The sequence below is a fragment of the Juglans regia genome, chromosome 7 (assembly GCF_001411555.2).
Source record: "Juglans regia cultivar Chandler chromosome 7, Walnut 2.0, whole genome shotgun sequence".
Lineage (NCBI taxonomy): Eukaryota > Viridiplantae > Streptophyta > Magnoliopsida > Fagales > Juglandaceae > Juglans > Juglans regia.
Genome location: NC_049907.1, coordinates 15,726,452 through 15,798,540, shown reverse-complemented (window position 1 = coordinate 15,798,540; position 72,089 = coordinate 15,726,452). Strand labels below are relative to the sequence as shown.

The window sequence follows — 72,089 nt, the reverse complement described above, 5'->3', positions numbered from 1 at the left end:
TTCTTATGCTTGAAGAGGTATATGAGAAGTTAAAAAGTGCATAGCAACGGGCGGGGGGGGGGATGGTCTGATTATTGGCTTCTAGGATTTAGAAATCTATTGCAATATAGGAGAGGTGAGGGTTGTCAAATTCAAGGAGATATAGTTGAGAGTCTTATTGATGAAGATGCTCGAAGATGGGATGTATATCAACTTAGCAGACTACTACCACTAGGTGCAGTTACAGAAGTCTTGAAGATCATTCTTACACCTGGAGTTAGAGAGGAGAAAATGATCTGAGAACCCATGAAGGAGGGGAACTTTTATGTTAGAAGTGCCTATAGATTAATCAGAGATGCTGATAAGGGCAATATGAGTGGAGAAAGCTCAACGTCAGGCCAGTAGAAATAGCTTTGGAAAGAATTGTGAAAATTACATATGCCTAATAAGGTGAAAGTCTTCTCTTGGAGAGCTTGTAAAAATGGTTTACTCACAAAACACAATTTATTAAGGGAAAATTTCATTTGGCCCCCTCGAACTTTCACGTGATTGCAATTTGCCCCCCAACTAATAATTTCGTCATAGTGGACCCTCTAACTTTCAAAACTTATCAATCCTCCATTTTGTCTACCATCAGCATCAAATGCAACGGAAAGTCAAGCAAATGCTGCTCACGTGCAACTTCTTCACCTGCAAAGAGAAAAGCACTCCTCACTTATCTAAATGTGTTGCTCATTAGTATCAAAATCCCTCAACTATCACAGCACTTCGCATTTGGGAAATTGAGATTCTAGGGCTTTTGTCTCGTGGAGAAGTGGAGTAGCTGGTGTCCCTATGCGTGGAGCTGCAACCCAGGGTTTCGCATCCATTACTACTATATATATATATATATAAACATGATCACAGTTGTTGGGTCTAACATATATGGGCTTCTATGATCGATATCTTTACTCTACTATAGTTGCTGATAAATAAAGGTGAAAATATTTTTTTTTACATTCAAATTGACTTGGTTTTTTATATCCAAATTATCAATCTTAATTAACGTACTACTTGTATACTCAATTAATTATTATTATCATTTTTGGTTCATGATCATAGTTTGGTGGAAAGAATGATTGAATGTCCATGTATTTAATCAGCGAAGAAACAAGAAGAAAATAATATAATTTAAACTAACAATTAGCCTTTCGGTCAGAATTTTCTCTATGCATGATTGTTGAAATATTAGTTCCTGAATAAGTCATGCATAAGAATTTAAGCAACATTGGGCTGCTCCATTTATGCAGCTTTGTACCGATATTAGGCGTAGGTTGTTTATGTATAGATATTAGGTTGGCTTGTATGTTAATTTAAGTTTGGTGTTTGCAACATAGTAATGTCCAATTGTGAATCTATAAGTTCCAATAGCTATTGTAAACTTTTTATCATTATAAATGAATTTTGTCTTAATCTTAATGTTATCATGCTTATATAATGTTTCAGTTTATTTGCCATGATATATTGCCTGGATCCAATTTTGCCATGACTTGGACTTATATACCCAACTAACATGTATATTTCACCAGATTGTGAAAGATGTCAACTGCTTCATCTAGCACAAGCTAGGGTGGTAAAGCACCACCGGATGACCCATTTTGCCGTTGTAATATGCGGGAACGTTTAAAAATGTCAATACAGACGATTACTACAAAAGGAAGTTCTGGAGATGCCCATATTGGACTCCTGGTTATCAATATGGGGTGGAGACAGGTGTTGTACATTTTTTGATTAGGTAGATGATATTTTTGCTCCACGTGCGGAGATCTAGATACGAGATAGACTCCGGATATGGAGTCGTGAGTTAAAGACTGAGAAGTCAGAATTGAAGACTAACTTGGTGATGGAGAGGGAGCGCAGAGAGCATATCCAAGAGTTATTGGATAAGGAAAAAGAAAAATCTAAGGACTTGCACAAGAAATACAATAACTGCATATAGTGTGGTGTCACTGTAATTGTTTTGGTTGTTGTTGTTATCTGCATGGTTATGTCCTAGGATGGTGATGAAGATCGCAAGAACTTGATGCTAGTGTAAGATTGGTTAATGTAATTTTCTAGATGTGTATTGACTTTGATTGTTATTTTGAATTTGATTGTTGTATTGTCTTCGATTGTTGTATTGATTTTGATTGTTGTATGTAATATGGTTATGTATTGAATTTGGTGGCAAGAACTTACTATGTGTTGTTAGTGACTCTTAGGTCAGACTAATGCAAAGTAATTATTTCATAGCTTTGTCACGATTGGCTTACATAAGTCTCTTGCCCATCACACATAGCAAGTGTAGGTTGTTCCCTATCCAAAACACATCAGTATATACCAGTAAAATGTCACCATACATATATGTTTATACCAAAATTAAAGTGCTGGCAGTAAATAAAGGCATCATATGTTGTTTCCTAATGGACATGCTGAACAACCAAAAGTAGTCTACTACCAAAAGTTTTCTAATACCAATAATGCCATAAAATCATAACTACACCATTACAACAAAAGTAGTATGTTTCCCTTTCCTAATACCTACTAACAGTAGTCTATTTCCATTTCATAGAGCAACAATAGTCAATATTACCAGTTTGGTCTCTTCCTTTTCCCCTTTTGATTTTGGTTCGTCCTCCTCATTCTCACTCACATCCTCCTCGTTGTAATGATCATCCAAATTAGGTTGGTTCTCTGTAGTTCGAGAATGACACACAAGATAAAAGTTAACTACTTGTTGACCCTCATACACAGCCACCATAGACAGCACATCATGGTCAGATGTAAGCAACTTAAAACCATTTTGCATCCCCAAGCCTGGTTGTCTATAATAGACTAAGTCACCTGGAATGTAATCATACTTGGTCACAATTGTCTGTATCTCAATCCATGATAGCTCATCCTCATCATATGGTTCATGGTATACATCAGTCTTACCCCCAACATATTCCTCACAGTGGTGCCTATCAATTACCCCACCATGATGGACTTCAAAAAGCAACTTCCTTGTAGCCATCCTACAAAATATTGTCAATTAAATTAGTCATGATTCATGAACCACAGAGTCAATTAAAATAGTTGGGGACCAAATACCAATAAACTAAAGGTGAACTATTGGATAATATTGGACCAAACAGAAAGTCATCCAGTATTGGACCAAACAAAAAGTAGTCAATTATTAGACCAAATAGAAAGTAAACTATTGGGCACTTATAAGCAAGTAGTTAATATTTTTTGTTTAATGGATAGTGACATCTCTAAATGAATGCAGAATACAAAGGTACTTTACAAAAAAGTTTGTCCATTTTCCTATGCAAGGGACCACTATTGTCACAACCTAAGCCGACAATAGAAAACAAATCCACACTATAGTTGTTCTCAATTTGGGACCAAGAAAGCCACTTAACAATACACTAGAGTCATATTAGGAAGCAAACAACAGTGGACCCACCCACGTATAACATTAAACACAGACATCCTTAAAACCTAAGCATTTGCCATGCAAAATTCACATATAACGAATTGAACATATGTTCATACACAAATATTGAAGATACGCACAAATGGAACAACAAATAAGCCTGCAAAATAAAAACTCCCAATTTTTTATGTTGTAAACCCTAGCTTTTCCTATGCTTACAGGTAACAATGCCCAACCCTCTAACAGTATATACACATGCCAAATTACCCATTTTCACACGAAGAACATTCAAATTCTATCATTTGAACAAAATATGCAATCAACTAACAAACTTCGACATGGACTCACCTCTACGACACCCATTGAGTAAAGAAGACAGAGAGCAATTTGATGAAGACGAACCAAACAGAAGCCACTCAGACCTTCGATGAACACGAAACACTAGTTCTCTTTTTGATCGTCACCAGTAGAACAACAATAGATGGTCTGGAGAGAAGAAAAAGGCTCATCTAGGGTTTCTCGATTTTTCTCTCTTCAGTGTTGGGGGCACAGAACTAAGGGGTGCTTTTGTCTTTACATGCACGTGAGCAGCACATTCTTGACTTTCCATTGCATTTGACGCTGATGGTAGACGGAATGGGGGAATTGATAAGTTTTTAAAGTTAGAGGGTCCACTATGATAAAATTATTAGTTGGGGGAAAATTTCGAATCGCGTGAAAGTTCGAGGGGGCAAAATGAAATTTTCCCATTTATTAAAGAAAAACATTATCAATGGGGATTGCTGTGTTTTCTGTGGTAAGGTTAATGAGGACGTTGTTCATGCACTGATTCTCTGTTCCTCTGTGAAGGAGATTTGGACTAAGACTCTTCCTTCTGTGAATCTTTCTAATGTCCACAATCATTTTGCTGATGTAGCTAGACAGGTTAAGGCAGAAGGCAGTAGAGAGGAATTGGAAATTTTTTTCCTTATTTCCTGGGGCTTGCGGTATAGACAAATCAGAAGATTTATGAGAACAATATCCTGACAGTGAAGCAGGTTGTGGATTATACACTATCTTTTTAGAAAAGTCATAAGCCAGCCAAGGTTTTAAAGAAGCAGAGTTATAAAACAGAGTGTTGTTGGGTTCATCCAACTGAAGGCTCTCTCATAATGTGGATGAAGCTATCCTTCCAGATTAACATAGAGCACGAGTGAGAGTAATTTTAAGAGATCACAAAGGAGAGGTCCTTATAGCTGCAAGCATAAAGGAATATGAAGTGTGTGACCCTTCTGAGATTGAATTATTGGCTATATTTAGAGGCTTGCAACTTCTTGTTACCCATGGCATTCAAGACCTCATTCTGGAAGGTGATTCCCTACTTATGGCGAATAAAGTCAGAGTTGTTGGGGATTCAATGTCCCTACAAGGAAATGTCATTACTGTGATAAAGGAGTTAAAGAAGAAATTCAGGAGCTGCACTATTCAACATACTGCACGAGTAGGGAATGAAGCTGCCCATAAGCTTGCTACATATGATTGGTATGTAGATGATATTTGTGTATGATATGATTCTTTTCCAGATTGTGTATCACAAGTCATCTGGGCGGAGAAAATTTTGTAATTCTTCACAGTAATGAATTTGTTGTCATAAAAAAAAAAAAAATGTTGCTTAACAAAGAACAAGACGTAAACAAATTATAATTTCAAAAATTTAGGAAAAAGAAATTAAGGCCCCACTTGCATACCATTTTCATTTCAATCTATCTCATCTTATCTCTTTTCCAAACAAAACTTATTTACAAATACTTTTTAATTTTAAATTTTCACATTTTTTTTCTAATTATTACTTAATCATTATAAATTTTCCAAACTTTTAAACAAAATACAAAAAATAACTCAACTTTTTTAAATTTTGAAATAAAAATTATATTAAAAAAATTATATTCTAACAATATTCTAACTTTATAATATTTTTGTTCAACTTTTCTCTCTCCTTTATCAAAATCCAATAAAATATTTTAACTCAAATCATTTCACTACTATTCACAAATTATTTTATTATTGTATGCTAAGTATTTCACTATTATTCATAAATTTCTCATCTCATCTTATCAACTTAAATCCTGACAATAAAATCAAAACAAAACACTAATTACAAGATAGAACGCACTTAAAATTAAAACTTCCAACTTTCTCATTTTTTTCTCACCTATCTATATGGACTCGATATGTTTTCTATATCCAAATATGCAAAATAAAAGTATAATAACAGAACATAATTTATATAAATTTAAAGTCCAAATACTTTTTAGGACTAACCGTAAATTCGGTACTCCGGTTTTTGCTGATTTATAAACAACCAACTCTTTCAAGTTTCAACTGGCAGCATTTAGGAAAGAGTTCGTCTATACTTAAGCCTACACAGTAACAAACACCACACACCGCCTACGTGGCTTTTTTTTTTTTTTTTTAAATTGCTACAGTAAAACGAAGACGTTTTACTCAAAATCGAAAGGGGCTTCGAATCGAAACAGTGCATTCGAAAATTTCTCTCCCGCTCGGTTCACGCAGTCCCGTCTCTCCTTCTCGGTTCCTGCCGTCGTCCGTGTGCCGTCTGCCGTCGTCCGCGTGCCGTCTGCCGTCGTCTGGGTGCCGTCTGCTTCAGCCGTGCCGTCTGCGCAAAACCCAGCCTTCGAATCGCTCTCTCTCCAGCTCGGTTCCCCCTCGGTAAGTAACCTGGACTTTAGAGTAGATTTGTTAAGAACTCAGTAATGGCTCTGTTGCTGGGATGATTGTATGTATAGTGAGTAATACTGCCGAGGTCGGTATGGGTAAAATGGATAATATAGACTTTATCTTGACTTCCGTAACTCACTTCTGTCTCCTTCTCACCATCTGCCATAAACGGGACCTTAACAAGATTGTTCCCGGAAAATATCTTAGTTTCTAGAGAGATGAAAAAGAAAATCTACTGTTTTATGGAAGATTGAATCCGCGGAATTCACCATGTATTAAAAGTAACTCATTTTTTATTTTATTTTTTTCCTTTATCCCATTTTGAATTTGTAGTCCGTGGAACCTCCCGTGTCTTTGTTAGGGCCAGGCCAAGGGCGTTATGTCCGAACCAGATCAATCAGTCCCAATTAAGAAAGTAGTAAAATTCAGTATTTGATTTGGTCTTCGTGTAGGGTTTTCTCACTGAATTTTTGTAACAATCAGTCCCGATTGTTAGGACCCACTGAATTTACAATATAGACTTTATTTTTTGTGATTATGTAAATTTAATAAAAAGCTATGAACTAATGGTTTTATTTTTGTAATGTCGATCTAAAAACTCAGTTGAAATATATTGATGGACAAAGAGGAAGATAGAAGGCCACCCAGGCCTTCTACACCAGTTCCACCGACTCAGGTATGATACATTGGTCATTCATAAAAGGAAGGTGTCTCGATTCTAATAATTAATGTATTTTCATTCATGTATTGTAGGTTTCTCTCTGTCCAGAAAATGCTTACTACTCGCCATTTATGATTCATCCAAATGCATATCCGAATTCATATACATACGCATGGGGTAGCCAGGTACATTCCCTTTTAAACGTTTAATTTTTTTTCCATAAGTTCATTGTTACCCGTTCTAACAATGTGCTTGATTGCAGCCCCCACCAATGCCACCTTTTCCATCAACGTTCATCTGCCCGCCGTCGACACATGCAAATGAGCCAGGTCGTGTGCAACAAACGAACCAGGTAAATTACTTTCTAATCTTTTTTTCTTTTATTTTTTTATGCATGCATTTTTTTTATCCGTTCTAATATCGTGCCTGATTGCAGCCCCCATCAACACCACATTTTCCAACAAGATTCATATACCCGTCGTCGAGTAATGCGGAAGAGTCAGGTCGTGCGCAACCCACAAACCAGGTAGATTCGTTTCTAATGTTTTATTTTTTTTATGCGTGCATTTTTATTCGTGCTAACACTGTGCCTGTTTCAGCCCCCACCAATGCCACATTTTTCATCAATGTTCATCTAGCCACCGTCGAGTAATGCGGAAGAATCAGGTCGTGTTAAACAAACGAACTAGGTAGATAGATTCCTGAATAATCTTTAATTTTTTTTTATGTGTGCATTTTTATCCGTTCTAACACCGTGCTTGTTTTAGCCCCCACCAATGCCACCTTTTCCAACAATGTTCATCTACCCGCCGTCGAGTAATGCGGAGGAGTCGGGTCGTGTTCAACAAACGAATCAGGTAGATAGATTCCTGAATAATCTTTAATTTTTTTTACGTGTGCATTTTTATCCGTTCTAACACCGTGCCTGTTTCAGCCCCCACCAATGCCACCTTTTCCAACAATGTTCATCTACCCGCCGTCGACTAATGCGGAGGAGTCGGGTCGTGTTCAACAAACGAATCAGGTAGATAGATTCCTGAATAATATTTTTTCTTTTTTTTGGAATGTTTGCATTTTTATCCTTTTTAACACCGTGATTCGTTGTAGCCCCACCAATGCCACCTTTTCCAAGAGGGGATATATACCCGCCGTCGACTAATGCGGAGGAGTCAGGTCGGGTTCAACAAATGAACCAGGTAGATAGATTCCTGAATAATTTTTCTTTTATTTATTTTTGTATGCGTGCGTTGTTACCCATTCTAACACTGTGGCTGATTACAGCCCCCACAAACGCCACCTTTTCCATCAACGTTCATGTCGAGTAATGTTGATTGTTCGGACCATGTTCAACAAATGCCATGCACTCCGTCGAGTACCAGAGAGGAATCGACAAGCTTTGAAAAGACCGCAAGTAATCTGGAGACTGCGGAGACATTGGCATTTATATCTGGAAGTGAAAATAATGTTGGAGGTACTTCATTAGACGTAGAGACAGAAGTTGATGAGATTAATGAAGAAGATTCTAATCATGACCAAGTTGAGGAGGAGCCCAAACCTGGTATGAAGTTTGCCACTGAGCATGAGCTTATGGCGTATTACATGCGATATGCTAAGCAACAAGGTTTTGGTTTTATAACACAAAGGACAAAGAGAGATGCTAATGGGAGGGTGAAGTATTTAACGATTGGGTGTGCGCGTGGGGGGAAGTACCATCCTAGTCATAATAATATCTCGAAGCCACGTCCAACTATTAAAACGGATTGTAAGGCAAGGATAAATGCTCACTTGGTGGATGGTACTTGGGTGGTGACCACTGTTGAGATTGCCCATAATCATAGTACTGTCAGCCCACAAAAGTCTAGATTCTTTAGATCGCACAAGTATTTAGACGAATATAGTCAGAGGATGCTTGATTTGAACGACAGAGCAGGTATTCGAATGAACAAGAATTTCGGGGCACTTGTTGTTGAGGCAGGGGGGTTTGAGAATCTGCAGTTTCAAGAAAAAGACTGTCGAAATTTTATTGACAAAGCCCGACAATTAAGACTGGGTAAAGGTGGTGGTGAAGCACTGACTGAGTACTTCAAGAGGATGAGAATGCAGAATGATGGTTTTGTTTATGTGATTGACGTGGATGAGGAGTTGAGACTTAGAAATGTGTTCTGGGCTGACGCACGTAGTAGAGCTGCGTATGAGTATTTTGGAGATGTTATCACATTCGATACGACATACCTAACAAATAGATATGGTATGCCGTTTGCTCCATTTATTGGTGTAAATCATCATGGGCAGTCTATATTGTTAGGGGCTGGCTTGATTTCAAGCGAGGACACAAGTACTTTTGTGTGGTTGTTTCAAGCATGGTTGGAGTGCATGGATAGTCAGGCTCCAAAAGCGATCATAACAGACCAAGACCGAGCCATGAAGGCTGCTATTGCGTTGGTATTCCCAGGCACTCGCCATAGATATTGTTTATGGCATATAATGCGGAAATTGCCTGAGAAATTGGGATCTCACGCTGCCTTCAATTCTGGGTTGAAAATTGCAATCCAGAATGCCTTGTATGATTCACAGACATGTGGTGAATTTGAGGAGAAGTGGGGGCAATTTATTCACAAGTATGACCTAGGTGAAAATGCATGGTTGCAAGGGTTGTACAATGAGAGGTCGTTTTGGGTACCGGTTTATCTTAAGGGAGTTTTTTGGGCTGGCATGAGCACGACACAGCGTTCTAAAAGCATGAATGCCTTTTTCGATGGATTTGTACATTCTGGGACAACGTTGAAAGAATTCGTCGATCAATTTGACAATTCATTAAGGAAGAAGGTAGAGCTCGAGACGACAGCTGATTTCAATTCCTCCAACCAAACCATCCCATGTTCGTCCGCATTCCGCATTGAAAAGCAGTTTCAATCCGTATATACGAATGCAAAATTTAAAGAAGTTCAAAAAGAGGTGTGGGGAATGATTTTATGTAACTGCATACTTATCAGCAAGGAAGGTTGCATTTCCACCTACGATGTGTTAGATGAAATCACCACTGATGATGACCATGTCAAGAGCATCAAGTACACAGTGTACTTTAACGATGAGGAGGTTGATGTGAAATGCACATGTGCGTTGTTTGAAATGAGAGGAATTGTCTGTAGACATGCATTGAACGTTTGTCAGATGAATAAGATTCATGCGCTACCAGAAAAGTACTTGTTGGATCGATGGAGAAAGGACTTAAAGAGGAGATACACAGTGGTAAAAAGTAGCTATGATGACTTGCGGCAAAATGCGGATTCACGGAGGTATGAGTTTGTGGTGAAGCGATGTGTGAAATTAGCCAGCCGTGTATCGTCGAATGATGCCCATGTTACTGCATTCATGCGCCACTTGGATGAGTTTGAGAATCAATTTAAAGGATTAACACTTAAGTCCAGTTCAACAAAGGTTTCAGAGACTGTGGTCACAGACAAGGGTAAGAAAATATTAAGCCCACACGTTGTCAGAGGGAAAGGGAGGCCGCCAACAAAAAGGAAGGTTCCGCCTGTTGAGAAGGCTGCGTCCAAGCGAAAGAAGAAACAGGTAATTCCTTTTCTCCAAGTCTTTCTTACATGCATTGCGTTCACCACATGCATATTTCTTTCTAACGGATGTATATTTTGTGTACTTGAAACTTATTTAGACACGTCGACTAATATTTGATGATACGAACCAAGATTTTGAGGTGTCGGAAGCTCCTACAAATGTTGAGGTAAACTTGACTTTTGTTGTCTATTAATTCTATATTGCTTCCCACTGCAGTCATGACTACTTCTGCTAAGCGATTCTATGTTTTTTTTTTAAACTTTAATGTAGGAGCAAATACCCAGTGTAGCGAAGGATGATTTTGTGGTTCTAACTCAGTGCAGTACTGTCACACAACCAACGCCATCGGGCAATGAGTAGCTGAAGTTATGTATTAGCGATTGCGTTGGAGCTTTTTTTTGTATTTTTATGGATTTTCAGAAGACTTTGATGTATTTATATGCATTTTCGAAGTGTGTTATGTATTTATATGGATCTTCAAAGACTTATGTACGGAGGTATAGATTTTTGGAAGACTGTTACGTATTGTTATGGATCTTGGAAGACAGTTATGTATGTTTCTGAATTTTTGGAAGACAGTTATGTATTTTTTTGGATTTTTGGAAAACAGTTATGTATGTTTCTAGATTTTTGGAAGACAGTTATGTATTTTTCTGGATTTTTGGAAGACAATTATGTATTTTTCTGAATTTTTGGAAGACTGTTAGGTATTTTCGATGATTTTTGAAAGACAGTTATGTATTTTTCTGGATTTTTGGAAGACTGTTAGGTATTTTCGATGATTTTTGGAAGACTGTTACGTATTTTTCTGGATTTTTGGAAGACTGTTAAGTATTTTCGATGATTTTTGGAAGACAATTATGTAATTTTTTTTTTTTTTAAGACTGTTAGGTATTTCTATGGATTTTTAGAAGAATGTGATGTAGTTTAAGAATGTTGTATTTTAGTGAATTTTGGAAAGAAATGTGATATATCGCCACCTATATTCGGTGTTTATTGACGTGAGTTTAGCCCTGATTAACAAACAATATATGTGTCATCTCAAAGCAATATAGTAAAACAGTAGGTTGAACACGTTTCCAACACAGGCATTAACATTAATACAATTAGTACAATTAATATACATTAATCCGTACCATCTATCTACAATTTACTTCTTCAAAAGTACATTTATAGTCCAAGGCAACCAAATATTATTACAATTGATAACACCCAATAAATACATAAACATATTCGTGCACATCTATTCTCTACGAGCTGCTTTTCAATTTTCTTCTCTTGCTTGGAAAGAACATTCTCTCTCTCAACAAGTTTATCTTTCGTTTTCTGAACTTCATACTCGCGCAATAGTAAATCATCCTCCCTTTTTCGAGCTGCATTCTCTCTTGTGCGTATTTTTTCCTCTACCAATTGAAGTATATCTGCCCATATAAAGAATTGACACATTTCTTCTCCCTGCATACAAATTGTTATTTCCAATACTGTTAAATATGCCAAATTAAAAAGTACTACAAAATTATGATAAAAAAATATGTTTTACCGTGTTATACTTCGGGCAGGCGTAAAATTTCCTTCCAGGATTTTTCTTAGTATGGGAGGTCTTCAATGGGGCTTTCAACCCACACCAACAAGTTGGTGCTTCGATTTGCAACTCATCAACAACACATGATGATTGACTGGAGGCCATAGGTGACCTAAATGAAACATTGAGCAAGAATTATTGAAATATTTATTAAACACACATGATGGATTTGAGCAACTACTAAAACATCGTTTAAATGCAAGTGGTGCATGAATGCAGTCCAATATGATTATATACTAATCTAGTCAAACCGTGGCATAATATAGTCTATGGGTCCAGTCATAATATCATAGTTGCATTCTAATCTAGTCATAATATACTCTATGGGTCCAGTCATAATATCATAGTTGCATTCTAATCTAGTCATAATATACTCTATGGGTCCAGCCCTCAAAAAGTAGAGACCTAATCTAAGACTGGAAATTTGATAATAATCCTATATCTAAAGTCAAACCGTGGCATTCTAGATTAGAACTTGAAGCTGAAGCTTTTTTCCATAAAAACTTGAAATTTTTATGGATATAGGATATAGGATATAGGATATAGAAATCTTGAAGCTGTGGCATTCTCAAATTTGAAATTTTTTCCATAAACCGTGGCATTCACAAATTTAATACCATTCTACTACAATTTACTTCTGCAATCCTATATCCTATATAAGATTTTTTCCATAAAAGCTTGAAGCTGAAGCTGAAGAAAGAACAAAATAAAAACTAGTCTACTTTTTGAAGATTTCTTTGACCATTCTAATCCCATAAACCACCAACAAGAACCATCTATCTGAGTCTGTTTAGTTCCTAACAAAAAGTACTTCCCATCAAGCTTTCCGAAAAATTGCTGCTAATTCAGGGAATTAGCAGACCAACAAACATTAAATCCAGTTTTTTTTTAAATAAAATATTAAATTTATGCTCTACTATATGATTACCAAATAGTTTTGGGTGCAAATCTCATATCCTTACATGGATTAAAAGATGGTTTTGATGAGTCATAAATGTATTGATCTTTCCATTGACATCAGTAATACTTGAAATGAATTTTTCAGATGTTGGTCTTTTGATATTGAGAAGATTCTTGTATCCCTTCTAATAATTTTGGACCCTTTTATTTCGGGTAAAGACTGGAAAGAGTAGCTTAATCAATCCAATGATTTTTCTGCATTTCTTTGTATGTATTATTTAAGATGATCTATAAAGGTAACATGGAAATGGAAGAGAAATGAAAAAATTTTGATCGGGGTTGCTGTTATAGTCAGCTGTTATTTATTCACTTTTCAGGCAGTAGTTGTAACTATTGATCCTCGTAGGGTGTACCTCAAGAATCCCAATGATGTGGAGTTCAAGGCTGTAAGGTTGACAAAGTCAGGTAAAAGGAAATGAATTAAGATTTTTTTTTGAAGTTTTTTTGTTCTCAGTTTGCTATATAAATTCAAACTTTCACTGCATGCTCAGAAAATCTGATATGGGTTTGTACATCCTAGTGCTAGGTTCTTATTGGATCCCCTTGTCTGGCTTGGTGTTGGTACAAAATGTTGCAAGTCTTCCTAGGAAACTGCTAGTCAACATTATTATTTTTTTTTATAAGTAACTGCTAGTCAACATTATTGGTGTAACTAGTAGATTCTTTATCAAATTGAGTGGTTAAAATGACTAGTTTTCACTGGGGAAAAAGGAAACTCGGTATTCTTAATGCTTTCTTTGCATCTAACACTGTGGTGGGATTGTTAGTTTCCATTTCTGGTGGAAGCTATGTCCATGCTTGAGAGTGAGCTGGTCCAAACGGAGAAGAAATCCTTATTTTTTTCATAATTTGCCAAGGTTGTTTATAACCATCTTTCTTATGTTGGTTTAGGTCCAAATGGAGAAGAGTATGCCTGCTATCAGTGTACGGTAAGCCTACTTTTGGAAGATGCATGAGTGCACTCTTTGGTAAGACATTTCAACCCTGAATGTGTTAACGAACTAGCTATCAGGCATGATTTTTCCTTCATTCCAATTGGCCTCAATTTATCAGGCTATCACTATGCCACAACACCAGCACTACTAAGTAGTCTATTATGGAACATCTTTAATCTCTGTTGTCTTTCTTAATTTTCATGCCAAACTTTTGCTAGAGCATGTCTTAACTAAACAGTAGTTGTTATGTATAAAGACCCAGCGGCTCTGTACATGTTTGTGAATTGACTCTGTGCTAGTAGTGATTGTATTTTCTTGGGATCCTTTGTGATTATTTTCGTTATGTATTCGTATTATTGTTGGGTCTTGACAAACAAAACTGTTATTTACATGGAAAAAAACAAAATCATACCAAGCTACATGAAAAGTAATGCCTCCCACGCGGATCCTCTCAAAACAGTAGCTACTCGAAGAAGAACCACCAGACATCTAGCATATATAGCATCGAAGTCTTTGAAGAAGGTAACAGCTACCCAAGAACCACCATACATCTAGCATATATTGTATTTTCCTAAATGCTTGATTTTAACCCTCTGGTTTTGATTTTAACAATCGGCTACTGAAATATTAATCCTTCATGCAAGAAATTTGAAGAAGGTAACAGCTACCCAAGAAATGAATAATGGAAACTTACCTGGTGCAGTTGTTGTTGATCCGCACGTGAACGGAAAAGTGAATACGAATCACGATTTCTCACGATTTTGGGAGTTAGGGCACGGAGATTTCGAGGGAGAAATGGAGACGATTGGGGGGGGGGAGAGATTTCGGAAGTTAGGGCACAGAGATGGGGGGGATATTTTACACGGGATTCTGTTTCGAGATGATGGAGGGGCTGGTGGAGCTTCGGGATGAAGGGGGGGGACGAAGACGTTTCGAGAAGAGGGGAAGCTTTGGGACGAAGGGGGGGGGGACCTAAACGAGTAAGTCGAGTCAGGGGGGACCGGTTTACAACAAACCGGGTCTGCCACATCACCAGGTGTGTGGAGTGGGAGAACGACCGGCCTTAGAGTAGATTAATTCTTTAGAAAATATTTGGAAATAATATCTCATCTCATTTAATTTTTTTTTTTTATTCTCAAACATTATTCAAACACAAAGACTTTCAAACTAATTATTATAACTTTTTCAAACTAATCATCACAACTTTCCTAAATTTCTAAACAAAAAATAAAAAAACAATTCATCTTTTTCAAATTTTAAAATAAAAATTATATTAAAAAATTATATTATAACAATATTATAATTTTATAATATTTTTTATTAAACCTTACTCTTTTATTTCCCAAAACACAATAAATAATTAACTCAAACTATCTCATTATTATTTGCAAATCATTTTATTACTACTCACGAAATTCTCATATATATTTATAAATTTCTCAATTCACAATTTTAAGCATTAGTAGTGGCCTAGCCAAAGTTTGACCAAAATTTGACTAGAAAATTCACTTTTATAAATTTAGCTAGCCACTTTTTTACAATATCAAATAACAAACACTCTAAATCTATCATTATTCTAGTAAAATATTAATTTTAAAATTTTCATTTGTTTTAATTTTAATTTTAATTTGAATATTTATTTATTATTAAAAAAATACATATTAATTTTCTAAAGATCATATTATTCTAATGGATATAATTTTCTAACAATTTTTTATTTTTTACAACGGTTATATTCTTCCAACTGATGTATTTTTCCAACAGTCATATCTTTCCAATGGATATTTTTTTCAGCCTTATTTTTTTCAATTGCTATATTTTTAACACATATCTCCTAATTATTAATTATCGGATGAATTGATTAGGAATGCAGTATAGAGAAAATATTTGATATAGAATGATCCACTTGAAAGAGCTCCAAGAATTTTTTATTTTTTACTTTTTTTTATTTTTAAAGGCTAATTAATGGACCCCGTTCTAGGAAAACACTCAGTTTTGTTTTCGAGATAATTAGCAAGGTTATGAATAAGACCATTTTAAAAGGTAGTGATCTATTTATTAGAAGCAAAATCACCCGATTGTTGTGACATGATTCATTATTATAGGCAAAATCAGCATTTTTTTATGTAAAGAAAATTATTTTGCCAGTCGTTTGAGCTAGTCAAATTTGGCCAGCGAAAAAGGAAAAGGCCAAATTTACTGTACATTTATTGAGTTTGGTATATGAGGTTTTTAAGCAACTTAACTATAATTTGGCCAATATTTTACTTTGACTAGACTACTACTAATGCTCTTACGTCCATCAATCGTTAGTCATTTAACTGAAATTTCTGCCAAGGGGAAAACAAGACACGTGTCAGTGAAATTTCCTCGCACGTTATATATTAATTCTTTTAATTTCAACTTAAAAAATTATAAAAAATAATCAGTTTAGCTCAAGAAAATATTAAAAAAATTTAACTAACTTAAAAATATATTTAAAAAAAAAATGGATATTACTAAAAAAAGTTAGAAAAATATGTTCAAATTAAAAAACTAAGAAAAAATAAATTTAAGTAAAAAAATATAAAACAATTATATTTAGATATATTTTTAGAAAATAGCTGGTTTAACTAAATAATTTATAAAAATATATTTATCTAAACTAGAGTTTAAAAAATCATGTTAACTAAGGCCCCGTTTGGAAATTGAAACTCAGTTCAGTCTAATTTTAAACTGAGTCTAATATTCAAACACCAAACTCTCAAATCACTAAATTCATCTCAACTGAAAACTTCTTTACACGTGAGACCTACAACCTTTTTTAATTCAACATCTCTTTACACGCAGGACTCATAACATTTTTCAACTTTCTATAAATACATCTAAACTCATCTTAATATTTAAACACATCTAAACTCATTTTAATTGGGTCCCAAAAAACTCATTTCACCATCTCAACTCAACTCAACATCCGAATGGGGCTTAACAATTCTTGAATAATAGTTTGAACTTAGAACAATTATACTAAGAGCTTAAAATCATTTTAAATAATCATTTTAACTAACAACTTAAAAAATCATTTTAAAAAAATCGATATTACTAAAAAAAATTTAAAAAAATATGTTAAAAAAAACTAAGAAAAAATCACTTTAAGTATAAACATTTTAAAAAATTATACTTAGATAATTTTTTCGAAAACACCTGATTTAGCTAAGCCTTGTTTGGCTATTAAGATGAGATAAAAAATCTGTAAATAGTAATGAAATGGTTTCAGTAAAGATATTTTATGAAATTTTTGGAAATAAAAGAGAGAAAATTGAATAAAATTATTATAAAATTTAAATATTATTAGAATATAATTTTTTAATATTAGTTTGTTTTGAGATTTGAAAATGTTAAATTATTTTTTGTGTAAGCACAAAAAATAATTTTTACACAAAAAATAATTCAACTTTTTCAAATCTCAAAACAAAAATATATTAAAAAAATATATAATAATAATATTTTAACTTTATAATATTTTTATTCAATTTTTTCTCTCCTTTCCCAAAATCCTATAAGACATTTTAACTTAAATAAATTCTAACTCATTTTATCTCAACTCAAATATCGTATTACTATTCACAAACCATCTCATTTTTTTTTTTCTTTCAAGAGCTGAGGTCACATGTACAAGAGTGACAATTTCCCAATTTTATTAAAGAAACCCTCACTTATGGCGAATGAATACCAGAAACAAATTTCTGAGAACATGAATCACACAATTAAAATAACCTCAAGAAAACCAACAAAAGACCCCCAAGGCCAAAAATATTAACCATGTCTAATATAAGGTACATCAAGCTTGTCCATACGAATAATTCCTCGGATAGGACCTTGAATGGAAGAGTCCTCTCCAAACTGTACATTAATCCCTTGCGACCCCTACTTGGCTAAAAAATCAGCAACCATATTAGTTTATCTAAAAATGTGACGGAAATGAACATTTAACTCCCTAACAATAGCTATAATCTCTTCCCAAAAATTCCAAATGAACCAATATTTACATACTCCTGACGCCAACCATCCAACCACGACCTTGGAACAGCCGAAGCCCATGAAGAAGAGCTCTGCATTCAGCGATGGTGTTAGTAGCCTGCCCATATGAATGCGCAAAACCCGCTACTACACCACCCTTAGAATTTCGAATAACATCACTTCCACCTGATTTTCCCAGATTACCGCAAGAACCGCCATCAACATTCAATTTGACTCTACCTCTCGCCAGAGGACACCAAGTAATAAATTTAAGAGTCATAGGCACAACCAGAGTAATTGGACATGCTAAAGTCTCCAGGATTGATCGGTCATTGGAGCTGATGGACCGAAACTTTTTTAGCTTGTTCAATACATCTCTAATCGAACTTTTAATAGATCGAATAATATTGTCAGGAGTAAAAACCATACCTTCCATTCTTGCCGCACAATGAGCTCGCCATAATGCCCATGAAATAGCAATTGGAAGCACCCCCCGAATCCAGCCCATCTGTGTGGACATAGAAGCACGATGCCACCAGAAACACAACATCCCCTCCCAATTCCAAATTTGTGGGACTTTCATTTGGCATACATCAGCAAAAAAATTCCAAACTTTTTGAGCTCCTCCCCCCTCTAAAATGCGATTCAAAGTCACCATTTGTGGTTTAACATAGTACTCACATTTAGAGGCCATATGAATGTCTAACTGTTGAATGATGTTATCTACTGGAATTGCCTTCCTCTTAGCTCACCAAACAAAAAAAGACCACTTCTTTGGCAACCAATTCTTCCAAAGCCTTTTTTACCGAGGCAAATAACTCCATGTTGCCAAATCATATTCCAAGCGAACTTAGTGGTGAAAGCTCCACTAATGTTTGGCTTCCATACGCATTGGTCCATACCTGGACGTAACTTCATTCATGCATCCGAAATTAGCTTAACGACATATGCCAGAACTCGTTCCCGCAAGGCATGTAAATTCGGTCCTGTATGTGTAAGGACGTTTGCCACCTGCAAATTTAAATTGCCAATAACAGGAAGGTAAGTAATAAGCGACCTCTCCCATATCCAGTTATCCATCTAGAAATTAATATGACCTTCCCGAATGATCCACCGAGAATTATCTAGCACCTGTGGCATGAGTACCATGATTCGTTTCCAGAAACGAGACCCTTTATGAAGGTGCATAACTGAATAAGGATGAGAATTTCCAATGTATTTGTGCAAGAAAGAATTCAACCACATCGATTTATCGTTGACTAACTTCCAAGCAAATTTCATAAGTAATGAAGCTTGAACCTCGCGCAAATCTCGAATACCCAGCCCCCCCTCTTCCACCGGCATACAAATTTTACTCAAAGAAATCCATTTTCTTTTTTTGTATTCCACTGAGGAACCCCATAAAAAATTTGAGAAAATCCTCTTTATCCCCGAAATCACACCTTTTGGTAAATTCAAGACCGATAACATGTGTATAGGCATACTATTCAAGACATGTTTGAGAAGAACAATTTTACCTTCAAACGAAAGAAGCTTGCTCTTCCATCCCGGCAATTTCTTTTGAATTTTTTACAACAATGAATCAAACATTAAAGGAACGCCCAAATGTGTACACGGCCAACTCCCTTCCTTAAAACCCAAAATATTCTTCAACTCGTTCTTCTGGCCAACCAATATAGAGGATGAGAAATACATAGATGACTTGCTTGGATTAATCAATTGGCCAGACATCAACTCATACTGTTGCAGAACTCCCATAAGATTCCGAATAGAAGACTTGCCCCCATTCGCAAAAATAAGAATGTCATCCGCGTATAGTAAATGAGAAATCAAAGTGTAATATCCAGCTCCTTCTTCTTACGTACGCTTCTCTCTTTCTGACGTATGTTTCGTCTTGATGACGTAAGCAAATCCCGAAGGCAGAGATTATATGATCATTTGCCTTTCTCACTAGCAACTGCGAGCCACGTTATGCGTGCCGAACTATGATGGCGTGTCTCGAAAGATATCGTGTCTCGAAAGATATCGTGTGACTTCTAGGGCACGCCCAGTGCTTTAAATATGCTGGAAATATTTATAAGGAGTATTTCCATCATTATTGAATTAAGATTTGATCTTAAATACGATAATCATAATATTATTGAAGAGCTCCAAAAATATTATAATTGCCGGAAATCATTTTAATATTATTATTAAAATAATTTCAATTATTTAAGATATTATGATATTTAAATTATGTTGAGAACTTTTATTAATTAAATGGTTTAAACCTTTTAAATATGTTAAGTGAGACTTCATCATTTTATTAATGATGAAGAATATTATTTTATAAACTAAAGTTAGTTTAAAATAATATTTACCTTAATTCCTCTAAGTGCTTTTAATTAAGTTAATGTTTTACGCATCTTCAAATCAGTGTTTTAATTCCTCGTCGTTAGATCGTTGCGTAGATCCCCAGACGAAAGGACTGGGTTAAATACCCAGACCCCTCTCTTTTTCCTCTCATTTCCACGTAACCCTCTCTCTCCTCCCTCTCTCCTTCGGCATACGCAGTACGCGATCCACCCACGCCGAACGGCTTAAGGCCTCAGCCTGGCGCCGTCGTGCGTCGCCCTCCCTCACCGCCGACACCAATGGCTTGCTTTCCCTCCGGCGAGTCCATCCATGCCGACCTCTCCCCCTCACGCTCTCCCTTTCTCCATTTCGGAACTGCACAGCCCGAATGGGCTTAGTGAGCGTAGCGCCGCCCTCCAACGCCACCACTCCCTCAGCAGCATCCTCTACCATCGGCCACCACTCCCCAGTGAGCTTGGCCTCGGTTATGCAGCCACCTCCCCTCCGTCGTACACACGCACGCACAAGGAGACCCACGCACGGCTTCACCGTGCGCGGCCCCTAGCGCCATCGTGCGCAGCACCTACAACCACCTAGCAACACCATGGCTCCTCCCCGAGCTCCTCCACGTGACCAATGGCCAGAAACCCCCTCTTCTACCTCCCTCACGCACGAGTTGCACGCCGTGCACCACCATGCACCGCCACCCAAGGCTAATGACCGCCATGTCCAGCCTCCTCAGGCCGCCACCAAGCCAACCCAACCTCCCATGGCCCTAATCTGCCACCCACGAGAGCACTCTCTTTCTCTCACTCTCCCACGGCTTCTCCTCCATCGTATGGCTAGATCCGCCACCGTGGCGCCACCTCGACGCCACCACGAGATTCACCGCACCTCCCTTAGCCAAGCCCTAGGTCCAAACCATCACTTTATGTGATGGGTAACCACTGCACGTGATGGACAGTCACTGCGTGTGATTGACCGCCACTGTACAAGGCTAGATCCGCCGTGTTATGCTCTTTACCATCATCATAAGGCCACCATAAGCCCTTCCAAGACCACACCTAACTATCCAAACGCCTAAACAGTCACCGTACGTGAGTTAGCCGCCACATACGACTCTTCCGACATCATCGGCTATGACGGTCAACGAGCAACGCACGAGTTATCCAGTCGATGGTATAACCTTCTATCTCTCATAATTATATTAGATATTGATTAGTTAACTAGGTTGTGGACTGTGCTATTAGTATTTGTGGAGTTGTGGCATTGTGATGAAGTGTTGGGCATTTTGTGTAGTGAAGTGTTGGGTTTATCTGCGTTGTATGGAGGTGCATTGTGCCGTGTAGTGTGCTGTGGTGTGTTGGGCGTAATTGGAAAGTGTGATGTGTAGTGTGATTGGGGAATATGTGTTGTAATGGTGGTGTGGTGTATGTGGAATGGATACAGTGCACACTGAGTGTACTCTGTGTGCATGTGGCGTGTTGTATATGTAGGGAGTACATTCCATTTGTACTCCATGTGATGGTGAGATGCACCATATAGCGGGTACGCCATAATGGTGATATGCCGTAGTGTGTATGAATGGAGTACACGATGGGTGTACTCTGTGTGGGGTATAGTATATGTGAGGAGTACACGTGGAGTGTACTCTATGTGGTGGAGTAATGCACCATGTGGCAGATATGCCATAATGGTGATGTGGCATGTGGAATGGGGATAGTATACGCTGGATGTACTTTATGTGTGGCGTAATGTGAGACAATGAGAGTATATGTAAAATATACCCTCCTGGCGTATTGTGGAACGGGATGAGTACAAGTGGAGTGTACTCAGTGGCATAGTGCATGTAAGAGTAGTACATGTGGAATGTAATCTATGTGGTGGACGATGCACCATATGGCGTGTATGCCATAATGGTGATGTGGCATGTTCTATATGTAGGGAGTACATGTGGAATGTACTCCATGAGATGATGAGATGCACCATATGGCGTATATGCCATAGTGGTGATATGGCGTAACATGCATAGAGTATATGCAGAGTGTATTCTATGTAGTCGAGTGATATACTATATGGCGAGTATGCCATAATGGTGATGTGTCGTAGTGTGTATGAAGGGAGTATACGGGGAGTGTACTCCATGTGATATAGTGATGTACCATATGGCGGGTATGCCATAGTGGTGATGTGGTGTGTATGGATGGAGTACATGTGGAATGTACTCCATATGATGGGTGATGCACCATATGGTGTGTATGCCATAGTGGTGATGGAGCGCATTACGAGTGGAACGTACCCCATGTGATGTACCATATGGCAGGTATGCCATAGTGGTGATGTGTCGTAGTGTGTATGAAGGGAGTATACGGGGAGTGTACTCCATGTGATATAGTGATGTACCATATGGCGGGTATGTCATAGTGGTGATGTGGTGTGTATGGATGGAGTACATGTGGAATGTACTCCATATGATGGGTGATGCATCATATGGTGTATATGTCATAGTGGTGATGGAGCGTATGTAAAGGGAGTACGAGTGGAACGTACCCTATGTGATGGAGTGATGTACCATATGGCAGGTATGCCATAGTGGTGATGTGGTATGTATGAAGGGAGTATACGTAGAGTGTACTCCACGTAGCAGCGACACTCCGTGTGGCGTGTCGTAGAGATAAGGATGGTTATGTGATTGATAGGCGTGGAACGTGATGGATAGTGTCGGGAACTGTGGAACAGTGTCCCGAAGTAGTTATGGCATAGCCTGTAGTCTGAGGTGACATGTGTCACTGTGATAGACTTATGGCCAGGAGTATGCGCAAAGTAGCGGAACAAGTATAAGAGTGCGCAGTAGAAGCATGACTGGGGAATGTCACGAAGTGACATGACTACTGACAGTCATGCTTGTGATGGGTGAAATAGTGGAATAAGTGTAAGAGTACGCAGCGGAAGCATGACTGGGCAAAGTCAAGAAGTGACGTGGTTATTGGAAGTCATGCTTATGATGGGTGAAGTGTTAAAGTGTAGAAATGGCGTAACGGAAACATGACGAGATGTCACGATGTGACGGGAGTACGTGAGGAACCGTACTCGTGATGAGTCAGGAGTTGATGTAGTAGAATGTTAGGTAACACGACAAGGTCACAGTGTAGCTCTGGAGCAATCTCGGGCTATATAACGTGACATGAAACGTAGTTATGAATGAAGTCTTGTCGTGTTACGTGTTGGGATGAACTGTCAAAAGGGACGGGTAGCGTGAAGAGTCATGCTAGCAGGATTAAGATAAGATTGGTATCGGAGTATGGCCCTTGTCCCTACGAGTAGGTGATCAACGTGTTATATATGTTAATCTTAGGTGATAAAGGGGTAAGGTACCTGTGTAATATGGTGAGAGACACGTGCCGGACGGATTCACCATATGTAATAGGTAATCTGTCATGAGCATAGTTGCACGGTGCTTAAGCCTCAGAGTTGGCTTAGAGCCATGTGTCTTGTATGGATGGGAATGAGGATTTAGTGTGGGCCAAGATGCATGAAGGTAGTGACGGATGCATCGTTAGGATTGTGATGCGTGATTTCCATCAGTCAGAATCATGCATCGGAATGTGGTTGTAAGAAGAGTAAGACGAATGTCTTAGTGTCTTAATTCTAAGGTGAATAATGGGTTCACTTTAGTGGATGAGCACTCGAAACAAGACTTTGAGTTGGAAGTTGTGGTGACCGTAAGTGATCCCTGAAGGGTTTAACATAGTGAAGGGCATGTAAGTGCACGAGATAGAAGGAGAGTGTTCTAAGTATAGCGTAGTTCTATTTATAGCTTAAGTTACTTATGCATTAGATAGAGAATGATGCTAAGGTTATGTGTATGTATGTAGGTTGCCATCTGACAAGCACATGAATGGACTGAATGACATGCAAGTAGCATGGAGTCCAGGTAAATGTTACGTTCATACTCTTCTAGAATCTTTAAAGATACAAGAAACGCTTTTCCTTTAAGATGCTCACGAAAAGACTAAAGACGTTTTAAGAAAGAAAATGCTAAGTGTTCAAAGGTATAAGTATGTACGGCCCCTTCTTGGTAGCCCCTGTTTACGCAACCAAAGTATTAATTGTACGCATGTGAAAGGATGATTATACGCTGTATCTATTGTATGTATTTTTTAAGAAAAATCCATAAACTGATGAAGATGCATGAAAGACATGAAAGCGGATGCTTTTGTGAATCCTACGAACCGACGCTCTCATGTGCGCCACAAGGTAACGCTCGTGGATGCCATGATTGACGACGTTTAAGGTGACACTTATGGGATGCCACGAAAGCTGACGCTTAAGCCCATGTATGTTCTTAAACGATGTTTTCCACGAACGAACTATTAAAGAGAGGATAGAACTGAAATGAACTGAAAGACGAAAAGACCATTTTAGCTTACGCCCCAAACGATATTTTCTCACGAAAAGAAATGTTTTCTCATAAAAAGAAAGGACTATTAAATGAAAGAACGAACTGAACGAAAGCTTCAGCTCTTTCGAGCTGACATGAACGAATAAATGAAAAGTAAGAAAGAAAGAAACGAAAGCATGAATGTATGAAGACACGTAACGGCCACATGACATGAATAAAAAAGGTACCGATGAATGGACAGATTGCAATGCCGGGTAAGTAGTGCTGGAAGTGCACCCAGTACTGCCCCCTATGAAAAGGGATTTCCAACCCGTGGCCACGAGCGGAATCCGGGTCCAAAGGAAGACCGCTAATCCCAAACACACGGGGCGTAATTGTGTGTACTGGCCTACGAAAGCGATAAGAAAGAATGGATGTATGCATGCATGCACGAACGCACGAATGCACATGTATGCACAATAGCATAGGAGCACGGACTCTTTAAGAAATGAAGGCACTGATGGGGGAAACGTTTTATGACAAGAAAGCATTTTTAAAAGTAAAACCCCATACAACGACTCTTGAAGTAATGAAGGTACTGACGGGGGACACGTTTTAAATAAAGGAAAGCCTTTTGAAAGAAAAGTCCCGTCCAGTGACGTTTTCAAATGAACGCACACAAGACACGTAGACACGCACGTAATAGTATGTACGAATGATGAATGTATGAATGAAAACCTATGTTGTTATATTTTAACTGTATGAAGTAATGCTTACGAGTCTTCGACTCATTTTAGTTTTTATGCATGTCCCTCCCCCACAGGAACTGTATGATCGGGACGGACACGCATGGGGAAGAGCACGAAAGTCTAGGCACGAGTTTTAAACGTACGAGAGGTCTTTTTATTATAAGATTTATGTTTTCCGCTGTAACCCTCTTTTATTATCAAAGCACATTTTATTTATAAACGTGGAGTCTCACACCCTGAGTATGCAAGTGAAAAGTTTTAAACAGGTCGGTAATTCCCGTCGTCCTTTATATAAAAATATTTTGGAAAAAGTCAAACCACAAAGACGGGCGTTACATAAAGTGCCTCCACCCGGATGGAAAGGCTTAATCCGACCCATGCTAAATTCTTTATGAAGCATTCTAGAAAGGATTTCCTCCGATAAAATAAATAGATAAAGAGAAAAATGATCACCTTGTCGTAGGCCACGCGACGGCTTAAAAAAACCCTTGGAGCATCCATTGAGCATAACCGAATAAAAAGGGGAGGACACATCATTAAAAACAATACTTCGCCATTTTTAGAAAAACCTAGCTGGCGAATGATCTCTAGAAGAAACCTCCAATTCACTCTGTCATAAGCTTTGGCCATGTCAATTTTTAGCAATACATTGCCCCCTTACCTTCCTATTAATTCCTTGAACCAATTTCTAAGCCAGCGAAATATTTTAAAAAATGCTTCTACCTGAAATAAATGATGCCTGCTCAGGCGAGATAATTTTTTCCAATAACAACGCAAGTCGAAAGACCATAATCTTTGACATAATTTTATAGACAACCGAGTAAAGGCTGATCGGGCTAAACTGACCAAAGCCCAAAGGCTCATCAACCTTCGGAATGAGGACTAAATTGGTAGCCCCAAAGAAAGTAGAAAGCGGTTGTCCTGCAAAGAAATCCTCAACCATTTCCAACAAATCCTCTTTGACAATGTCCCAAGCCATCATAGACCAAAGGGACCGTTTGATTTCCTCTAGAGTCGGTGCAGTACACAGTGCTTCATTTTCCTCCATGGACACCACCGGTTGAACTAGTTCCATCTCATCCAGGTTGCTTGCAATCGGCGCTACTGAGAGCAAACGTTGGAAGAATACAACTGCCTCTTCATGAACCGCCTCCCCTGTATCCAATGTTCGTCCATCATCGAGCCTCATTTTAACAATCCTCTTACTTTGTTTCCTGAACCGTATGGAAGCATGAAAAAAACCTATGTTATCATCCCCTTCAACCAGCCATTTCGTGCGGGATTTTTGACAGGCCAGCGTTTCCTCTCTATGTACCCACTGGGAGTGGTCTTGTTGGCAATTCAACCATTCGTTCTCCAACTGCGTTGAATAAGGCTGGGCCAATCTAGTATCCAGCTCAGAAATACGGTCTTCCACTTTTTTTAATTTTTCCTCCACCCGACTGAATTCCTCCCTATTCCAAATCTGTAATACACGCTTCAACTTTTTTAATTTCTCACTTATACAGACCATGGCACCAGAGGACAAAGATCAGCAGGCTTCTTGGGAAAGCAAGGATGCCTGAGTCATGTCTTGGATTCTTGGATCTGTTGATCCCCATATCATCTTAAATTTATGCTCATTCAAGAATGCTCGTGATATGTTGAATCATCTTAAGCAGCTGTATACTCAAAATAATGCAGCTAGGAGATTTCAACTCGAACTAGAAATGTCAAATTTCTCTCAATGAGCTCTCTCTGTGGAGGATTTTTATTCTGGTTTTTGTAACTTGTGTGCTGAGTATACATATATTGTATACACTTCAATTCCAGCAACAAGTTTGGCCGATATTCAAGCTGTTCATGAAGCAAGCATGCGGGCACAACTTTTTAGGAAACTGAGGCCTAAATTTGAATTTATTCATACTAATCTAATGAACCGAGATCATGTGCCTCCACTTGATATGTGTTTGGGAGAGCTATTTTGAGAGGAGCAACGACTGATGACCCAAACAACAATGGAACAAGCTACTCCAGCTCTTGTGGCATATGCAACTCAAGGAAAAATCAAAGGGAGGGATTTGAGTACTACTCAATGTTATAGTTGCAAAGGTTATGGGCATCTCGCTGCAAATTGCTCTAAGAAAACTTGCAACTATTGCAAGAAGCAAGGACATATCATCAAGGATTGCCTGATATGTCCTCCACGTCGCCAATAAACTGCTTATTCAGCTGCTGCCAAGGCTACTAGTGCTGCCAACTCTACCTTGGCCACTTTTTCTCATGTTCTAGCTTCCACTTCTCAAAATCCCACCTCTATTACACCATAAATGGTCCAACAAATGATCATTTCAGCACTTTCAACTTTTGGTATTTCAGGAAAAACAAAATCAGCCTTGAAACCTTGGTATTTTGATTCTGGTGCCACCAACCGTATGACAAGTGCCTCTCACTCTCTTGTTAATGTCTCACAGTATGATGGTCCACTTAAGATTCACACAGCAGATGGTAGTTCCCTACCTATCACTGTCGTATGTGACATTTCTCATTCCTTAAATAATGTTTTGGTGTCTCATTCATTAAATACCAATATGATTTCTATTAGAAAATTAGTTGATAGCAATTGTAGAGTGTTATTCACTTCTTCTGGTTGTCTTGTACAGGATCAGGTGACCGGGAAGATGGTCGCGAGGGATCCTAAAAAGGGTCGGTTATTTCCTTTATGTTTAGATTCAAAATCTGTTGAGTCAAAATCTTTATCTTTGTTTTATTATAATGTTGGTACTTTGAGTATGAAGGATTGGCATAGGCGGTTGGGACATCCCAATTCTCACATACTGCATAAGTTATTTTTTGGTTTAATTGGTAATAAATATTCCTATTCACTTGATCAATCAAATTTTTATTGTGATATATGCAAGTTAGCTAAAAGTAAAGTTTTGCCTTTTCCTTCAAAATGATCTCATGCCACTCGTGCCTTTAATGTTATTCATAGTGATGTGTGGGGTATTGTTCCAATAGAATCTCATGATCATTATAAATATTTTGTAATATTTATTGATGATTATACTCATTTTACTTGGATTTACTTTCTTCGCACTAAGAATGAAGTATTTCCGGTATTCAAGCGTTTCTTGGCTTATCTACTGAGTTTCAAATGTTCCTTTAAGATCAAGGAATTATTTCTTAACGTTCTTGTCCATATACTCCACAACAAAATGGAGTAGTTAAAAGAAAGAATCGTCATCTTCTTGATATTGTTTGAGCTCTCCTAATTGATTCGTGTGTGCCCTCTCGCTTTTAGTGTGAAACTTTGTCTACTGTTATGTATTTAATTAATAGATTACTTACTCCAGTATAAGACAATGTTTCTCCTTATTCTTTGCTATTTAGGAACTCCCAAGACTATTCTCAATTGCACTCATTTGGTTGTGTTTGTTTTGGACATCTTCCATCTCACGAAAGACACAAAATTTCTGCTCAATCAGTCAAATGTGCCTTTTTAGGGTATAATTCTTTTCAAAAGGGTTTTGTTTGTTTTGATCCTCGGGCTAAACGCATTCGAGTTTCTTGCAATGTAGTGTTCTTTGACAAACAACAATTTTTTCGTACTCATCTAGACCTTATTCCTCCTAATTTCTGTGCTTTGCCAAATTTTTCAGATGAGGATACAACTTCTACACCAGCTTTTGCTCGGTTTAAACCTGGTTGTGTTTACAGCAAACGTAAACCATCTCATCCAGTAGATCTAATCGCTCTTTCGGGCCCTCCTGAGCATCCACCCGTGGCTCCTGATCAATCCCTTGACACATCTTATGATCCATCATCTTGTCGCCATACTTCTAGAGTCTCTAAACCCCTGGATCGGTATGGTTTTTCATCTCATTCTTCTATGTTTGCTACACTTTCTTCTATTGCTATTATATCCTCTTATAAGCAAGCTATGAAACATGAGTGTTGGAGGAATGCCATGCATGTAGAAATGGATGCACTAGCGGCCAATGACACTTGTGATATTGTGTCTTGTCTTTCTTCTGTGACACCTATTGGTAGTAAGTGGGTGTATTCTATAAAGCTTAGATCAGATGGGTCCCTTGAGAGATATAAAGCTTGTTTGGTAGCTTTGGAAAATAGACAAGAATATGAGATTGATTATGATGAGACGTTTGCTCCTATTGCTAAGATGACGATTGTTCGTCTCCTTCTTGCCATTATCGCTTCTCAGTCTTGGCGATTACATCAAATGGATGTGAAGAATACTTTCTTTCATGGTGAATTAAAAGAGGACATTTAAATAAAACTTCCTTCTAGTATACTTTTCCTCAACTAATGATGTTTGTAAGCTGAAAAGGTCATTGTATGGTCTAAAACAAGCTCGTAGAGCTTGGTTTGAGAAGTTCCACAATACCTTACTTGAGTTTCAATTCACTCAGAGCGACTATGATGCTTCTTTGTTCCTTCATAAGAGTGATTCTGGTTTTATTTTTCTGTTGGTCTATGTGGACGATATCATTATTACTGGATCTGATATTGAATTTATTCAAAAGGTTCAGATGCATCTTCATAAGGTCTTTCATATGAAAGATTTGAGACTGTTGACTTATTTCTTGGGGCTGGAAGTTCATAATCAGCCACATGGGTTATTTATTAATCAACATAAATACACCCAGGACCTTGTTCAGTTGGCTATGTTGGGGGAGACTACTTCAGTTGATACTCTCCTATGGAAGTCAACGTGAAGTATCGGAAGGATGAGGATGATTTAATTTTTGATCCTACATTATAGAAAGCTTGTTGGGAGTCTAATCTACCTCACTATCACACGTCCAGATATCTCATATGTTGTCCATATTGTCAGTAAATTTATGGACACTCCTCGGCACTTGCATTTAAGGGTTGTTCGTCGTATTATTAGATATTTGATTGGGATCCTAACCGTGGGTTATTTTTTCCTGCTGACACTTTTTTACAAGTTATGGCTTATAGTGATGCCGATTGGGCTGGTTACCCAGATTCTAGGCGTTCTACAACTAATTGGTGCATCTTTCTTGGAGATTCACTGATCTCCTGGAAATGCAAGAAGCAAGAGTGTGCTTCTAAATTCTCTACTGAAGCTGAATATAGAGCTATGTCAGCAGCTTGCTCTGAGGTGATGTGGTTGCGGGGCATTCTTCAACAGCTTGGGTTTTTGCAAGATAAGCCAACTCCTCTTCATGGTGACAACACTAGTGCCATTCAAATTGTAACCAATCCAGTATTTTACGAGCGTACCAAACATATTGAAGTGGATTGTCACTATATTCGTCAAGCTTATGAGGCTATATCTATTATTCTTCTTCATATCTCTACGGATCTTCAAGTAGCTGATATATTCCCAAAAGTAATGACTAGACAACGGCATCAATTCCTATTTAGCAAATTGACGCTAGTAGATACACCAACATCAATTTGAGGGGGGTATTAGTGAATTATATTTATTTGAATTAATTCCTATGTTTGATCTATGTATTTCGGGTATAAACAGATTTGTACAGCTGTATAGGATTTATAATTTGAATATTTAGATTGGGTAGATAAGTATGAGAAATATATCTTATCCAAGATTTGAATCCATTTAGGATAGGAAGTCAGATTTCGAATTTCTGATCTATGTGATCTATTTGTTGCTATTTAATAGATGAGAAAGAACAAGAGGAGATATTCGGCCAAAGAAAATTGTTAGAGCTAAGTCGAGCAAATCGATAAGGGTAAAACCCAACACCTTCTGATACAATGCAATGGAGAGCAGGTCTGCGACCGGCCTGCATTCCAATGGTGGATGAGCTTTAATTCTCCCGTTTTAATGTCCGGGGGGGTTGCCAAGTACCCGGCCTTTAATATATATAAATAAAAACATAAATCATAACATCAAATATATTAAAAAAACAAAACCCAAACTACAAATACCATTTTTCACACTCTCAATCTCTCTACTATCATTTCTCTCCTTTCCAACAGCCATCCCCCCTCCCCCTTCTCTTTTCCCCATTCCTTTAGGACTTTCACGCCTAAAAAGCCACCAACCCCACTCCTCTTTTTTTTTTCTTCTCCACCCTATTTCCCTTCTTCTCCTCGTCCTTTAAACCAACTTCTCAATTCTCTCCATTATTGTGGGTACTCATGGCCAAGCTGCAATCTACGACGATAAGACCATGGTTTGGCCGTGGGTCTCTATGACTCAATACCACGGTTTTCGTCGTGGATCTGTACGTTAGAGACCCACTGTGACTATGAGTACCACAGTTTGGCCGGGGGTCTCTTCGACTCAATACCACGGTTTTCATCGTGGGTCTGTATGTTAGAGACCCACTGTAACTGAGTGACGAGTGTTCAAGTTTAACAATCCACTATCATACCATGGGCTATAAAGATCAGTGACCCAAGACCACGACCTATGGTTTTGTGCACAATTATTAGTTGGACTTGTTTATTTGTTTCATTTTATCTGTAATGTTGTGAGTATGTTTTGATTTTTCGTTGAATTTGTGATATTTTTCTGACCAATAAGTTTGTTTGTTTTGATCCGTAAGTTTGTTAATTTTTGTTTGGATTTTTATTTGAGTTTTTTATTTGAAAAAATGTGGTGTTGAACAGGGTGGTCGAAAGGTGGTGGCCCCAATCTGCCTCCCGTTATCCAGACAGGGGCATCCACCCACGGGCTTAAGCTCTCCCCATCCATGCGAGAGCAGGTGCATGTAACAATTCTAGTGAAGAGTGGATACTTTGCAAAATGATAGTAAAATCCCCCCATGCCTATTTCTCTATAAGTATTTAGCCTATCTCTCAAATCACAAATAAGAGATAACATAGTTTATATATATACATATATATGATGTTTACAAGGTAAACCACCAATAATGGTAGTAATAGAGAAAGCGAAAAACAATACAAATATTTTTATAACAATCGACATCTATTGGATAAAAGAAATAAATGGTATATATCAAACAAATATACAACAACAACAACAACAAAAACAACAAAAAAAAAATATCGATAATGATAACAATAATGAAACTAATGAGTATGATCACAAAACTAATGATGATGATAATATGAAAAGATGATACAATCACGATAATATGAAATCATGATGATATCAAGATGAGGATGTAACGAGCTGAATCATGACAGTCATGAAGATGAGGATGTGATGAGATCAAGATGGTTTGAAAAGATGATGAGATGATAAATGGTAAGATGATGATGAATATGTTGATTTAAAAGATATGAATCATGGTGGTCATGAAGATGATGTAATGAGATCATGATGATATGAAAAGATGATGTAATGATAAATGATAGGAACAGATGATGTAATGATAAAAGATATGAAAAGATTATGATATGAAAAGATGATGAGTTATACCAAACAAATCGGTAATGGTAAAACCCAACACCTTCGCCTACAATCCGATGGAGAGTAGGTCTGCACCCACATGCATTCCACAGGTGGACGAGCTTTGTTTCCCCCCGCTTTTAAAATTCAGCGAGCAGATGCCAGGTTGGGCCATTGGCAAACCCTGCCTTTTATATATATAAATATAAGTCATATTATCATATATATTAAAAAAAGAAAACCCTAACTATAATACCACCTTTTCTCTCTTTTAATCTGTCTTATGTTATTTCTTTCATTTCTAGCAGACATCCCCCTCCCCTCTCTCTTCACCACCTCACCCATCTGTTTTCCTCATTCATTTCAGACTTTCACGCCTCAATGGCCACCATCCCATCTTCTCTTTTTTTTCTTCTCCTTCATATTTCCCGTCTTCTCTTCTTCTTAACCAGCTTCTGACTTCTTTCCATTATCGTGGGTACTCATGGCCAACCCGCAGTCTACGACGGTAAGACCATAGTTTGGTCGTGGGTCTCTACAACTCAATACCACAATTTTCGTCATGGGTTTATATGTTAGATACCCACTGTGACTATGAGTGACGAATTTGCAAGTTTAACAATTCACTACGACAACGATAGGTTATAAAGATCTGTGACACCAGATGACGGCCTGTGGGTATGTGCACGATTATAACTTGGGTTTGTTTATTTGTTTCGCTTTATCTGTAAGCTTGAGAGTTTGTTTTGGTCTTTTTTTTTTATTTGTGATAATTTTCAAATATGTAAGTTTGTTTGTTTTGATCCGGAAGGTTGTTGGTTTTTGTTTGGACATTTTTTTTTTTGTTAAAAATGTGATGTTGAACGGTGTGGTCTGACAATGGTTGGCTCCAATCAGCCTCCCGATATCCAGACGGGGGCACCCACCAACGGGGTTAAGCCCCACCCTCCTCGTACATGCGAGGGCAGGTTCATGAAACAATTCTAATGAAGAGTAGATGCTTTGCAAAATGATAGTAAAAGCACTTGTGCCTATTTCTCACTAATTATTTAGTCTATCTCTCAAATCACAAATGAGAGACATCATAGTTCATGTATATATATGATGTTTACAAGGTAAACCACCAATAGTAGTAATAAAAGAGAACGTGAAAAAAAATACAAATATTTTGAAAATAATTATCTTAATAACCATTGGATAAAGCAATAAATGGTATATATCAAACCTGTAATTTTATAACTTTGAGATATAACTTCATCTCTTAACAACCTATCATCACAAGATCTCTTACAAATATTCAAAATACAATAAGGAAAATAATAGTAGACAACAACAAATATCAATAATGATAACAATAATGAGGATGATCTCAAAACTAATGATGATGATAATATGAAAAGATGATACAATGATGATGTGATGAGATCATGATGATATGAAGATGTGGATGTAACGAGATGAATCGTGACAGTCATGGAGATGAGGATGGGATGACATCCTGATGATATGAAAAAATGATGAGATGATAAATGGAGAGATGATGATGAGTATGGTGATGTAAAGAGATGACTCGTTATGGTTATCAAGATGTGATATAAAAAGATGATGTAATGATCAATGATATGAAAAGATGATGAGATGATAAATGATAAATGATATGAAAAGATGATGAGCTAAGCCGTGCAAATTGGTAAGGGTAAAACCCAACACCTTGGCCTACAATGCGATGGAGAGCATGTCTGCGACCAACCTGCATTCCACAGGGGGATGAGCTTTAATTCTCCTGTTTTAAAGTCCAGCAAGGGGGTGCCAAGCCTCGATCGTTTATATATTATATATATGTATATAAATATAAATCATAACATCACATATATTAAAAAAACCCTAACTACAAGTACCATTTTTCTCTCTCCACCGTCATTTCTCTCCTTTCCAGCGACCAACCGCGTCCCCCTTCTCCTTTCCTCATTCCTTTAGAACTTTCACGCCTCAACAGCAACCATCCCCACTACTCTCTATCATTTCCAACTTCTCAATTCTCTCCATTATTGTGGGTACTCATGGCCAAGCTGCAATCTACGACGATAAGACCATGGTTTGGACGTGGGTCTCTACGACTCAATACCACAGTTTTCGTCGTGAATCTGTATGTTAGAGACCCACTGTGACTATGAGTACCACAGTTTGGCCGTGGGTCTCTACGACTCAATACAACGATTTTCATCGTGGGTCTGTATGTTAGAGACCCTCTGTAACTGAGTGACGAGTGCTCAAGTTTAACAATCCACTATCATATCATGGGCTATAAAGATCAGTGACCTAAGACCACGACCAATGGTTTTGTGGACAATTATTACTTGGATTTGTTTATTTGTTTCGTTTTATCTATAATGTTGTGACTATGTTTTGATTTTTTGTTGGATTTGTGATATTTTTCTGATTAGTAAGTTTGTTTGTTTTTGTTTGGATTTTTATTTCATTTTTTTTTTTTTTTGTAAAAAATGTGGTGTTGAATGGGGTGGTCTAAAGGTGGTGGCCCCAATCCTCCTCCCGTTATCCAGATGGGGGCACCCACCCACGGGCTTAAGCTCTTCCCGTCCATGCGAGAGCAGGTGCATGTAACAATTCTAGTGAAGAGTGGATACTTTGCAAAATGATAGTAAAAGCCCCCCATGCCAATTTCTCTATAAGTATTTAGCCTATCTCTCAAATAAGAAATAAGAGATAACATAGTTTATATATATACATATATACAATGTTTACAAGGTAAACCACCAATAATGGTAGTAATAGAGAAAGCGAAAAACAATACAAATATTTTTATAACAATCGACATCTATTGGATAAAAGAAATAAATGGTACATATCAAACAAATATACAACAACAACAAATATCGACAATGATAACACTAATGAAACTAATGAGTATGATCACAAAACTAATGATGATGATTATATGAAAAGATGATACGATGATGATACGATGAAATCATGATGATATGAAGAAGAGGATGTGATGAGATCATGATGGTTTGAAAAGATGATGAGATGATAATTGGTAAGATGATGATGAATATGTTGATTTAAAAGATATGAATCATGGTGGTCATGAAGATGATGTAATGAGATCATGATGATATGAAAAGATGATGTAATGATAAATGATAGGGAAAGATGATGTAATGATAAAAGATATGAAAAGATTATGAGATGATAAATGATATGAAAAGATGATGAGTTATACCGAACAAATCGATAATGGTAAAACCCAACAACACCTTCATCTACAATCCGATGGAGAGTAGGTCTGCACCCGCCTGTATTCCACAGGTGGACGAGCTTTGATTCCCTCCTTTTAAAATTCAGCGAGCAGGTGCCAGGCTGGGCCTTTGGCCAACCCTGCCTTTAATATATATAAATATAAGTCATAATATCATATATATTAAAAAAAGAAAACCCTAACCATAATACCACTTTTTCTCTCTTTCAATCTGTCTTCTATCATTTCTTTCCATTTTAGCAGACATCCCCCTCCCCTCTCTCTTCTCCCCCTCACCCATCTGTTTTCCTCAATCATTTCAGACTTTCACGCCTCAATGGCCACCATTCCATCTTCTCTCTCTTTTTTCTTCTCCTTCATATTTCCCTTCTTCTCTTCTTTTTAACCAGCTTCTGAGTTCTTTCCATTATCGTGGGTACTCATGGCCAACCCGCAATCTACGACAGTAAGACCATAGTTTGGTCGTGGGTCTCTACAACTCAATACCACGATTTTCGTCGTGGGTTTATATGTTAGATACCCACTGTGACTATGAGTGATGAATTTGCAAGTTTAACAATTCACTACGACAACGATAGGTTATAAAGATATGTGACCCCAGATGACGGCCTGTGGGTATGTGCACGATTATAACTTGGGTTCGTTTATTTATTTCGCTTTATCTGTAAGCTTGTGAGTTTGTTTTGGTCTTTTTTTTTATTGGTGATATTTTTCAAATATGTAAGTTTGTTTGTTTTGATCCGGAAGTTTGTTGGTTTTTGTTTGGACATTTTTTTTTGTTAAAAATGTGATGTTGAACGGTGTGGTTTGACAGTGGTTGGCTCCAATCAGCCTCCCGGTATCCAGACGGGGGCACCCACCAACAGGGTTAAGCCCCACCCTCCCCGTACATGCGAGGGCAGGTTCATGAAACAATTCTAATGAAGAGTGGAGGCTTTGCAAAATGATAGTAAAACACTTGTGCCTATTTCTCACTAATTATTTAGTCTATCTCTCAAATCACAAAGGAGAGACATCATAGTTTATGTATATATATGATGTTTACAAGGTAAACCACCAATAATATTAATAAAAGAGAATATGAAAAAAAATACAAATATTTTGAAAATACTTTTCTTAATAACCATTGGATAAAACAATAAATGGTATATATAAAACCTGTAATTTTATAACTTTGAGATATAACTTCATCTCTTAACCACCTATCATCACAAGATCTCTTACAAATATTAAAAATACAATAAGGAAAATAATAGTATACAACAACAAATATCAATAATGATAACAATAATGAAACTAATGAGGATGATCACAAAACTAATGATGATGATAATATGAAAAGATGAAACAATGATGATGTGATGAGATCATGATGATATTAAGATGTGGATGTAACTAGATGAATCGGGATAGTCATGGAGATGAGGATGTGATGACAACATGATGATATGAAAAAATGATGAGATGATAATTGGTGAGATGATGATGAGTATGGTGATGTATAGAGATGACTCGTCATGGTTATGAAGATGAGATATAAAAAGATGATGTAATGATCAATGATATGAAAAGATGATGAGATGATAAATGATACATGATATGAAAAGATGATGAGCTAAGCCGAGCAAATCGGTAAGAGCAAAACCCAACACCTCGGCCAACAACGCGATGGAGAGCATGTCTGCGACCAACCTGCATTCCATAGGGGGAGGAGCTATAATTCACCTGTTTTAAAGTCCAGCAAGGGTTTGCCAAGTCCCGATCGTTTATATATTATAAATATATAAATATAAATCATAACATCACATATATTAAAAAAAAACCCTAACTACAAATATCATTTTTCTCTCTCCACCGTCATTTCACTCCTTTCTAGCGACCAACCGCGTCCCCCTTCTCCTTTCCTCATTCCTTCAGAACTTTCACGCCTCAATAGCAACCATCCCCACTACTCTCTCACTTTTCTTCTCCACCCTATTTCCCTTCTTCTCCTCGTCCTTTAAACCAACTTCTCAATTCTCTCTGTATGTTAGAGACCCACTGTAACTGAGTGACGACTGCTCAAGTTTAACAATCCACTATTATACCATGGGCTATAAAGATCAGTGACCCAAGACCACGACCTAAGGTTTTGTGGACAATTATTACTTGGATTTGTTTATTTGTTTCGTTTTATCTGTAACGTTGTGAGTATGTTTTGATTTTGTGTTGGAATTGTGATATTTTTCTGATCAGTAAGTTTGTTTGTTTTGATCCGTAAGTTTGTTGGTATTTGTTTGGATTTTTATTTGATTTTCTTTTTTTTTTGTAAAAAATGTGGAGTTGAACGGGGAGGTGTAAAGGTGGTGGCCCCAATCCGCCTCCCGTTATCCAGACGGGGGCACCCACCCACGGGCTTAAGCTCTCCCCGTCCATGCGAGAGCAGGTGCATGTAACAATTCCAGTGAAGAGTGGATACTTTGCAAAATGATAGTAAAAGCCCCCCATGCCAATTTCTCTATAAGTATTTAGCCTATCTCTCAAATCACAAATAAGAGATAACATAGTTTATATATATACAAATATATGATGTTTACAAGGTAAACCGCCAATAATGGTAGTAATAGAGAAAGCGAAAAACAATACAAATATGTTTAAAACAATCGACATCTATTGGATAAAAGAAATAAATGGTATATATCAAACAAATATACAACAACAACAAATATCGATAACGACAACAATAATGAAACTAATGAGTATGATCACAAAACCAATGATGATGATAATATGAAAAGATGATACAATGATGATACGATGAAATCATGATGATATGAAGATGAGGATGTAACGAGCTGAATCATGACAGTCATGAAGATGAGGATGTGATGAGATCATGATGGTTTGAAAAGATGATGAGATGATAAATGGTAAGATGATGATGAATATGTTGATTTAAAAGATATGAATCATGGTGGTCATGAAGATGATGTAATGAGATCATGATGATATGAAAAGATGATGTAATGATAAATGATAGGAAAAGATGATGTAATGATAAAAGATATGAAAAGATTATGAGATGATAAATGATATGAAAAGATGATGAGTTATACCGAACAAATCGATAATGGTAAAACCCAACACCTTCGCCTACAATCCGATGGAGAGTAGGTCAGCACCCGCCTGTATTCAATAGGTGGATGAGCTTTGATTCCCCCCTTTTAAAATTTAGCGAGCAGGTGCCAGGTTGGGCCTTTGGCCAACCCTACCTATAATATATATAAATATAAGTCATAATATCATATATATTAAAAAAAGAAAACCCTAACTATAATACCACTTTTTCTCTCTTTCAATCTGTCTTCTGTCATTTGTTTCCTTTCTAGCAGACATCCCCCTCCCCTCTCTCTTCACCCCCTCACCCATCTGTTTTCCTCAATCATTTCAAACTTTCACGCCTCAATGGCCACCATCCCCATCTTCTCTCTCTTTTTTCTTCTCCTTCATATTTCCCGTCTTCTCTTCTTTTTAACCAGCTTCTGAGTTCTTTCCATTATCATGGGTACTCATGGCCAACCCGCAGTCTACGACGGTAAGACCATAGTTTGGTCGTGGGTCTCTACAACTCAATACCACGATTTTCGTCGTGGGTTTATATGTTAGATACCCACTGTGACTATGAGTGACGAATTCGCAAGTTTAACAATTCACTACGACAACGATAGGTTATAAAGATCTGTGACCACAGATGACTGCCTGTGGGTATGTGCCCGATTATAACTTGGGTTCGTTTATTTGTTTCGCTTTATCTGTAAGCTTGTGAGTTTGTTTTGGTCTTTTGTTTGATTTGTGATATTTTTCAAATATGTAAGTTTGTTTGTTTTGATCCGTAAGATTGTTGGTTTTTGTTTGGACTTTTTTTATTTTGTTAAAAATGTGATGTTGAACGGTGTGGTCTGACAATGGTTGGCTTGAATCTACCTCCCGGTATGCAGACGGGGGCACCCACAAATGGGGTTAAGCCCCACACTCCCCATACATGCGAGGGCAGTTTCATGAAACAATTCTAATGAAGAGTGGATGCTTTGCAAAATGATAGTAAAAGCACTTGTGCCTATTTCTCACTAATTATTTAGTCTCTCTCTCAAATCACAAATAAGAGACATCATAGTTTATGTATATATATGATGTTTACAAGGTAAACCACCAATAATAGTAATAAAAGAGAATGTGAAAAAAAATACAAATATTTTGAAAATACTTATCTTAATAACCATTGTATAAAGCAATAAATGGTATATATCAAACCTGTAATCTTATAACTTTGAGATATAACTTCATCTCTTAACAACCTATCATCAAAAGATCTCTTACAAATATAAAAAATACAACAAGGAAAATAATTGTATACAACAACAAATATCAATAATGAAACTAATGAGGATGATCTCAAAACTAATGATCATGATACTATGAAAAGATGATGCAATGATGATGTGATGAGATCATGATGATATGAAGATGTGGATGTAACGAGATGAATCGTGACAGTCATGGAGATGAGGATGTGATGACATCATGATGATATGAAAAAATGATGAGATGATAAATGGTGAGATGATGATGAGTATGGTGATGTAAAGAGATGAATCGTTATGGTTATCAAGATGTGATATAAAAAGATGATGTAATGATCAATGATATGAAAAGATGATGAGATGATAAATGATAAATGATAAGTAATATAAAAAGATGATGAGCTAAAACGTGCAAATCGGTAAGGGCAAAACCCAACACCTTGGCCTACAATGTGACGGAGAGCATGTCTGCGACCAACCTGCATTCCACAGGGGGATGAGCTTTAATTCTCCAGTTTTAAAGTCCAGCAAGGGGGCGCCAAGTCGCGATCGTTTATATATATTATATATATATATAAATCATAACATCACATATATTAAAAAAAACCCTAACTACAAGTACCATTTTTCTCTCTCCACCGTCATTTCTCTCCTTTCCAGCGACCAACCGCGTCCCCCTTCTCCTTTCCTAATTCCTTTAGAATTTTCACGCCTCAATAGCAACCATCCCCACTACTCTCTCTCTTTTCTTCTCCACCCTATTTCCCTTCTTCTACTCATCCTTTAAACCAATTTCTCAATTCTCTCCATTATGCTGGGTACTCATGGCCAAGCTGCAATCTACGACGATAAAACCATGGTTTGGACGTGGGTCTCTACGACTCAATACCATGGTTTTCGTCGTGAATCTGTATGTTAGAGACCCACTATGACTATGAGTACCACAGTTTGGCCATGGGTCTCTACGACTCAATACAACGATTTTCATCGTGGGTCTGTATGTTAGAGACCCACTGTAACTGAGTGACGACTGCTCAAGTTTAACAATCCACTATCATACCATGGGCTATAAAGATCAATGACCCAAGACCACGACCTATGGTTTTGGGGACAATTATTACTTGGATTTGTTTATTTGCTTCGTTTTATCTGTAATGTTGTGAGTATGTTTTGATTTTTTGTTGGATTTGTGATATTTTTCTGATCAGTAAGTTTGTTTGTTTTGATCCGTAAGTTTGTTGGTTTTTGTTTGGATTTTTATTTGATTTTTTTTTTTTTGTAAAAAATGTGGTGTTGAATGGGGTGGTCTAAAGGTGGTGGCCCCAATCCGCCTCCCGTTATCTAGACAGGGGCACCAACCCACGGGCTTAAGCTCTCCCCGTCCATGCGAGAGCAGGTGCATGTAACAAGTCTAGTGAAGAGTGGATACTTTGCAAAATGATAGTAAAAGCCCCCCTTGCCAATTTCTCTATAAGTATTTAGCCTATCGCTCAAATCACAAATAAGAGATAACATAGTTTATATATATACATATATATGATATTTACAAGGTAAACCGCCAATAATGGTAGTAATAGAGAAAGCGAAAACAATACAAATATGTTTAAAACAATCGACATCTATTGGATAAAAGAAATAAATGGTATATATCAAAACAAATATACAACAACAACAACAACAAATATCGATAATGACAACAATAATGAAACTAATGAGTATGATCACAAAACTAATGATGATGATAATATGAAAAGATGATACAATGATGATATGATGAAATCATGATGATATGAAGATGAGGATGTAATGAGCTGAATCATGACAGTCATGAAGATGACGGATGTGATGAGATCATAATGGTTTGAAAAGATGATGAGATGATAAATGGTAAGATGATGATGAATATGTTGATTTAAAATATATGAATCATGGTGGTCATGAAGATGATGTAATGAGATCATGATGATATGAAAAGATGATGTAATGATAAATGATAGGAAAAGATGATGTAATGATAAAAGATATGAAAAGATTATGAGATGATTAATGATATGAAAAGATGATGAGTAATACCGAACAAATCGGTAATGGTAAAACCCAACACCTTCGCCTACAATTCGATGGAGAGTAAGTCAGCACCCGCCTGCATTCCATAGGTGGATGAGCTTTGATTCCCCCCTTTTAAAATTCAACGAGCAGGTCCCAAGTTGCCTTTAATATATATAAATATAAGTCATAATATCATATATATTAAAAAAAGAAAACCCTAACTATAATACCACTTTTTCTCTCTTTCAATCTGTCTTCTGTCATTTCTTTCCTTTCTAGCAGACATCCCCCTCCCCTCTCTCTTCACCCCCTCACCCATTTGTTTTCCTCATTCCTTTCAGACTTTCACGCCTCAATGGCCACCATCCCATATTCTCTCGCTTTTTTCTTCTCCTTCATATTTCCCCGTCTTCTCTTCTTTTTAACCAGCTTCCGAGTTCTTTCCAATATTGTGGGTACTCATGGCCAACCCGCAGTCTATGACGGTAAGACCATAGTTTTGTCGTGGGTTTATATGTTAGACACCCACTGTGACTATGAGTGACAAATTTGCAAGTTTAACAATTCACTACAACAACGATAGGTTATAAAGATCTGTGACCCCAGATGACAGCCTGTGGGTAAGTGCACGATTATAACTTGGGTTCGTTTATTTGTTTCGCTTTATCTGTAAGCTTGTGAGTTTGTTTTGGTCTTTTGTTTGATTTGTGATATTTTTCAAATATGTAAGTTTGTTTGTTTTGATCCGGAAGTTTGTTGGTTTTTGTTTGGACTTTTTTTTTTTTTTGTTAAAAATGTGATGTTGAACGGTGTGGTCTGACAGTGGTTGGCTTGAATCTACCTCCCAGTATGCAGACGGGGGCACCCACAAACGGGGTTAAGCCCCACACTCACCGTACATGCGAGGGCAGTTTCATGAAACAATTCTAATGAAGAGTGGATGCTTTGCAAAATGATAGTAAAAGCACTTGTGCCTATTTCTCACTAATTATTTAGTCTATCTCTCAAATCACAAATAAGAGACATCAAAGCTTATGTATATATATGATGTTTACAAGGTAAACCACCAATAATAGTAATAAAAGAGAATGTGAAAAAAAACACAAATATTTTGAAAATACTTATCATAATAACCATTGGATAATGCAATAAATGGTATATATCAAACCTGTAATTTTATAACTTTGAGATATAACTTAATCTCTTAACAACCTGTCATCAAAAGATCTCTTACAAATATAAAAAATACAACAAGGAAAATAATTGTATACAACAACAAATATCAATAATGATACTAATGAGGATGATCTCAAAACTAATGATGATGATAATATGAAAAAATGATACAATGATGATGTGATGAGATCATGATGATATGAAGATGTGGATGTAACGAGATGAATCGTGACAGTCATGGAGATGAGGTTGTGATGACATCATGATGATATGAAAAAATGATGAGATGATAAATGGTGAGATGATGATGAGTATGGTGATGTAAAGAGATGACTCGTTATGGTTATGAAGACGAGATATAAAAAGATGATGTAATAATCAATGATATGAAAAGATGATGAGATGATAAATGATAAATCATATGAAAAGATGGTGAGCTAAAACGTGCAAATCGGTAAGGGCAAAACCCAACACCTTGGCCTACAATGCGATGGAGAGCATGTCTGTGACCAACCAACATTCCACAGGGGGATGAGCTTTAATTCTCCAGTTTTAAAGTCCAGCAAGGGGGTGCCAAGTCCAGATCGTTTATATATATATATATAAATCATAACATCACATATATTAAAAAAACCCTAACTACAAGTACCATTTTTCTCTCTCCACCGTCATTTCTCTCCTTTCCAGCGACCAACTACGTCCCCCTTCTCCTTTCCTCATTCCTTTAGAACTTTCACGCCTCAATAGCAACCATCCCCACTACTCTCTCTCTCTTCTTCTCCACCCTATTTCCCTTCTTCTCCACGTCCTTTAAACCAACTTCTCAATTCTCTCCATTATTGTGGGTACTCATGGCCAAGCTACAATCTACGACGATAAGACCATGGTTTGGCCGTGGGTCTCTACGACTCAATACCACGGTTTTCGTCATGAATCTGTATGTTAGAGACCCACTGTGACTATGAGTACCACAGTTTGGCCGTGGGTCTCTACGACTCAATACAACAATTTTCATCGTGGGTCTGTATGTTAGAGACCCATAGTAACTGAGTGACGAGTGCTCAAGTTTAACAATCCACTATCATACTATAAAGATCAGTGACCCAAGACCACGACCAATGGTTTTGTCGACAATTATTACTTGGATTTGTTTATTTGTTTCGTTTTATCTGTAATGTTGTGAGTATGTTTTGATTTTTTGTTGGATTTGTGATATTTTTCTGATCAGTAAGTTTGTTTGTTTTGATATGTATGTTTGTTGGTTTTTGTTTGGATTTTTATTCGATTTTCTATTTTTTTTGTAAAAAATGTGGTGTTGAACATGGTGGTCTAAATGTGGTGGCCCTAATCCGCCTCCCGTTATCCAGACAGGGGCACCCAACCACGGGCTTAAGCTCTCCCCGTCCATGCGAGAGCATGTGCATGTAACAATTCTAGTGAAGAGTGGATACTTTGCAAAATGATAGTAAAAGCCCCCCACACCTATTTCTCTATAAGTATTTAGCCGATCTCTCAAATCACAAATAAGAGATAACATAGTTTATATATATACATATATATTATGTTTACAAGGTAAACCACCAATAATGGTAGTAATAGAGAAAGCGAAAAACAATACAAATATTTTTATAACAATCGACATCTATTGGATAAAAGAAATAAATGGTATATATCAAACAAATATACAACAACAACAACAACAACAAATATCGATAACGACAACAATAATGAAACTAATGAGTATGATCACAAAACTAATGATGATGATAATATGAAAAGATGATACAATGATGATACGATGAAATCATGATGATATGAAGATGAGGATGTAACGAGCTGAATCATGACAGTCATGAAAATGAGGATGTGATGAGATCATGATGGTTTGAAAATATGATGAGATGATAAATGGTAAGATGATGATGAATATGTTGATTTAAAAGATATGAATCATGGTGGTCATGAGGATGATGTAATGAGATCATGATGATATGAAAAGATGATGTAATGATAAATGATAGGAAAAGATGATGTAATGATAAAAGATATGAAAAGATTATGAGATGATAAATGATATGAAATGATGATGAGTTATACCGAACAAATCGATAATAGTAAAACCCAACACCTCCAACACCTTCTTCGCCTACAATCCGATGGAGAGTAGGTCAGCACCTGCCTGCATTCCATAGGTGGATGAGCTTTGATTCCCCCCTTTTAAAATTCAGCGAGCAGGTGCCAGGTTGGGCCTTTGGCCAACCCTGCCATTAATATATATAAATATAAGTCATAATATCATATTTATTAAAGAAAGAAAACCCTAACTATAATACCACTTTTTCTCTCTTTCAATCTGTCTTCTGTCATTTCTTTCCTTTCTAGCAGACATCCCCCTCCCCTCTCTCTTCACCCCCTCACCCATCTGTTTTCCTCAATCATTTCAAACTTTCACGCCTCAATGGCCACCATCCCCATATTTCCCTTCTTCTCTTCTTTTTAACCACCTTCTAAGTTCTTTCCATTATCGTGGGTACTCATGGCCAACCCGCAGTCTACGACGGTAAGACCATAGTTCGGTCGTGGGTCTCTACAACTCAATACCACGATTTTCGTTGTGGGTTTATATGTTAGATACCCACTGTGACTATGAGTGACGAATTCACAAGTTTAACAATTCACTACGACAACGATAGGTTATAAAGATCTGTGACCCCAGATGACTGCCTGTGGGTATGTGCACGATTATAACTTGGGTTCGTTTATTTGTTTCGCTTTATCTGTAAGCTTGTGAGTTTGTTTTGGTCTTTTGTTTGATTTGTGATATTTTTCAAATATGTAAGTTTGTTTGTTTTGATCCGGAATTTTGTTGGTTTTTGTTTGGACTTTTTTTTTTTTTTTTGTTAAAAATGTAATGTTGAACGGTGTGGTCTGACAGTGGTTGGCTCGAATCTACCTCCCGGTATGCAGACGGGGGCACCCACAAACGGGGTTAAGCCCCACACTCCCCGTACATGCGAGGGCAGTTTCATGAAACAATTCTAATGAAGAGTGGATGCTTTGCAAAATGATAGTAAGAGCACTTGTGCCTATTTCTCACTAATTATTTAGTCCCTCTCTCAAATCACAAATAAGAGAGACATCATAGTTTATCTATATATATGATGTTTACAAGGTAAACCACCAATAATAGTAATAAAAGAGAATGTGAAAAAAAATACAAATATTTTGAAAATACTTATCTTAATAACCATTGGATAAAGCAATAAATGGTATATATCAAACCTGTAATCTTATAACTTTGAGATATAACTTCATCTCTTAACAACCTGTCATCACAAGATCTCTTACAAATATTAAAAATACAATAAGGAAAATAATAGTATACAACAACAAATATCAATAATGATAACAATAATGAAACTAAAGAGGATGATCTTAAAACTAATGATGATGATAATATGAAAAGATGATACAATGATGATGTGATGAGATCATGATGATATGAAGATGTGGATGTAACGAGATGAATCGTGACAGTCATGGAGATGAGGATGTGATGACATCATGATGATATGAAAAAATGACGAGATGATAAATGGTGAGATGATGATGAGTATGGTGATGTAAAGAGATGACTCGTTATGGTTATGAAGATGAGATATAAAAAGATGATGTAATGATCAATGATATGAAAAGATGATGAGATGATAAATGATAAATGATAAATGATATGAAAAGATGCTGAGCTAAGCCGAGCAAATCGATAAGGGCAAGACCCAACACCTTGTCCTACAATGCGATGGAGAGCATGTCTGCGACCAAACTGCATTCCACAGGGGGATGAGCTTTAATTCTCCAGTTTTAAAGTCCAGCAAGGGGGTGCCAAGTCCCGATCGTTTATATTATATATATATATATAAATATAAATCATAACATCACAGATATTAGAAAAAACCCTAACTACAAGTACCATTTTTCTCTCTCCACCGTCATTTCTCTCCTTTCCAGCGACCAACCGCGTCCCCCTTCTCCTTTCCTCATTCCTTTAGAACTTTCACGCCTCAATAGCAACCATCCCCACTACTCTCTCACTTTTCTTCTCCACCCTATTTCCCTTCTTCTCCTCATCCTTTAAACCAACTTCTCAATTCTCTCCATTATTGTGGGTACTCATGGCCAAGCTGCAATCTACGACGATAAGACCATGGTTTGGCCGTGGGTCTCTACGACTCAATACCACGGTTTTCGTCGTGAATCTGTATGTTAGAGACCCACTGTGACTATGAGTACCACAGTTTGGCCGTGGGTCTCTACGACTCAATACAACGATTTTCATCATGGGTCTGTATGTTAGAGACCCACTGTAACTGAGTGACGAGTGCTTAAGTTTAACAATCCACTATCATACCATGGGCTATAAAGATCAGTGACCCAAGACCACGACCTATGGTTTTGTGGACAATTATTACTTGGATTTGTTTATTTGTTTCGTTTTATCTGTAATGTTGTGAGTATGTTTTGATTTTTTGTTGGATTTGTGATATTTTTCTGATCAGTAAGTTTGTTTGTTTTGATCCGTAAGTTTGTTGGTTTTTGTTTGGATTTTTATTTGATTTTTTTTTTTTTTGTAAAAAATGTGGTGTTGAATGATGATATGAATATGTGGATGTGATGAAATGAATCGTGACAGTCATGTGATGAGATCATGATGACATAAAAAGATGATGAGATGTAAATGGTGAGATGATGATGAGTATGGTTTAAAGAGATGAATCGTTATGGTTATGAAGATGATATAATAAGATCAAGATGAAGCAAAAAGATAATGTAATGATGATAAATGATATGAAAAGATGATGACATGATAAATGATAAATGATATGAAAAGATGATTAGCTAAGCCGAGCAAATCGGTAAGGGTAAGATCCAACACCTTGGCCTACAATGCGATGGACAGCATGTCTGCGACCTGACTACATTCCACAGGGGATGAGCTTTAATTCTCCCGTTTTAAAGTCCAGCAAGGGGGTGCCAAGTTTGGCCTTTGGCCCATCCGACCGTTAATATATGTATATATATAAATATAAATATAAATCATAATATCATATATATTATAAAAAAAAAAAAAAAACCCTAACTACAAATACTATTTTTCTCTCTCTCAATCTCACTCTACCGTCATTTCTCTCCTTTCCAGCAGCCAACCCGGTCCCTCTTTGTCTTCTCCCCTTCCCCTTTTTTCACCTTTCCTCATTCCTTTAGGATTTTCACACCTCAATAGCAACCATCCCCTTTCCTCTCTCTTTTTTCTTCCCCTCCCTATTTCCCTTAGCATCCTCATCTTTTAAACCAGCTTCTCAATTCTCTCCATTATCGTGGGTACTCATGGCCAAACCGTAGTTAATGATGGTAAAAGACCACAGTTTGGTTGTGGGTCTGTATGTTAGAGACCCACTGTGACTATGAGTGACGAGTCTGCAAGTTTAACAATCCACTATCATGACCATGGGCTATAAAGATCAGTAACCCAAGACCACAACCTATGGTTCTGTGCACAATTATTACTTGGATTCGTTTATTTGTTTCGTTTTCTCTGTAATTTTGTGAGTTTGTTTTTATTTTTTGTAGGATTTGTGATATTTTTTTTATATGTAAGTTTTTTTTGTTTTGATCCTATATGTTTGTTGGTTGTTTGGGTATTTATTAGACATTTATTGTAAAAAATGTGATGTTGAATGGGGTGGTCTGACGGTGGTGGCTCCAATCCCCCTCCGCCCCCCCACCCCCACCCCCACACCCACACCCACACCCACCCCTCCCCCCGGTTCGCGAGGGCAAGTGCATGTAACAATTCTAGTGAAGAGACATCATAGTTTATGTATGTATATATATGTGATGTTTGGGCGGTAAACCACCAATAATTGTAGTAATAGAGAATACAAAACATAATACAAATATTTTTACAATACTTACCTTGATTTTATAAAAATACACATCTATTGGATAAAAGTAATAAATGGTATATATCAAACCTGTAATTTTATAACTTCGAGATAACTTCATCTCTTAACAACCTGTCATCACAAAATCTCTTGCAAATACTAAAAATACAATAAGAGAAATAATAGTATACAACAACAAATATCAATAATGTTAACAATAATGAAACTAATGAGGATGATCTCAAAACTAATGATCATGATAATATGAAAAATGATACAATGATGATGTGATGAGATCATGATGATATGAAGATGAGGATGTAACGAGATGAATCGTGACAATCGTGAAGAAGAGGAGGTGATGAGACCGTGATGGTATGAAAAGATAACAAGATGATAAATTGTAAGATTATGATTGGTGATGTATAGAGATGAATCGTGATGGTTATAAAGATGATGTAATGAGATCATGATGATATGAAAAGATGATGTAATGATAAATGAAATGAAAAGATGATGAGATGAACACCTTGGCCTACAATGTGATGGAGAGCAGGTCTGCTACCCGCCTGCATTCCACAGATGGACGAGCTTTAATTCGCCCGTTTTAAAGTCCAGCAAGTGGGTGCCAGGTTTGGCCTTTGGCCCACCGGCCTATTATATAGATATATAACCCTAAAAAACAAAACCTTCACTATAGTACCACTTTTTCTCTCCCTTAATTTCTCTTCTATCATTTCTTTCCTTTCTAACATACATCCCCCTCCCTCTCTCTCTTCACCATCTCACCCTGCTCTTTTCCTCATTCATTTCAGACTTTCACGTGTGGCCACCATCCCCTATTCTCTCTCTTTTTTCTTCTCCTCCATATTTCTCATCTTCTCCTCCTCCTTATAACCAGCAATCTACGACGATCAGACCACAATTTGGTCGTGGGTCTTTACAACTCAATACCACAGTTTGCAAGTTAGAGACCCACTATGACTATGAGTGACGAATTTGCAAGTTTAACAATACTCTACGATGATCATGGGCTATAAAGATTTGTGACCCCAGACCATGGCCTGTGTATCTGTGCATGATTATTATTTGGTTTCTTTTTTTTTTTCGTTTTATCGGTAATTTTGTGAGTTTGTATTGGTTTTTTGTTGGTTTTGTGATATTTTTGTGATATGTAAGTTTGTTTATTTTGGTACGTAAGTTTGTTGGTTTTTGTTTGGACTTTTTTTTTGTAAAAAATGTGATGTTGAATGGGGTAGTCTGATGGTTGTGGCTTCAATCCGCCTCTCATTATGTATATATATGATGTTTGCAAGGTAAACCACCAATAATGGTGGTAGTAATAGAGAATGCGAAAAATAATACAAATAGTTTTACAATACTTATCTTAATTTTATAAAAATAGACATCTATTGGATAAAAGAAAATAAATGGTATATGTCAAACCTCTAATTTTATAACTTCAAGATAACTTCATCTTTTAACAATTTGTCATCACAAAATCTCTTACAATAATATTATAAATAAGTTAAGGAAAATAATAGTATACAATAACAAATATCAATAATGATAACAATAATGAAAACTAAAGAAAATGATCTCAAAACTAATGATGATGATAATACGAAAAGATGATACAATGATGATGTGATGAGATCATGATGATATAAAGATGAGGATGTAATGAGATGAATCGTGATAGTCATGAAGATGAGGATGTGCCGACATCATGATAGTATGAAAAGATGAGATGATAAATGGTGAGATGACGATGAGTATGGTGATGTAAAGAGATGAATTGTGATGGTTATGAAGATGATATAATGAGATCATGATGATATTGAAAGATGATGTCTTGATAAATGATATGAAAAGATGATGAGATGATAAATGATATGAAAAGATGATGAGTTATGCCGAGCAAATTGGTAAAGTTAAAACCCAACAACACCTTGGCCTACAATGCGATGGAGAGTAGGTTTGCGACTCGCCTGCATTCCACATGTGAACGAGCTTAATTCTCTCATTTTATATAAATAAATAAAAAAAAAATCATAATATCATATATAAAAATACAAAACCCTAACTATAAATACCACTTTTTCTCTCTCACAATCTTTCTCTATTGTCATTTCTCTCCTTTCCAATGGTCATCCCCCTCCCCCTCCCCCCTTCTCTTTTCCTCATTCCTTTATGACTTTCATGCCTCAATACCCACCATCCCCTCTTCTCTCTCTTTTTGCTTCTCTCTTTTAAACCAGCTTCTCAGTTCTCTCCATTATCGTGGATACTCATGGCCAAGTCGCAGTCTACGACGGTAAGAACACAATTTGGCCGTGGGTCTCCATGTATGTTAGAGACCCACTGTGACGAGTCTGCAAGTTTAACAATCCACTATCATGACCATGGGCTGTAAAGATCAGAGACCCAAGCACGGCCTATGGGTCTATATTCACAATTATTACTTGGATCCGTTTATTTGTTTCGTTTTATTGGTAATTTTGAGATTTTGTATTTGTCTTTTGTAGGATTTGTGATATTTTTCTGATATGTAAGTTTGTTTGTTTTGATCATGTATGTTTGTTGGTTGTTTGGGTATTTATTGGACATTTATTGTAAAAAATGTGATGTTGAACGGAGTGGTCTGACGGTGGTGGCTCCAATCCCCTCTGCCCCCCCGCCGGTGGTGGCTCCAATCCCCTCTGCCCCCCCGCCCCTCCCCCCGGTTCACGAGGGCAAGTGCATGTAACAATTCTAGTGAAGAGACATCATAGTTTATGCATGTATATATATATGTGATGTTTGGGCGGTAAACCACCAATAATTGTAGTAATAGAGAATGCAAAAAATAATACAAATATTTTTACAATACTTACCTTGATTTTATAAAAATACACATCTATTGGATAAAAGCAATAAATGGTATATATCAAACCTGTAATTTTATAACTTCGAGATAACTTCATCTCTTAACAACCTGTCATCACAAAATCTCTTGCAAATACTAAAAATACAATAAGAGAAATAATCGTATGCAACAACAAATATAAAAAATGTTAACAATAATGAAACTAATGAGAATGATCTCAAAACTAATGATGATGATAATATGAAAAGATGATACAATGATGATGTGATGAGATCATGATGATATGAAGATGAGGATGTAACGAGATAAATCGTGATAGTCATGAAGATGAGGATGTGTTGAGATCATAATAGTATGAAAAGATGATGAGAGGATAAATGGTGAGATGATGATGATTATGGTGATATAAAGAGATGAATCATGATGGTTGTTATGAAGATAATGTAATGATAAATGATATGAAATAATAATGAGATGATAAATTATATAAAAATATGATGAGATAATAAAGGATTAGCTAAGCTGAGCAGTAGGCACAGGGAAAGTAGGACTGTTGGGCGGGGCCCCCACCATATCCGACTGTATCCCACAGATGGACAAGCTTTAATTCACCCATTTCATAACCTAGGGGGCGGGTGTCGGGTTGGGCCTTGGGCCCACTCGGCCTTTAATAAATAATAATATAAATCATAATATCATATATATTAAAAAAAGACCCCTAACTATAAATACCACTTCTCTCTCTCTCTCTCTTTCTCTCTCTCTCTCTCTTGTCATTTCTCTCTTTTCTAGCAGCCAGCCCCCTCCCCCTCCCACTTCTCTTTTTCCTTATTCCTTTCAGACTTTCACACCTTGCCACCATCCTCTTTTCTATCTCTTTTTTCTTCTTTTGCCTCTTCCCTTATCCTCCTCCTCCTCTAAACCAACTTCTGAGTTCTCTCCATTATTGTGGGAACTCATGGCCAAGCCGCAGTCAACGACAGGAAGACCACAGCTTGGTCGTGGGTCTCTACGATCCAATACCACGGTCTTCACCTTGAGTCTATAAGTTAGAGACCCACGATTGTGACTATGAGTGAGTCTGCAAGTTTAATGATCCACCATGGCGACCATGGGCCATAAAGATCTGCTCACATATCTATTAAGATTTGTGACCGAAGACCACATCCATGGCCTGTGGGTTTGTGCACGGTTTTTGTTTCTTTTTATCTGTAATGTTGTGAGTTTGTTTTGGTTTTTTGTTAGATTTGTGATATTTTTCTAATACATAAGTTTGTTTGGTTTGATATGTAAGTTTGTTGGTTTTTGTTTGGATTTTTTTTTTTTTATAAGTTAAAAATTTTATTAAACACAATGTAATAGGCGAAGCCTAAGTACACAAGAAGTATACAAAAGAAACACCTAGTTACATTCTAATAATAGAAAAGTGAAGACAAGAACTCGTTTATAGCCCCTTCCCTTGAGTACAATAGCAGAGAACCAGCTAAGCAAGGTGCTTATTTTTGTTTTGTTTGAATTTTTATTGGACTTTTGTTGTAAAAATGTGGTGTTGAATGTGGTCTGACAGTGGTGGCACCAATCCACCCCTAGTATCCAGACAACAACGAAACCAATCCAACATTGCAATCTGCCCATTTCCTCTTGGTACCATCATATGTTCCGTTAATAACTTCATACATTTAAACAATTCATTCCTTTCAGTCTTTTCCTTTTCATTCTTTTCATCATTAATCAATTTCATTTCATAACACATCATTTCATAACATAAAGTATAAAAACATCATCATGTTATGGAACATAAAGTCAATAACTACTACATATAACATCCATTTCATATACATAAAAAGGGACTGCCAAAGGAGATCATTACATATATTTTAAAACATTAATACTATTTCTTAAAACATCATTTCATTTCTAAGAAAACACATTGCATAAAAAGAACATTTTTCTTATCAAAAGCATTTTTTATTTCATTTTCAAAAAAAGAAACATTTCATTTTCATTTTCATATCATTTAGAAAACTCTAGAAGAGTATGAACATATAATACTTACCTAGACTCCTTGTTATTTTCATGCAATCCATTCATGTGTGTGTCAAATGGAAACCTACATTCATACATAGCTTTACATCATTTCTTTTCAAATGCATATGCAACTTAAACATAAAATTTGCATAAACTACCCTTTACTTAAATTTCCTCAACTTTAATATACTCTATTATCCAAATCCTTCCTCCATAAATGTATCATTCAATCCACCTAGTGTAACCCAAGACCCTCCAACATACATACATTGATCCAACACTTCAACATCGTACATAATCAAGCTCCATTCACAGTCATCTAACCATCATTTTAATATGTGTAAAATGAAGAGAAAGGAATAGAAGTTATACCAAGACAGAGACTAGAATCCAAGTGTTGAAAGGTGGCTCCGTAGATGGTCCAAAGTATTTGGCAACTGTGGTTCATGGTGAGTCTTCATTGTGCAGTGGCTTGAAACGAGGCTACTGGTGGTTGTTTGATGGTAATGAAGTGATAAGAATCATTTGTGCAAAGTGACTAAATGGGCCCAAGGTTTGAAACTTGCTGTTGAAAAGATTGACCTTACCTTATTCTTGGTGGAAACATTTTGGTGGCTTGGCTATGGAGTCAAAATAGAGGAAAGGGAGTAGTTGTATGCGTGCTGTTTGAACAGTTTAAGGAAAATAGAAAGGGAGTTTAGCAGGTTAACCAATAAGTTGGACCACCTGCTGCTATGGTTATTGATTCTGCTCCTAGTTGAGATTCAAGACTGCTATGGCTAGTTAGGGTGAAGAGGAGAAGATGATACCTGATTTTAAAATTAAAACACTAATAATAGAGGGAAAAAATGATGAAGAAAGGATAGCAATTAAAACAAACATTGAGAGACTAGGGGCTGAAAACTGCTGTGGTGAATTTACAGCATAACTGCTAGCTTGTTTCTCATTTGCTACATGGCAGTTGCGGTTTGACACTTTTGTTAAGGCTGGTTAATGCTACTACAAGGAACCTTTAGTGGTGTGGTCAATTAAGGCTTATGGAAGTGAAATATGAAAGGTGAAGGGCTGGGACAGTTCATGAAGTAGAAATTGAAGGGAACTTCAAGAAACCAAGGTTGGAAGATGTTGCTGCCACCTACAAATTGGGCTGGTTCTATGCCTACTTAAAAAGCTTATATGGTAGCTGAATGGTGCCTTTACAAAGTAACTTGGGTGGAGCATCTAACTATTGTTTGATGGAAGGCAAATTGAGTGGTGAAGGAGCTGGATAAACAGCTGCTGCTGCTATTTTTCTAGTGCGGTTGCAGTTGTTGCTGCACCACTTAGATGTTATTTGTTGTCATGGCCGTTTGGTTTGGATAGTAAGTTGAGATGAGATGAGTGAAGATGAAAGTTGAATAAAATATTATTAGAATATTATTTTTTAATATTGTTATTGTTTTAGGATTTGAAAAAGTTGAATTGTTTATTATATTTTGTATGGAAATTTGGGAAAGTTGTAATAATGAGATGAGATGAGATGAAACGGTTCTTGTATCCAAACGGGGTCTAAGTTTTGGTTTTTGTCATCACATAGTAATGCTATAGTGCAAATAGACTAAAGGAAATGAAGGGAAGGTAAGGAAAATAAGCAACTTTAAGTACTAGGCGTAAAAGAGCCAAGTATAGAAGAGTACAACTGGAAATTGGAGAAAGCTGAGAAATTGCAGCACTGTTGCTTTTTCTGTTTTGCTGTTGTTTAGGTTGCTATTTTCAGTTCCTTCCACTACTATGTGCTTGTTTATAGTGTTGTTGAGGTACAGGAATTTAATACACTGATAGTTGATGCTAAAAAGAAAGAAGAAGTATAAGTTGAAGAAAAACTCAAGAGACTAGGGGCTGCAAATTGCTGCTGTAATAGCTGTAGAATTGTTGGGTTGTTTCAGATGTGCTATGATGCAGCTGCTATTTTGACACTTCTAAAGATTGATTCTTATACAAGGGGTCTTGAATGATGTGGCCAATTATGGCCTGAGAGGAGAATTTGGAATGGTAAAAGGCTGGAACAGATCATTACATCTGTTGAGATTTTCCTTTTGTCATGCAGCTGTGACTGTTGCTTTTTTGCATAACTTAGCTGCTGTTTGATGTCTCTATGAGGAGATATTCAAGGGTTTAACACAAATTAATGGAGAATTAATCAAGTTCAAGATGAAACTGAAGAGAGGAGAGGAATGGGACTGATTTGCAGCAATTAAATCAAACCAGAAATAAAGATAGATGACAGGTTTTTTTTTTCACCTCAAACTTGAACTAGTTTAAGTTGTTTCTCTAACCTTCGAGCTTCCTCCTTTTTCTATAGACTTCACTATTGTTTTCGTGGTTTCTGTGAAGGTTTTTCTACCTCTTGACGTGGCCTAAAACAAGGGAATAGTGGAGAGGATGAGAGCTGAACAATAGAAAGAAAAGTCCTCGAGCTGTGTTGTTGTTCCCCTCAGTTCCAGCTACCTAGAGCTGGTTTTGGTCTGAGATTTTAAGGTCATTTGGTACTCCTAATGTCACATATTGAGGTTGAGTTAAAGAGATGAGATAAAGGCAAACTCAGGGGCTAGAAATTAAGAGGAATCAGAACTAATGTTGCTGAATTTTCTGCACTAGCTTGTACAGCCAATAAGTTAGTTGTAAGCCTATTTCAAAACCCCCCTCCTTCAACTATAATCCCAACTACACAAGTAATGAACTAGCGTTGAAGAAAAATTGGAAATAAACATGATTTATGGGTAGATATAGCATAAAAACAGCAAGAGATAGTTCTTGATAAACCAGAAAATTCTAATGAAATCCTTAGTTGTTTGCTTAGTTATTAGCTTGTGTAGAAGGTAAAAAAATACATACTGATCTCTACTACTTTAACACAAAAATGGAGGCCTAAACATAATTGAAAAGTGATTCAAATAGAGGAAGAAGTATAGTTAAAACTATAGCAGAACTTTTTTGTAGAAACTGTACAGCTTGGAACAAAACAAGGCAGAAAATCATCTCACCTCTTCAAGCAGTAGATTGCACGAATTATGCATGTTTCTACCTTCCCTCCATTTGGTTACACACCCAACTAAACAAGTATTAGAGGAAAAATGTAAGGACAGATGAGGTTGGAAGACACCATGACAGAATCTGTTGCAGAAAATTTCAGAACTTGGAAGTATGTTGCTGCTATCTTTTTAGGTGCTAAACGTGAACTAAGAGAGGGAAAAATGATGGAGTTTTAAACTAAACCGAACTTAGTCTCCTTACAAATGAAATTTAAGCCAAAGTTCCAGCCTTCTAGAGTGAAGATATAAGCTAAAAATGAAGGGGAAACTGCTGCAGCACAAATAGAAAACATCACAAATTTCCTGATGTACGTTGAGCTCTAACAGGTAGGTTTAATCCTATTTACAAATTCTATTTTCCTTCCTTATGATTATCCACTCAAATACACAAGATATAGAAGAAAGATGTGAGAAAAGGAAGGTGAAACTCACAACATAAATTCTGGACAGCAGCAGATATTCAAAGAAAAGCTACACATGGTTGCTGTTTGTGTGTATTGTGCAGGCTGCTGCTCTTTGCTTATTACTTGAATTTCCACTGCCATCCCTTGCTTCAACTGCTATCATCCATTTCAGCTGCTACATGATGGGAAAAAGAAGAGGAAGAGCCATGGACTTTCGGCTGAAGGAAGTGAAGATGATGGGATCTGTTTTGGGGCTCAAGGTGTCGACATTGTGGGTGTTAGGGAAATATGTAGTCTTAAAACAAAGATAGAAAAAGAAAGAGAAAAGGATGGAGATGATGAGTACCTGGTAGGATCACAAAGAAACATTCAAAATAGTCCGTACAGAATACGTTCTCATTGAAGGGTGCGGGTGGGCTGAATATTCCTAGCCAAGAGGATGAGCCAAACCAGAAAAGTATTAGAAGTTTCACTAGAAAGATTAGGAAAAATTAAAACAATGACTGCATTCGTTTCAGATACGAATTTATTTGAAGATATAGAGAAAAAAAACAAAAACAAAAAACAAAACTAAAGATATGTTGCAAATCGTTAATGGTAAAATTTCCCCCCTATCACCTTCACTTACATATGACCCGCAGAGGCCTTGCAGAACCACGATCGTAGTGGGTCTGCCTTGCCGTGAGAAATCTTTGAGGTGCTTCTCACTGCAGGATAGGTGAGGACCTGTGAGGCAAAGAAACATTAAAAATCGTGTAGACCCAACGGAATGATGTGAGGAATACTGAAGCTAGTAAGTTTTCAAGCTAATAAGAGGAAGAACCAGACAACCAAAACCTTAACGGAATAATGTGAGGAATACTCAAGGGAATAATGTGAGGAGTACTCTTAATTAAGAGGAAAAAGCAGACAAGAAAAACCTAGCTAGCAAAAGAACAAGAAGCATATGCTCATCAATCCAAAAGGGAGAAGAGAAAGGGGCAAGCATATCTCAAATCTTTTAACCCCGAGCAGACAACACGGAGGAGATACAAAGGCGTACATACCATCAATCTTTAATTCGAGCAGACAAATGATTTCGTGCCCGAGAACGTCTGATTCTCACGACCTCGGCTTAGATTAGAAATCACCGCTAGCATTGAAAACAATTAATCGAGAGGCAATTTTTTGCAACAGAGTTACACCGATTGAGCAAAATGGAGGGCAAAGACCAAACCGACACAGGTGAGGATTAACGAGGAATTTCACCGGAAGTCTCTCTCTATTCAAATTGGACAATGGAAAGAAACTAACGGCTAAATCTATTGTCTTCCCACCGTCTCGTGGATGTATAAAAGCTGAGGGCTTTGTGGGTTTTTTCTTCTTTTTTAACCGTTGCTGGAATGGTTTGCATTTTGTTTTTAAAAATTTTTAAAATAGAAATTGAACAACGGAAAGAATGACTAAATTTCTCTCTTTTCTTCTTATAAAATGATTCAAAAAACCCACATTTAATTAGGAAAAATAAAAATTTTTTGGTTTAATTTTTTTTATTTTATGTTTAGCGAAAATTAAGAAACGTAAAATTGTGAGTTTATTATAAAATTAATAAAATGAAATTACACTTTGTATCTCAAAACTATATTGAGTGCCATAATTTAAGATTCAATTGTTAAGTTGAAAGAATAATAAGTTAGAAGAGATGAGTTAAGGAGGAAGAGAAATGATATTTGTTTATTAAAAAAATGATATTTGTAGTTATAAAGTACGTAAGTGTCGCGTGAGATCTATATAAAAAAATTAATTTTTTAATAATAAACCTCTCTTTTTCAAAATGTGTGCGCACAACTCATTACTATATCTAATTTGAATTTGTGGATATTTTATCTGATATTTCATCTTGCATATATTGGAAAGAGTAATATTATATACAACTTTAAAGTATTCAATCATCACACACTCCATTTGAAACATCATGAGACTCACCTTAAAAAAAGAGTTTTTTCATAAATTTTAAATTTACTCACTTTTTTTCAAAATAAATACGCAGAACTTGTATGCTCAAATTGTTATAGATCATTTCCTAATAGAAAAATGAGAAATCATCAAAATCTTTAATAATATTATATCTTCAATGTACTGCATAATCTTTCCTATATAATAAATGATGTGAAGACCTTGACACCTAAAGTTGCATGATCTTCTTTGCCAATTGCCACCAAATTTGGAAGTGCTTTCATCATTTAATCCTTGTGATTTTTGTTACATAATCTATAATAGATTTCTATGTTTCAATCCATGCATCCAAAAATAAGTTATTGTATGGTTTATATTTTTGTCAAATAAACCATTGGATTAAATTCTTATCCCGTTCTTATTACTGAGGACAACACATGTGAAACTTTGAACCTCTTCACCTGGTCTCACTTTCTAAAACTCCTTTACAAATGTCAAATATTATGGTTGTCCTGATAAGAAAGAAGACGACGATGACGATGGCGAAGACAAAGACACGGTGGATATGTCGTTTAGGAAAAGACAGTAGTAGTAAGGTATAAAAGCCCAGAAAAGTGAGACTTTTGAACAAAATAAACTCTGCTTAAAATAAACTCCCTTGCCCCGATTCTTTCTGCCCCCTTTCTCTCTCCCCTAGCGTTTGAGTTTCTATGGCAGTTTCTCTCTCTACTCAGACCCTTTTCTCTCACGAAAACGGGATACCCTAGCCACCCTCTCTCACTATTTCAAGCTTCAACCGATTTTCTTGTGTTATATCTCTCATGGAAGTAGGCGATGGGAGGGCAAGAAACAAAGAAGATATGAAGTGGATCTGTCGAGTTAGGGAAGATGAGGGTTGGACTATTGAGTGGTAACTCGAAAAGTAGCGTATGGTGAACTGGGTTGATCTGTATACTACTTTATTGATCTGTATACTATATTTTATCTAAGGATCAGTGTCTGTAACTACATGTGTTTGAAAATCTGAGTCCGCTATAGTGATGAATAAAAATGGGTTGGAGATTCATGAACCGTTGGTTGGAGATATGCTTTAAACTTATAGAGAATTTTTGTTTATTTTTTTAAAACAAAATGGAAGGTATGGTGGTTTGTCTTGAATTGTACACGGTGCATGGTGCATAACAATATACAAAACTAGATCAATACAATATTAACTGTCCATAGTTCAATATTATATCATATACTGGTTGAAGAAGGTTTTTATTTTTTATTTTTAAGAAGAGGACGGTACTCCAATTTTATTGATTGCCTTCGCTTTTAGCAGAGGAAAACCGTAGTTACAACCAGACACCTGGGTGTTACAATTAAGGAAATAAAAATAACCCAGGTAGTCAAGAATGAAGTAGTGGTTACAAATCCAAAAATTCCAACCAAAATACAAACTACCCATAAAATTTAGAATCAAGGACCAAAACCTGCAAGAAAAATAGAACAAAGAACCAAATGCATGTAAAAATAGAACAAAGAAACCAGACATTCTAATCACAACGCAGATAAGTAAGACCAATTTTGTCCATCCTGAGAAGGCCTCTTAACTAGCTAGTGAGAGTATCAGAGTCAGCAGACAAATCCATATCTAAGCCCTCAGCACCCCTCTTAGCAAGAAAATCAGTCACATCATTCCCTTCACAATAAACGTGGCTTACACAATATTCCATGCAGGCGAGGTAGGAGAATAATTCATCCCAGTACTCCTCCAAGTACCAAATATTACACTCACCTTTAATAATCCAATTAACAAGAAGTTGAGAGTCCATCTCAATCTCAACCCTAGAAAACCCAAGTTGGTAGCACCTCCTGATCCCCTCTAGAATACTTCTCATTTCAACAAAGTTATTGGAACCATGACCTAAATAAGCAGAGTAAGCCACCCGAAGCCTACCGCAATTATCACGAACAACACCCTCAGTGTTAAGCTTCATCCATTCTAGTTGAGGTCTAACCCATCTCACCACATGAGCCGGCTTAGACTTAGGTAAAACAATCGGGATATCCATCCTATTTAAAATAGCAACATCCTTATTAGAAATCCGGACAACTTTCATGATCAGAAGCATAATCCTACGGATCCAAAACTTAATAACTTTCCAAATCGACTCAATTGACTCAACTGTATTAACCTTATCTTCATACCGAGCTTTACAACGCCAATCCCAAATTTTTCAAGAAACAATAGAAGGGAGGAGCGCAAAATTAATGTGAATCTGAGAAGACTTGCCCGCTCGACGAAACCAAAAGTTAATTTGCTCGTTCCAAGTATGAAAAACACTCATGTGCACACCTAAGTGAATAGCAGCCATATGCCAAATTTTCCTAGCAAACTCACCAATGCAAAGCACATGGTCTAAATCCTTCGTATGACCCAAGGAACAACAATTGCATTTAGAAACCATTGGGATACCAACTTTTCTAATCTTCTCATCGACACTCAAGCAATTATTAATAGCCTTCTACATTCTAATAGAAATTTTCTTAGGAATGTTGGTATGCCAAATCCACTGAGCCCAAGTTAGAGGGGGTGCCCTGACCTGCGTACAATCCCAAGCAGTTTTGGTAGAAAATTTACCATTATTTTCCTTCAACCAAATTAAAGCATCCATCCCGTCTTTCCTCCTTACCAAAAATTGATATAGTTCTGAAGTTTTTTCGTGACCTACAAGCCTTTCCATTAAGGAGAAATCCCACTCACTTCCAAGACGACAATATTTAAATTTTAACAAAGGATTCTCAATCACAGGATATTGATTACTCAGAGGCCCCCTCTCATCCCAATTATCCAACCAGAAGGAAATATTTCTTTCTCTAACAATCCACTTAGAGTTAGATAAAGCATCATGAATACAATGAACAACAGATTTCCAAAACCGAGTACCCTTGTTAGGCTCTAGAAGGGAAAAATGGTTACCTTGAATATATTTGCCTCAGAAAAAATCCGCCCATAAAGACTGACCCTTAATAAGATGCCAAGCAAGTTTAGAATGTAAAGCCCCTTTGGGTATCTTCAAAATCCCGAATACCCAGACCACCTTCCTCAGTAGACCTACAAATTTTTTTTTCATGCAATCCAGTTCCTCTTACCTTTCCCATCAGAAGCACCCCAAAAGAAGGAACTCAAAAGCCTATTCAAAGTCAAGATCACAGTGTGAGAGAACTGTAGAATAGCCAAGAGGTGAATGGCCATACTAGAAAGAAAATGGCGAAGAAGAATTGCCTGACCCCTAGCAGATAACAACTTCGTCTTCCAACCCGCAATCTTCTTATTAATTTTACCAAGCAAATCTTCAAAGTCACTTACTCTGAGTCTCCCTTCCATAGTAGGAACACCCAAATACTTAAAAGGAAAAGACCCTTCAGAAAAACCCGTAGTGTGAAGAAGAGAAGACTTCCTATGAAGAGAAATTTTTTGGGAAAAATAAATAGCACTTTGCTCTTTACTAAGAATTTGACTCGCCCAAGTTTCGTAAAGAGTTAAATCCTGCATCAATCTCCTCAAGGATCTGTTGCCACCGTTAGCAATGATAACAATGTCATCCTCATACATAAGATGAGAGATTAAGGGGGTGCCTCTAGCTTGAGTAAACTGACCAATTCTACCATTACAAGATTTCTTGAGGAGACGAGAGAGTATCTCTTGCATAATAATGAATAGGTAGGGCGAAAGTGGATCGCCCTATCTCAGCCCACATTCTCCTTTAAAAATCCCAACGACGTATCATTCATCATGATAGAATACTAAGGCATAGAGATACACAACTTAATTAGTTTACAAACATTGGGGGAAAAACCAAAAGCATCCATGACATGTAATAAAAAGTTCCAATCAACTTTGTCATAAGCCTTGGACATATCCAGCTTAACGACCACATTACCCCCATTAGAACTTTTATGGATCGAGTGGATCATCATCTCTTCGGTAAGGCTAATATTCTCAAAGATACTACGGCCAGGAATAAAGGCCCATTGTTCTGGAGAAATCATTTTTTCTAACAAGTTCGTCATACAACCTGATATGAACTCCACCAACAATTGTGATGAAACCCGATAACAATGATGGCTTGGAACCCCAAGATCGTATTGACAAGATTTGCTGAGCCTTGACCAGTCACCCAGCTAGATGAAAACCAAGACTACGAATGATTGAAAACACCACACCAAGAAATCAGAATCAAGGTGATAAGTTTGGAGCTTGAACGCCACAAGATTAACTTGATAAGTTCAAAGAGTTCTTTGAAGAACCAAGAGGAACACAAGACCTCACAAAGACAAATAAGCTTCTGAAATTCCCAATCTGATATTAAAACTCGAAATAACCCCTCTATATACTTGGAACAACCCTCCAAGAATAGGAAAAGTCATAACTACAGCTTTAAAAGCAACACAAATATTAATATAACAAGTCCCACGATTTTTAGGCCTCTTGGACTTCTAGAGATAGCAAAAAATGACTAAATGACTAAATTCAATGTATTTAACATACCCAGGCAAGACCAAGTTCATTCAACTATTTAATATTCTTGAAACTCAACAAATTCACGTCCTTTAATGGTCAGACCTTACATCATATTTCTACGTGCTAATTAGCCTCTTCAATTACATTGATGACATGGACTAAGTCTTGAATATTATTTGAGCCCATTTTGGTCTTTTTAGAATCAGCCAAATTCTCTTGGATTAGCCCATTTAGTGCTTCCTTGAAACGTTTGGCTCTAAGTCTTGTAATTGGGCCACTAGGAAGTAACAAAGGGTCTTGTGCAAATTTACCTTCATTCCCACTTGTATGATCAACATGTCCACCTCCTTGGTTTGCATCATTCTCCCCCTCTTGAAAAGGATTTGTCCTCAAATCATCACCTACATCAAAAGGAGACAAATCAGCAACATTAAAGCTTGCACTGACACCATACTCACCTGGTAAGTCAAGCTTGTAGGCATTATCATTGATGCGTTCTACTACTTGAAATGGCCTGTCACCCCGAGGTAGGAGTTTTGAACGCCGCTTCTCTGGAAAATGGTCCTTCCTTAAGTGCAACCAAACCCAATCTCCTGTTGAAATACTACCTTCTTGCGTCCCTTGTTGGCTTGATGGACATATTGTTTAGTCCTCCTTTCAATGTTCAGTCGTGCCTTTTCATGAATCATCTTTACAAATTCTGCCTTCTTTTTGCCATCTAAGTTCACACATTCACTCAAAGGTAATGAAGTTAAATCCAAAGGTGACAATGGGTTAAAGCCATAAACAATTTCAAATGGTGAAAACTTAGTTGCAGAATGTATACTTCTATTGTAAGCAAATTCAACATGTGGCAAACAATCTTCCCATACTTTCAAGTTCTTTTTAATGATAGCACACAACAATGAGGACAAAATTCTATTTACTACTTCATTTTGACCATCCGTTTGTGGATGATAAGTAGTAGAAAACAATAACTTAGTTCCCAGCTTTCCCCACAAAGTCTTCCAAAAGTAACTCAAAAACTTTGCATCCCTATTAGAAACAATGGTCTTAGGCATACCATGTAACCTAACAATTTCTTTGAAGAACAAATCAGCTATATGTGATGCATCATCAGTTTTATGACATGCAATGAAGTGTGCCATCTTGGAAAATCTATCTACCACCACAAAAACTGAATCTCTCCCCCTCTTAGTCCTAGCTAAACCTAAAACAAAATCCATAGAAATATCAATCCAAGGTTCACTAGGTATTGGCAAATGTGCCAAGGGGTGTACAAACCATGGGGTTTCAGCTTAGATTTAGCCTGTTTACATGTGATACACTTCTCACAAATTCTTTCCACATCACGTTTCATATGAGGCCAAAAAAAATATTCATGCAAAATTTCTAAAGTCTTAGCTACACCAAAATGACCCATCAAACCATCACCATGAGCTTCTCTCACAAGCAATTCGCGCAAAGAACACATTGGCAAACACAGTTTATTTTCCCGAAACAAAAATCCATCATACCTATAAAACTTACCAAACGCCACTTTTTCACATGCATTGAACACATCACCAAAATCAGAATCTTGAGCATACAATTCCTTAATGTATTCAAAGCCAAGCATTTTTTGTATCTAAAATAGAAAGTAAGACATACCTTCGGGACAATGCATCAGCCACCACATTTTCCTTACCTTGCTTGTATCTGATCACATAAGGAAATGCTTCAATGAATTCCACCCACTTGGCATGGCGTTTGTTCAACCTTTGTTGTCCTTTCAAATGCTTTAAAAACTCATGATCTGTGTGAATCACAAACTCCTTTGGCCATAGATAGTGTTGCCAATTTTCCAAAGCCCTCACCAAGGCATACATCTCCTTATCATAAGTAGGGTAATTTAGGGCTGCCCCGCTCAACTTTTCACTGAAATAAGCAATTGGACGGCCTTCTTGCATCAAAACAGCTCCAATACCTATGCCTGAAGCATCACAGAAGCATCACACTCAATTTCAAAAGTTTTAGCAAAGTTAGGTAAAACAAGCAAAGGCGCATTAGTTAACTTTTCTTTGATCAGACTAAATGCCTTTTCTTGTTCTTTTCCCTACTTAAACGGCACATTTTTCTTGATGACTTCAGTAGGAGGGGCGGCTAAGCTACTAAAATCACGCACAAACCGTCTATAGAAGCTGGCTAAGCCGTGGAAACTCCTCACTTGGCTGACTGTTGTAGGCGTTGACCACTCTTGGATTGCCTTCACCTTTTCCTCATCCACCTCAATTCCTCTCTTACTAACAACAAAATCAAGAAACACAAGCTTATCCGTACAAAAGGTGCACTTTTTTAGGTTAGCAAACAACCTTTCTTTCCTTAGAATTTCCAAAACAGATTTCAAATGCATTACATGTTCTTCCAAATTTTTGCTATAGATCAAGATATCATCAAAATACACAACTACAAATCTGCCAATAAATGCTCGCAAAACATGGTTCATCAAATGCATAAATGTGCTCGGAGCATTAGTTAAACCAAAAGGCATCACTAACCACTCATACAAATCATATTTAGTCTTAAAAGCAGTTTTCCATTCATCACCTTCTTTCATCCTAATCTGATGATATCTACTCTTAAGATCAATTTTTGTAAAGACACAAGAACCATACAATTCATCCAGCATATCATCTAATCTAGGAATGGGATGACGATACTTTACCGTTATGTTGTTGATGGCTCGGCAGTCAACACACATCCTCCATGTTCCATCCTTCTTAGGAACTAACAGCACCGGAACCGCACAAGGACTCATACTTTCACGCACAAACCCCTTCTCCAATAATTCACTTACTTGCCTCTGAAGTTCCTTGGTCTCCTCGAGATTACTCCTATAAGCAGGTCGGTTTGGAATTGATGCACCAGGTATGAAATCAATTTGATGTTCAATCCATTAGATTTGAGGTAAACCATGAGGTACCTCTTCAGGAAGGACATTTTCAAACTCCTGCAAAAGAGAAACAATATTGATCGGCAAAGCACCGACGAGATCATTAGTACATAAAAGAGCCTCTTTGTACATGAGTACAATAAAGGGTTGGTGTGAAAATAATGCTCTCTTGATCTCATTTTTTTTTGCAATGTAATTGAATTTTTCCTCTCTTGCTCTCACTATGGCCGAAATCCTCTCTCTTTCTTTTTTCACTCTGATCAATGTTTTTCTCTCTTTTTTTTTAAAAAGTTTTGTTTTTTCAGTTTCGGCCTTCCTTTCCTTTTCCTTTTTTTTTTTTATTTGAACTTTTTAACTTTAATTGATCCTCCCTGACCTGTTTTGGAGTTAATGGCACAAGAGTAATAGGTTGCCTATTAAGAGTGAAGGAATACTTATTTGTGAATCCATCATGAGTAACCCTTAGATCATACTGCCATGGTCTTCCCAATAGTAAATGGCATGCATGCATAGGAACCACATCACAAAGGACCTCATCCTCATATTTGCCAATGGATAATGCCACCAACACTTGTCTTGTCACCTTGATTTCTCCACATTCATTCAGCCACTGAAGCCGATAAGGTTGAGGATGTTTCGAGGTAGTTAAAGCCAATTTCTCCGCCAAATAAGTGTTGGCTACATTTGTCCAACTCCCTCCATCGATAATGACATTGCAAACTTTGTTATTTACAAAGCACCGAGTATGAAACAAGTTCTCCCTTTGGTTACTTTCTTCCTCCTTAACCTGCACATTGAGAACTCGCCTTGCAACCAATAAATCTCCAACCACAGCATTTTGCTCATCATCGGCATCCTCCATAGATGGCATATCATCATTATCTACTTCTTCCTCATTTTCCGACTCAAGCTCTCCTTGGGCATTTATCACCATCACCCTTTTGTTTACACACTGGCTGGCTATATGTTCGCGCCCCTGACATTTAAAACACTTAATATCACGTGTTTTAGAACTTGAAGTCTCGATTGTACCTGAAGTAGTGGCGGTCTTTAAGTTGGCATTCTTAGAGGGTTTAAATTTTGGCTTATTTTGTTGCTGCTCGTCCCTTTTTGGAGTTGTCTTCCACGAGTTGGTGGTAGCCATAGGCTGTCCCCTCCTAGCCAATCCCTTTCGTTTGAATTGTTCCTCCACATTTATGGCTTGATGTACCATATCCGTCAACTCAACATAGTGTTGCATCTCGACTATATCCGCAATCTCACGATTTAAACCGTGCAAAAACCAAGCCATGGTGGCTTCCCGGTCCTCTTCTACATTAGCCCAGATCATAGCTACCTCCATCTCCTTGTAATACTCATCCACACTCTTAGATCATTGAATTAACCTCTGCAATTTTTGATACAGTCCCCTATAATAGTGGCTAGGTACAAAATGCTTCCTCATAAACATTTTCATTTCCTCCCAAGTGTCCACGGGTGGCTCTCTATTCCTCCTCCTATTAATCAGTAATTGATCCCACCACACAATGGCATAATCGGTAAATTCAATTGCAGCCAACTTAACCTTCTTTATCTCTGAGTAGTCGTGACAATCAAACACCATCTCCATTTTAGTTTCCCACTCCAAATAAACTTTAGGATCATTTTTACCTTGAAAAGATGGGATTTTAATCTTTATATTTCCTAAATCGTTATCCCTCCTAGGCCTACCCATCCTAACTTCTCTATTTCTATACCCACGCTCAATCCTGCCTCGGTTAAATATTGCTCATCAAACTCCTCCGACTCCGCCTCTCCATCAACATTCCTCCATGGACCACGCCCACCATGCTGCCTATTGTGGATGTCATCTTACTGGGCCCTAGGAGTTTCCGCTTCTACCCTGTCCAACCTTTCGTGAATAGGTTCTAATTCAGCCCTCAACATACGCCTCATCTCCCCTAACATCGCTTGCATTTGGAGGTTCGGAATTGGAGGTTGTCGAAATTCTTCGGTTATGTCTTCTTCTTGATTATTAGACATGTTTAAAATCTGCAAACAAAGTTAGAATCCTCACAAGCACTCGCTCACGTGTTTCACTCAAGAATTGATACACTTGCACTCGTGTTTTCACTCTAAACGGCTTTTACCCTCGTTTGGTCTCACACACTCTTGCCTTTTTCCACTCTTCTGTGTCTTCTTTAGTTCTTAATCGAACTTCAAGAAACTCATTCAAAATAATCCAGCAGCAATTCAAAAATAAACAACCAAAACTCATCAAAAGTTCAAGTACTTGAATAAGGTGAGATACAAGATTGAAAGGAAGAAGTTTTCTTACTGGAATCGTGTACCTTTTTTTCTTTCTGTCTTTTTCAAAATTTTTTTTTTTAACAGCAAAGAACAGGAAATAGAATGAAAATAAAAGATAGAAAAACTTATCTTAGAACCAAAGCTCTGGTACCAAAATGATATGAACTCCACCAACAATTGTGATGAAACCCGATAACAATGATGGCTTGGAACCCCAAGATCGTATTGACAAGATTTGTTGAGCCTTGACCAGTCACCCAACTAGATGAAAATCAAGACTACGAAGGATTTAAAATGCCACACCAAGAAATCAGAATCAAGGTGATAAGTTTGGAGCTTGAATGCCACAAGATTAACTTGATAAGTTCAAAGAGTTCTTTGAAGAACCAAGAGGAACACAAGACCTCACAAAGACAAATAAGCTTCTGAAATTCTCAATCTGATATTAAAACTCGAAATAACCCCTCTATATACTTGGAACAACCCTCCAAGAATAGGAAAAGTCATAACTACAGCTTTAAAAGCAACACAAATATTAATATAACAAGTCCCACGATTTTTAGGCCTCTTGGACTTCTAGAGGTAGCCAAAAATGACTAAATGACTAAATTCAATGTATTTAACATACCTAGGCAAGACCAAGTTCATTCACCTATTTAATATTCTTGAAACTCAACAAATTCACGTCCTTTAATAGTCAGACCTTACATCATATTTCTACGTGCTAATTAGCCTCTTCAATTGCATTGATGACATGGACTAAGTCTTGAATATTATTTGAGCCCATTTTGGTCTTTTTAGAATCAGCCCAATTCTCTTGGATTAGCCCATTTAGTGCTTCCTTGAAACGTTTGTCTCTAAGTCTTGTAATTGGGCTACTAGGAAGTGACAAAGGGTCTTGTGCAAATTCAGCTCCATTCCCACTTGTATGATCAACATGTCCAGCTCCTTGGTTTGCATCACAACCCACAATAATCTTAGCACAAATTTTGTAAGTCACAAAACAAAGGCTAATGGGTCTAAACTTGTCAAATCCATTAGGATTGTCCACCTCATAAATCAAGACAATAAAAGAGGTAGTACAAAATCTTGGTAACAAATAGTGTTGGAAAAAAAATCAGAAATAGCTTCCATAAATTAGTAAATCATATTTAACCAAATCCCAACAGAACCTAAATAATCCAAATCTGAAACCATCCGGACCAGGACTGCTATCAATAGGGATACTAAACAGAGCTTCCTTAATGTCTTCAAGAGAAGGAACTCTACAGAACACCAAATTCTCATCTTCAGTGATCACAGGAGAGATCAAATCACTTAACAAGGGCAAATCTCTACTGTCCCCATCACCCATAAATTGAGTAAAATAATCCACCGCAGCCTGATGAATTTTAGCTGGGGAATCTAGTAAGGTACCATCAACTAGACACATATCTTTCACCCTTTTATGATTCTTGGCTTTCAGATAAGCATGAAAAAATTTCGAGTTTTGATCTCCATCTTTCAGCCAGCTTTTCTTAGCCATATGCGACAAACGGGTGTCCTTTCTACCCATCCAAGTTAAAAACTCCATCTTAAAAGCCATGAGATCATTGTCATCGTCAGTGTTATAACAGACTTGAAGACTATTTTCTAGACTCTCAATACATTGCTCTAAATCTCTGATAATAATATTAGTCCTTCCAAACACATTCTTATTCCAATCCTTTAACGCCACCTTGATCTATTTTAGCTTAGAAGCTAGTTTAACCAGACCAAAACCATTCCCCTCTTGCTTCCACACCCTCTCAACAAGACGAATAAAATCCACATGATTAGTCCACATATACTGGAAACGAAAAGGACAAGAGCCATACCTGAAAGGGTCTTTACCCATTTGAATCACCAACAGAGCATGATTGGAAGTAGTACGAGCTAAAACCTGATAAAAGACATTAGAAAAACTGTTAAGAAAATTAGAGTCAATGAGACATCTATCTAACCTGGCCCAACTGTGAGCCAATCCAGCTTGCCCATTACACCAGGTCATCTGCGATCCTTTGTAGGACATTTCCAACAAACTGCAATTTTGAATGCACATGTTAAAATCTTCCATCGCAGTAAAAGGGCAGGGTTGACCCCCTATTTGGTCTGAGTCATTTTTGGTGATGTTGAAGTCACCACTAACAACCCAAGGAAGATTTCCAAATCTAGCCGCTTCCAGATCCTCCCAAAGCTTCTTCCTCTCCAGCTGATTACAATTAGCATACACAATTGTTAGAGCAAATACATGTTCATTCTCTTAAACTTTCACATAGAGGAATTGACTGGACCCAGCTAGCCAATGAACGGACATGGTAGAATTCCACAACAACCAAATTTTGTCACCTTGCATTTCATTTGTGGGAAACAAATCACAATTGAACCTCCCCAAAAAATTTGTAATTTTATCTTTTAGCATAAAGGGCTCGACCAGAGTAAGAATATTATGTCTAAATTTTTTTATGATTTTCCTCAAGCACATCTGGGAGGTGCGAACTCTCCTAATATTCCAAAAAATAAGAGGGCTAATCATAGATTAAGTTTGGAAGAATGGATAATAGCCTTGGAAGAGC

General features: G+C 37.1%; 1 protein-coding gene, 1 long non-coding RNA gene and 1 pseudogene across 2 annotated transcripts; all 3 read right to left on the bottom strand.

Moving 5' to 3' along the window:
• Positions 1-26,019: 26,019 nt before the first annotated feature.
• Positions 26,020-26,826, bottom strand: LOC108984916. The gene has a single exon (XM_018957015.2). It carries the CDS (start codon positions 26,824-26,826, stop codon positions 26,020-26,022), a length of 807 nt encoding a protein of 268 aa, XP_018812560.1.
• Positions 26,827-57,797: 30,971 nt separating this feature from the next.
• LOC108984921 lies at positions 57,798-59,111 on the bottom strand. The gene is made up of 4 exons (XR_001995095.2): positions 58,876-59,111; positions 58,458-58,555; positions 58,176-58,256; positions 57,798-58,072 (listed from the first exon to the last, which is right to left on the bottom strand). It is a non-coding gene; the product is annotated as an uncharacterized LOC108984921 (long non-coding RNA).
• Positions 59,112-61,359: 2,248 nt separating this feature from the next.
• LOC108984917 lies at positions 61,360-68,815 on the bottom strand (annotated as a pseudogene).
• Positions 68,816-72,089: the final 3,274 nt, after the last annotated feature.

What these genes read in the sequence shown, in the direction of transcription:
- LOC108984916 (XM_018957015.2), bottom strand. Translation starts at nt 26,826, where the DNA reads ATGGTCTGTATAAGTGAGAAATTAAAAAAGTTGAAGCGTGTATTACAG.